A 71,174-nucleotide genomic window follows, 5' to 3' on the forward strand; every position below is an offset into this window, starting at 1 on the left:
AAGATCAAAATTTTTCTGTGGCAAGCTTTTCGTGGGAAGCTTCCCGCGGCGGACCAAATCCGGAAAAGAAACGGCTCGGGCTCGGACAGATGCGCCTTGTGTGGGGACCTTGAAAACACTGAACACATCTTCTTCCCGTGCTCCTTGGCTAAATTTGTGTGGTGCTGTATTTGTTCTTGGCTCGAGGTGGCGTGGAATCCCTTTTCTTTCGTGGATCTTAGGGGATTGGTCAACGGTTTGTCTGGAAATTCTAAAAGGATCTTCTGGGTTGGGCCGTTTGCAGCGATTTGTTGGTCGCTGTGGACCACTAGAAACAAGTTTACCATTGAGCATATCTTCCCGGCTAATCCTGTTGATTGCTTATTTAAAACTAGTATATTCCTGCAGCAGTGGAGATCATTGACTAGGGATGCTGATCACGAGGCCTTCGATGCTATGGTGTCCAAGATTCGGGCTACGGCTTCCTCCTTGGTGCGAAGTCAACGCGAAGCTTCTTAAACCCTGGCATCTTCTTTATTTACCTTAGTTCTGGCCTGCGTGCCATGGTTGGCTGGTTAGCCATGTATCCGAACTCCTTCTATTTGTCTGCCCTGTCACTGTGTTGCTCGGGTGTTGATTGTGCTACTCTGCCTGGTGGCTTTATTCATAAAGTTGGGCGTATGCCTTTTATCTAAAAAACTTATTTAGAGCACATGCAGCTATGTCACCTGACCAGAATCGCAACGCCATCCCAATTAGCTTCAGCAAATAATTGCCTGCATGCATGCCTTGGAGGGGCGCTTGTTTAGGCGCTTAGGAAATAAAAAGTATTAATTAGGAAAGTAGCGCTAACGTAGGAGTCTGTTCCCCCAACGGAGCAGCGCTTGTTTGGGCGCTAACTTAATTGATTGTCTGTATAAAAATAATCTCCAACACTTGTTAAAAAGGATCGTGCGAGAAGAAAATGAACGAGGCGTCCGATGACAGGCTTGGCATCGACGCCAGCCTAATTCCCAGGATCGAATAGGATTGAGCAGAAACGACCAGGAATAACATCCTAGCGCCTGGGCTAAGAGCCCGCGTTGTAGATGCCCTAATCTCTTGCTATGCAACCTCAAGTCATGCGTGTTTGTCAAAATTATTGCCAAAAATCCTCCAACCTCCAAGTTACTAGCTTAACAAATTTTTTGTTGGACTACAATAACAATTATTTTTGTAGCTACATGTCTTTTAACAACATCTAACAATTGATTATTGCCTCTTGAGAATGAGACCAGAATGACTTGCATGTTACCTAGCAATTGGTGGCTCGACAGGGCATTTCTCCACAACCATTGCAACTAAAAAGAAGAAGAAAAACTCTTGGCCCATATGATCCAAAATTCCAAGTACCACAAATCCACAATGTATATATATAGCAAATAAAAGAATTAGATGTGAACAAGGAAGTCAAAATAATAAGAGAAGGGAAAGTAAAATTGTTATATATCTTCTTATTAATTAATTATTAAATTGCCATAGTCAATAAGTCAAAAGGACAATGTAAAATAAAAGGCCAAATTCAACAACAAAGGTAAGAATCAAAAGGATCGTACTCGCAATTACTGAAGATTGGCTCGAAATCTTCTGAGCTGAGCCACTTGCATGGCTCCAGATCTTCTGTGCCACAACACAAAGTGCGGCAATGGGGCGTACACGCTCCCAAATAGTGTCTTCCAGCCCAAACAACTCAATGATGGTCAATTCGTTATGGGTAAGCGAGGTGATCAACCACCAAAGGTGAGCCAAAATTTCTTGAAGTGGCTTTAGTTTATAAGGATTGGCAGTTAGCTATGGATCATGAGAATGAAGCACTAATGAAAAAATAAAAACATATGGCAATCAAAGATTGGAAATGGGTAGATAATATGAAAAGAAATTTTGATGGGACCAGATAGGTATAAGGCTAGATCAGTAGCAACAGATTTTAAACAAATATATGGAATAGAATATCAAAATGCATACAGTCCAGCTCTTAAAGCAACAACTATCAGACTTTATACATCTGTTGAAGTGTCAAATTAATGGTCTCTTTTCTAATTGGATGTACACAATGCGTGGTGTTCTGCCGATTATTATTTTTTTAATTTCCCCTGATTTCTATCTTGCTGTTGCAGATAAAAGATAGTGTGAAATGAAACCATAGTTTTTTAATATTTGTCCCAATTTTAAAACATGTTGATTAAAAAAAACTGATCAATTTTTTTTCAATATTCTTGGATATTTTAGGAAAGTGTCCATAGTTTAAAAAACGAGAATAAAAATGTTCATAGATTTCATAATTTTTAAAAAAATTATTTTAATAAAATATCATGAATTAAAAAATTGATTACATATTGTAACCATGTTTTTCAAATTTAAGAGATGTCTACAAATTAAAAATTATGAAATTTTATTAATGTGCTTCATGGATTTTTTTAAGGAAAGCCATCATCTAGAAGATATATTCACAAAAAATATATAAAAATAGAAAGAAAGAGAAAACACCGGAAGAAAAAAATGGGAAACTAGTGGGAAAAGCAACAAAAACTGGAGCGAACCAAAACTAAAGCCAACCGAAAGATATATGAGAAAACTGATAAAGCACCATAAAAAATTTCAGACAAAAACCTTGTGCGAAGGGGAAAAAACAAGAGCAAACTGCCAAAAAAATACAATGACTTTCTCTATAGAAATTGGCGGATTTTTTCAAAAGATCCGGCGGTCTACGAGCCGTCTGATCTGACGGTATCTTCGTCTCAAGCGTTGTTGTCACTTTTGCAACAGAAGTCGTGTTGCGAGAACCCTCTTGCAACACTTGTATTATTGCCGAAATATTTGTAACAAAGGTTGTGTTGTAGATTTTTCTTGCAACAAAGGTCTTGTTGCAGAATATTTTTTAGATTTTTTTTGAAACAGATCTCTTGTTGCCATTTTTTCTTGCAACATATGTCTTGTTGCAGAAAGTCATCGTGTGGCTTGCAGTCTTGCCTCGAGCAGAAGCTCGATCGGTCTTGTTGGGGAAGGGAGGAGTGGCATTGTGTATGCGGTGATGATGGGGGAGGCGATGCAGCATGGGGCCAGAGCAGCATAGATTGGCAATGGTACTCCCGAGCAGAGCTCCGGCATGCATGCTAGAGAGGCCATGGCGACTAGCCGCGAGCGGACACCGGGAGACGGGGAGAGGCGACCTCGTCGGCGTGCTTGTCGGTGGCCTCGTCCTTGTGCTGCCAGCGGCGAGCAGTGGTGGCGGCAGTCGGAGCAGCACATGAAGGCGTCGGCTCGACGGGGAGCTCGGGAGAGCATGAGAGGATCCAGAGCTAGATCCCGCAACACATCACTGCGGTGGGGGGATTGCAACAATGGCTCAGTTGCGAAAAGTAGTCTAGGTAATACGTGCCTCCTGAGCCATCGGAGTACTCGATCCGACGACCACGGAGCCGACGGATGCTGGCATGGTTATCGGTCGGGTGATTCAAATCATTTCTCAAATTCGAACCATTTGTGAAGTAGAAGATTAGTTTCAGGCAGGCTTTGAAGCTATGCCAAAATATAATGGAGTATGTGCTGGGGGAGCACTACTGTTCTGAAACGGCGGCACGGCTGGAAGTAAACGGGGTGTAATAACATGTTGTGAAGCACTTCTGTCTATTTTTTCTAATGTTGCAGAGGCACAGTCCTGCTAGAGGATGCATATTGCATATGTTTTTTTCGTGAGTGAGTGCTGGAGGGAATTTTTTTTCCCATTTTACTGTATCAGAATTATTCTTTATTAAGAAAAGTGCCTTCTGCATTTTTTTTAACACAGTATAGACGCATATGCTCATATATACGCGCATATGGTCACCCCTATGAACGCATAAACACACACCCTGCCCCTATAAGCACCTTCGAGATTGAGCTGACATATCATCTTGAGATTTTACGTCTCCTCCCACTGAAGGCGTATCGCTCGTAATTCTGAAATAAATTTAGGATAAATGCGAGCACTAGGACTTGAACCCTAGTGGGCTAAAGATACAATTGTCCTTCTAACCATCCAACCACAGATTAGTCCGTAAGTGTCTTTTGCATTCGAGAATACAAATGTTAACATGATTGCCGGTTGTGCAGCTAGCTATTTTTTAGAACGCAAGTGTCTTTTGGTTCGCAAGCGTATACATAGGAACTTTCCATTTAAAGAATGCGTTCTAAGAAAATCACCATTGCTCTCCTTTATTTTGAGACTCATTTTCCAGACAATTTGCATCGTCGTGTGTATGCCCTACCCTTTCAAGGTCACGTGCCTAGTATAAATACAAGTCACAAAAAGGAGCTACATGAAGACCATTCCAGTGAGAGCATTATATCCCACGCTTTTGTCATCCAAATAATAGAGCAAAGTTGTCAGTCCTTCAAAATATTGTGCAACCTATAGATGTGTTGGCACACCATGAAAAATGTATGTAGGCAGTGTGAAAGGATAGCCGTTAACCTTTGGAACTATCCGGTCTTGAGATTGACCAACTACAGCCCTCGATGATGGGATCTGGAATTCAGAAAAAGCTTTTCGATGTGAGTATCTAAGAGGACAGTAGCTGGAACCACCAAAAACACTCAATTTTCAATATCACGAGCCAATATAGATATACAGCCAGTAAATGTTACCATGATACTTTTGTTTTCCTCCGATATTTCAAATGATTTGAAGCTTGATAAAAGATAGAAAAATTGGTATGCATATCCCACTCACTTAATTCCATATCCTAGGGGAAAAGGTATATATAGGCTCCCATACAGAATCATGTGGTAGGTGTGAGCAAGCCATCCAGGAAACATTTGTCACATCATTTGTAATTGTACCACATGAGTACACTACAGAATCATGCATATGACCATTTAACTTGCATGTTTAGTTATCAGTCTCTTTAGGGAGCAGTAGCTATGAACAGAGTGAATATAAATATTGCGTTTGTTGAAGGATGTAAGGGAGGTGGTGGTAGCTAGCTTGTATAGATCGATCTTTCTCACGAGTAGCAATACAGAGTAGTGATTACGGAGGAATTACACAATGGAGGAGAGGAACAGAGGAAGCTTGCAACAGGGGGGAAGAAGAAGGTAGGAGGAAGGAGCCGCCGCCGGTTCGTCCGTGATCCACCTCCTCTTGCGTATTTGTAGCCTGGGGTTTCTCAAGCGGGCCAAGCCCATGAGCTGGATGGGGCAAGCCCATATAGGCAAGGAGGGCTCCTAACAAAGGAGCACGCGGCAAATGTCCATGAGATATATACCTGTTGCATCGATCATATATATCACGAGATAGCTTGCACATGCATGGGCACAAGATTGAGATTAGCCTAAATTGTACAGCAGATTTGCCGGAACATCCCATGCATGCAACTGCGTTTTGAAGAAGGGAAAATGATGTAATTTCTGTTCGTTGCAGCTGGTGCTCTCTCACTCTCTCGTCGCTCTGAAACTGAAGAACAGAGACAGTGTTTTGTGCTGCGTGCAACAACTTGCAGCGGTTTCTTCTCTCTTTATTTGTAGTTTGTCACATACAACCAACAGAACGACTTATTCTACAGGCCACGATCGAGCGTAACAGATGTGCCATCCCACGGTCATTCCCACGTTGCCTCTGAAGCCGCCATGATCTCGCGCCATCCCATGAGACCGGACGCAGCGGCATGCTATCTACTGCATGCCAAAAACACAATCTACAACAACTACAGGCGTGCACGAGAACAGGCTCTCAGCGCACGCAAGCTTATTCTGACGAATTAAGCTGAAAAAAACGACACCTAGCTAACTGAAGAGATGTGCAGAGGATTCACTGTTCAACAATTTCTCAGCCTGGTGATTGGCTAAGCAATCAGCTTTAAACGAAACTAAATCTCCTTCTATGCTCTACATGTAATTCTGAACATGGCCAAATCATGTGCATTACTCTTGAATGAACAGAAAGTCAGTTCTATCTACAGATATCAAACAACAACGTTCCATTGCTGAAACAGCTCATGAAAGATCGAAGCATCCAATTCAAATATGTAACAGCCAAACAAAAGTACTTTGATCTGAATCTTCAGTTTCTTCCTCATCTCGCCACCAAAACTTTCTTATCCAGCAATGCCGAAAAAGTTTTCCTTCTATCCGCGGACAGACATTTTGCCACCGCCACAGGGCAGTAGCAGAGGAAGCAGTGAGCATATCAGTAATAACTAACTTCTTTTCATTACTCAACCAGCAACTTTGCAAATTAACACCTGCTACTGTGACAGGCAAGCCAAACCACAGGAACAAATTAACACCTGCTGGCTGCTGCCCACGAGACCCCCTGAAATCAATCACAGCATGCACATACATCATATAACCCCACAAGTGTTTTGTTTCACACACGTGAGTATCCCAACACCTTGTACAAACCCCACAAGTGTCCTCATTTTGTTAATGTAGAATTCCATGCAGAGCTTACTTATCCATTAATTCATTCTACTTTAACATGCATGAGACTTCTATTTGTTTGAACATCCTTCATTTTTCTACTAATCCTAGCTTTCCTTGTGATGGTATTTCAGGATTGCTGTCTGCCATGGGTGACTACACAATCCGGATAAGCACCAGCTTGATCGATCAGCTCGCGCGCGATGACGAGAAGCAGGTGAAGAGGAGGACCAGGAAACCCAAGCCTAGGAAGGTCGTGGAGCAACCAAAGGAGCCTCGGGACAATGGCAGGGAACTTCCAACTGAACCCAAGAGCAGCCCTGCTCCTGTTTTGCCTTTTCCACCACCCATGTACCTACCAGTGACCCCCGCCGGCGATCCAGGAGGTGGAAGCCACATACGCGCCGCGGAGAGCGAGAAGGTGCTGGAGAAGCTGCAGAAGAAGGAGGCGACGATGCGCGAGGAGCTCACCAAGAGAGCCAAGGAGCTGCATGACAAGGAGTTCAAGCTGCCCTACCAGAACCCCTCTCCGTGCACCGACGAGAGAGCGGGTTGTGCCGAGTGCTACAGGAGCAACGTGCAGGACCCGCTCAAGTGTGCCGAGGCGGTCAAGAGGTTCGAGGCGTGTGTTCGCATGGCGAGGCGGGGCAGTGGCGCCATGGGAGCTGCTCAGTAGGCAGTAGCGCTGGGGGAGGGGCATGCAGGGGGTCGGAGCGAGGTGTCGTACACACGATTTTGCTTCTGTCGGGATTGATTGATTGAATAACCTGTCAGGATTTTTGGTGAGACCTGAAACACCGTCAGTTGTAGATTAATTCTGGTAACGGATTGCTACTGGTGTTGGCAACAAGAGGCCATGAGTGTTACTTGCATACATATTACAAAATGAAACGTGATTTTGCAGGGTTCAAAATCAATGTCTACTGCATACATTGTGCTGCGAAATTTGCAGGGTTCCTTGGATTTTAGCTCGTTTGTTTGGGATGAGTTTGAATAACCATTGTATGTTGATTCCTCCGTCTCGCATACATTGCGCTGCACTGCAAAATGAAATATGAATCGTGGGTGCAAATTAATGTGATTTAGCTTCAGCTGCAACATGTTTTTTGTAGCATAAAAGAAACCACCTGCTGCTGCTGCTTTGCTGGTTATTGGTAAGTCTGAGTGGTTGTTTAAAAAATTTGTAACCTTACATACCGCCCCGTTCCTAAATATAAGTCTTTTTAGCGGTTCCAATATGGACTATATACGGAGAAAAATAAGCGAATTTACACTCTAAAATACATCCATATTCATCCATATGTGGTCCATATTGACAAAAAAAATCATCTTGGTATACTCCCCAGTCTTTTGGTGGGCAAAAGATGGTTTGGAAGCTATTCAGATACAACAACACTGGGCTACATGACAGGAATGGTGTACACACCCAAAGGGCCAGCAGGCAGCAGCAAACCAGATCAAGATGAGATGGGCTCGGCCTAGGATGTTGATTCAGAGATGCTCGACTTGACGCCAGGCAGTAGTCGACCTACACCGCAGGCCCCGACTGCGGGCACGGTTCAGTTGTAGAAGCAATACAAGAAAATCAGGGATTAGGCCTATCATCATCCAAGAAAAGCCACAGTTGAAAAACTTTATTGAACAAGTTAAAGGCTAGTGTCTTCTCAGTTAACTAATGAACAAAGCAAAACAGATAGATACGATAGATAGCACACAGACACACATGTGACAATATTATCCTAACTTCTACTGAACCGAGGAGATTCGTTTGATTTGCATTACAAATATCTGAACTAGGTAGAGGCCAAAGCTCAACAAAGCCGATTGACCTGCCCTTTCTGCCTTGTTTACTCCTGCATGGACTGCCGGAGTTCCTTGGCTTCTCGACTGGCCTGCCTCCGCTCTTGAACCAGCCTTGGTATTTCATTCCATGTCTTCGGTTTAAACGCTCTTACTGCACATATCACAAATGACGTCAGAACAATAAAATAATGGAGAACAGACGTGCTGGCGTGGTAGATTTAATGGAATGGATGACTGCATCTGTTTGTTAAATGTGGCAAAGATAGAAGGACGTGCAGCAAGCATACCTTTATAGCAGGCATCTAGATTTTTGCCCTCAATGCTGCCCAGTTGCTGCTGCACGCATCTAGGGAGCTTCTTTATAGCAGGGCAGGCTCTAATTTGAAGATAGTAGAGAGACCTGTATACTTGCGGCTCATTCGGCAGGGATGCCAGGGTACTGCATCTTTCAAGCCAAAGGGATTCCAGCGATGGGGGGTGCTCTCCCGACAGACACTCCAGCGATGTCAGCCCACTGTTGCCAATAATGCACAGTTCCTTGAGGGGTGCAGGCAGACGGAGAGGCCCACCCAACATGCCAGCACAGTGCAGTATTTCTAGAGATTCGAGATGGGGAGGAAGTAAATGCTCTCTTGCAGTTGCTGCTGGTGGCTGTGGCATGATAGGACTTCTGCTTCTGGAGGTAGTGGCTTCTGGTTTCTGGAGCCCACCCAGCTGGCATGATAGGACTTGAATACTACTGCAGTCAAAAATAAGTATGGTCTTTAAGGATGGAGGCAGATATAGAACCGCTGGTAAGCTTTCACATCCAACTAAACATAGATATTCTAGGCATGGACAAAAGTGATTCATGGGTGAGGATGGCAACTCTGATACAGCTGTAGGCACGTCTGCCTCACTGCTAGAAGATACTTGGACTAACTCTGCCATGCCCTGCTGCTTGCCGAATATGGACTCAAGCTTAATGCACCCATAAATATTCATTTTCTTGAGAGATGCCGGGACGTTGAACATCTCTACTAAACTTGGGCATCTTTCTAAGCAAAGAGACTCCAGACCTCTCAGGTGTTCACTCCTTTCGGATGCCAATGGCTCAAGAGGAGCTTGTGCATATCCAGTCAGATTTTCGCAGTTTCTAATCACTAATCTCCTCAAGGATACCAAGCTTTGGAACACATTCTCTGGCCAGTGAACGAGCACATCGCATCTACCAATTTCCAACTTTTCAAGGTGTACAAAATAGTCCCACGGCTCTAGTGCACCTGGTCCAAAGAATGAGTTGCAGCATCTTAGCACCATAACTGTAAGAGGGGATTTCTGGTTCCATTTCTCTTTGCTGTCCACAGGTACAATTGAAGTGCATTCAGCCTCTGATGTTGTTTCTCTGTGTTCTAGCCTCAGTGTCAGATTGGTCAATGAAGATAAATACCTGTCTACAAAATGGAACACCTCTTGCTTGCCATCTTCAATTACTAGTACACTGAGTTTTGGTGCTTCGGGTAAATCTACTAGCTTTGGGCATTTCTGAACTGATAGTGTCTCAAGCTGAGGAAACAATATCGGTTCTCCTTCGACAGCAGCATCCCATTTCTGAAAACTCCCCAAGTCTTCCAATCCAAGTACCTTTAGAGCAGGAAATGCTGACTGTACCAACCTATAACCTCCACTACAACTTTCATGAACCAGTGGTGCTTCACGCAATGGTACCAGCTTTCCACAATACCAAATAAACAAGTTCTCAAGCAGAGAAAATGGTGTGCATACCAGTCTATTACCTCCACGACTTGGTTCTCCAAGCAATGGTGCTTCAGGTAATGCTATCAGCTTTCCACAATGCCGAATAAACAACGTCTCAAGCAGAGGAAATATTATCTGTTCTTCGTGTCTCTCATTTATTTCCCACCATCTCTCAAAATCCAATAAATGCTCTAGTGTAAGCACCTTCAGTTTTGGAAACGTGAAGGATGTACCACAACTGAACAAAACCTGCAATCTTTCACAGCGAGAAAGATGGATCTCAACCATGTTTTGCAACATACCCATACACTTCCCTCCATATTTATATATCTTCAGAACCTGCAGCCCACCATGAGGTTCGAACTTGTCGAGCACCTTGCTGTCGCCAACCTCGGTCCATCTTAATGTCAGTTCACGGAGATCCTTCTTGTTTCCAAGATTCGCCACTTTTGCCTCTGCTTTTTTAACATTCTCTACCCGGCGTAGCTCTAGCTGATCACCAAGGTTTAAATGCTGCAGCTCTAGCTGACCACCAAGGTTTGCCACTTCTGCTTCTGCTTTTTCAACATTCTCTACCTGGCATAGCTCTAGCCGACCACCAATGTTTAGACCATGCAGCTCTCCAACATCAGCGCAATCAGGGCCAGGAACTCCTGCTACAAAAACTGTGAGTGTCTGCAGCTTAGTGAGATTTTCAAGTCCTGGAGGCATGCTCTTCAAGTTCCGACATCCATGAGTGTAGAGGTGGCAGAGGGAAGTCATATACTTCATTTGCCTTGGAAGTCGTTCAAGATAACGACAGTTGGAAAGGTCCAACACTTGCAGGTTATATAGAATACTTATATCCTCAGGAAGTGCTTCGATATGACTGTTTGAGAGATCAAGGTACCTCAGGTGATGCAAATACTTTGGTTTGAGTAGAAATGATTCTGTTCCCAGACAGAGCTTCAAGGCATGCAAAGAGCTATATTTTGATAGATGCTTCAATGAGCTTCGAATAGGACTATCGCATATCAGTGTTTGAATGGCAGGGGATTTTTTCTCCAGAGCATCATTCAAAATACCTTGTGTTTCTTCACATGATAAGAACAAATGCCGAGCAGTATCTGACAGCCACTCGATTTGACTTGGTTCCTTAATTGCAACGACACATTCCTTTCCCATAACAGACATTGCAATATCATGCATAAGATCATGAATTTTACATGTTCTGTAATAATACCCGCTAGAGTCCTTACTTTCCTCTAGGTCCAGAAAGAATGACCTTGAGACCAGCTCATTGAAAATATGTTTTCCAAAGGTTTCAAGACTATCTTCCTCCTGTTCTGGGATAAAGCCATTTGCGATCCATAGTTGGATAAGCTTCTCCACATTAATCTTGTAATCCTTGGGGAATATGGCACAGAAAGCAAAGCACTGCTTCATGTGTGCTGGCAAATCGTTGTAGCTAAGCTTGAGTATTGGCAAAATTCCAGTTTCCTCAGTGCAAATACTGCTTCTAGATGATACAGCCTTCCATTCTTCCACGCTGGTCTTGGTACGAAGTACAGATCCCAGTGCAGTTGCAGCTAGAGGAGAGCCACGGCATCTCTCCACAATCTCACCAACCATCTTGAGTAGCTTGGGTGGCTTTTTATTCTCTGAACTAAATGCTCTGTCTAAAATAATTTCCTTTATGAAGTTATCCTTCAAAGCATTGAGATTGTAGGTTCTATCTATGCCCATAATTCCAGCAACTTGTTTATCACGGGTTGTTGTCAACACTGCACTACCTATGCCACCATGCTGAAGACAGACCTTCAGCCTTTCCCACTTATGGACCTCTCTGTTCCAGACATCATCCAATACAAGGAGATACCTCTGCCCGCTGACCAGTTTTTGAAGTCTATCCAGTGCTGGTTTGTCTGTGTCATCATTTTTCTTGGGGGATGCTTCAACTATACTCTTAGCCACCGAATTCACATCGAAGATATCAGAGACGCAGACCCAGAGCTTCAACGGAAAATGCTTCTGAATTTCAGATTCATTGTATATGAGTTGCGCTAATGTGGTCTTGCCAAGGCCCCCCATTCCAACAATGGGAACCACTGCGAGATCTGCATTGCTAGCTTCACCAAGTAGTATGTCAACAATATTATTCTTATCTTCATGTCTGGATCTGCTGGCAATTTCTTGCGGGTCGATGATGACATAATCTGTCTGTCTCCACTCCTTGGACACTGGTGTCTGCCTCAACTGATTGGACACCAACAATGTTTGCCTCAACCCAAAGTCATGCATCTCTGCAATGAGAACATTGATATCCTCCAGAATCCTGGAAAGCTTGCTACCCATTCTGTGACGGAACATAACACGGTTGTGGGTAGGGAACAGTTTTATCACATCAAATCCAAGCTTTTTGTAGTGTCCATTCTTCCTGGCTTCACGGCGAAGTGCTTCATATTTGAATTCATCAAAGACTTCATTTGCCTCATAGGCTACTTTCTTGAGCTCCTGGAGCCAGGCTTTCGCCCCTTCTCTGTTGGCCGTCGCCTGCTCCTCGGCGTCAGTGATGACGTCCAGGATGATAGGAAGTCTGCGTTTCAGAATCATGTGCTGCTTCTCCATTCCCTCCATTACATTGTACTGGTCGAGGAGATAGTTGGACGCCTTGTCCCTGAGCATGGCAACCAGTGGCCGGAGCGCCATGGTGACCACCAGCTCCACCATTGGAACTCTCGGAAGAAACTCCTCCAACACAGATGCACTGCAGAAATTAATGAAGAAGAGAATGGTGTGAGAAAGACGTTTATAAGTAGAGCTTGGGATCTGTTCTTGAACAAATTACAAGTCAAAATCTAATTTGCAGCCATAGTTACCTTCACGAGCTCCCCCCTGATTAGCACCCAGGACCAGCAATGCAGCAGCAGCAGCAGCAGCGAGGAAGACGTGGTCCTCACAGGCACGTCGGCGCCAGCTCCAGCATTGTATCGGCGGTAGCAGAAGCAGCAGCAGATTCAGAGCCTTGTCGGTGCCGGCGACGTGGCGCAGAAGCAGGAGGCGACTCCGGTGAAGTTATGGTGGCTGGCGCTGAACGGATGTGTGAGCGGGGCTGTAGGCAGGCTCTAGTCCGGAGTTTGGAGACTTTTGTTAGATCTTGAAGCTTTTGGATGCCTGAGTTGAGAAGAGAAATGTTGTGAGCGGGACGAGCATAGTGCTTGAGCTCTCCAATATACAATGGTCGTATGTAGCCTGAGATCTGTTCTCGATCAAATCACAGCAAAAATATTTAATTTTGCCATTAGCGATGCAGGCTTTAAAAACGCCCACTTGCAGGCATTTGAGACAGCGTGCACTGCCATTACAAAACGCCGATTTGCAGGCACGTCTGGTGCATCACATGAGTAGTGACCCAATACAAGGGAAAAAAAAGTGATTCGTTTCTCATTTTCGTCAGTCATGACACGGGGTTCACGGCCTTGACATTTACAAGCGTGCTACCAATGCCTTGCCATCAGCATCAGTACCCAGTTGGTGGCACTTATTCACAAGTTGTGCTGTGAATCCATTGCATCAACGTTCCATCCACTTGGGTTCAACATATTTGCAATTGAATCTAACGCCCCAATTCTCTTTTCTTCCACTCTAAAATGTACTGAAATACATTTTAGCCGGATGTTTACGGTATACAATGGTCATATACAGCCCCAGATCTGCTCTCGGGCCAATCGCAAAAAGAATATTTAACCTGGCCACCGGCGACAGCCGTCCGAGACGGCGTGCAGTGCCATTACAAAACGTCCACTTGCAGGCAGGCAGGCAGGCAGGCAGGCGGGAGGATAATTTTGTTTCAGATACTACTAGGTTGGATGCATATCACGTGGGCAGTCACATGCTTGTCACCCAGGACTAGGAGGAAGAAAAGTGTTTAATTTTTCAGTTTCGTCAGTGATGGCATTTGTCTCACATAGTTGCAAGTCGATCCCATCCCACCTACTGTATTTGCAAGCTGTGCTGCCTGCAAATGTAAATGTAAATCTACTGAACCATTTGCAAGTTTCGTTTTGAGCTACGAACCAATTAGACTAGCTAGAAAGAGCAGCAAAAGCTAATACAAATTGTAACAGAGGATGCAGAAACAGATTTGAGCAGAGCGGCAGCAAGTGAAGGGGAAGGGTACCTACATATTTGAACAGAGCAGGCCGGGAAGGGGTCTTGGAGGCCTGCTGACGACGGAGGTCGCCGCCGCCATGGACGGAAGGAGGGACGGACGGACGGACGGACGGCGAGCAGTGGTGGTGGTGAGGTGGGAGACTCGCGGCGCTACTGCCAGCACGAGGCGGTCGGGGCGGCCGGTCTTGGAGGGAGGAAGGGCGGCCGGCCAGCCTCGGTGGCATCGGCGGCGAAGAGGACATGCACACCGGCACAGTGTGGGTGGGCTGGGCTGGGCTTATGATTCGGGGGCCTCAGCAAAAAATAGAGCCCCGTGACACCTATTGTGATGGGCTTAGGACTAGGGGTCCTCAGCAAATTCTAAACTGACGAAAGTTATTTAGACCGGTGAATAGTGGTGACCGTTCATCAGGCTGTGCCACGACAACCCCCTTTGCTCCTCTCATTGGCGGTTCGCCGAGGTCGAAAGCAACCCTAGAGTCCATCGTGCTGCTGCAAAGGAAGGGATGTCGGCCAGCGACATCATTCTCTACTTGGATGCCCTTCCCACGTCCAAGGGACTTGACTCCAGTGGTTCCACCGACCAACCCCTTCTTGTGGGGTTAAACTTCCGTTTCAACCTGTTTTCACTATATGTTGGTCTTTTTTGGGCCCTATCTTTAGGGCCCGCCACCAAACTTGGTGTTCTTCCTCGTCCTCTTTGTACACTTGTGCGAACTTTCATTGGAAACAATTTAGATCTAGATTTATAACAATATTATTATGAACTCAAGGTCAACACTAATAAAAACACATGGTTGGTTAAGTTCCTTGCTCTTTTTGGTTCTTCGTGTGCTCTGGAAGGGCAACGATTACACCAAGATCACGACAAGTGACTCTTGCAATATTTTCGCTCGGGCTCGACCACTTCGTGTTTCTTTGCGACTCGCGTGGCATACGACCCGACATTTTTCAATGCCAAGCTCACCATGTCTTGCAAATGGGTGCACTCCCCGATGAGCACAACTCCATCACTTAGATGGGGGACGCTATCAAGGTGCTAAGGAGGGAAGAGCCGACGGTTTTGTTTTGGGCGACTCCGTTTACCGGTGCCTTGACTTGCTCAAGGAGCGGGCCGAGTTGATATGGGTGCACAAGGTGGGCCATGACAATGAGTATATCATTTTGTCGCTTCCTCTTTCTTTCTTTTTTTTGCATGGTGTCGCTTCCTTTCTTAGACCGGTGCCCCTCCTTACAAAAATTATGTATCCGGTGCTTAGGTGCCAAATGGTAGTGTTTTTGTACAAAGCACACACTGGAGCAAGTGAGTGAAGTAAACGGGCTGGCCCAAAAACAACCCTCTTGTGGAAACATGTTTTTGAAAGTTTCTAGAAGCTTTATGTCAGGTTTTTCTTGTTCAATGTTTTTCGAATTTTTCTTTATTTTAATTTTTTTCATCATTTAAAAAAATCATGAACATTTTTAACCTTTTACAATTCATGTAAAATTTACAAAATTTTGAAAAAAAATCAAATACGTAAAAAATTTAGATCCATGATTTTTTTCAAAATATGCCACAAAATTTCAAGTTCATGAGAATTTTTTAAATCTACAAACATTTTCCAAATTTGTGAACAAATTCATAATCCTTTTAAAATTCGTAAACTCTTTTGAGTGTAACAAAAATTAATCTATAATGTAAAAAAATCTATAAAAAATCAGAATTTATGTTCTTCATGAACCTTTAGCTACTGGTTCTTTTTACTGGCCAACGAGGAAGCAATATAACAGCGAACGAGCTAGCAAGAGAAGCAGCCGAGGGGAGCATGCATGCTATTGAGCCATGACGATGAATAAGACATTTTGTCGCTTCATTTCCTTGACCAATGTCCCATTACGTACCGGTGCTTAAGGTGCCAGATGGTAGTATTTTTCTGCATAGCACACTGGAGCGAGTGAGTGATGTAAACGGGCTGGCCCAATACCACCTTCATGTGGAAACATGTTTTTGAAAGTTTCTACAAACTTTATGTCTGGTTTTTCCGGTTCAATGTTTTTATTTTCGATTTTTATTCTTTCTTTTACTTTTTTCATCATCGTTTAGAAAATAATGAAATTTTTTATCCTTTCGTAATTCATGCAAAATTTTAAAATTTGTGATCATTTTTAAATATTTTGAACATTTTTCAAATCCATAAACATTTTCAAAATATGCCACAATTTTCCAAGTTCATTAGCATTTTATAAATCTACAAACATGTTTGCTTTCGCGAGAGGCACATCCGAGCCTTTCCGAAAAGGAATAAAACATGTTCTTTTGCTTCCACGAGAGGCACATGTTTGCTTTCGCGAGAGGCACAGCCGAGCCTTTCCGAAAAGGAATAAAACATGTTTTTTTCTTCCACGAGAGGCACATGTTTGCTTCTTGTGAAGGCACAGGTTTGCTTCCGCGAGAGACACAGTTGTTCCTCTCGAAAAAAACGTGTTTCTTTGCTTCCACGAGAGGCACATGTTTGCTTTCGCGAGAGACACAGCCGAGCCTTTTCGAAAAGGAATAAAACATGTTTTTTTTCTTCCACGAGAGGCACATGTTTGCTTCTTGTGGAGGCACAGGTTTGCTTCCGCGAGAGACATAATTGTTCCTCTCGAAAAAAACGTGTTTCTTTGCTTCCACGAGAGGCACAGATTTGCTTCTGTGAATTGTGCCTCTCGAAAAGGAAAACCGAACACATTTTCTTTTTTTTTCTGTCTTCTACGATTGTGCCTCTCGAAAAGGAAAAATGAACACATTTTCTTTTTTTCTATCTTCCACGATTGTGCCTCTCAAAAAGGAAAAAAGAACGCGTTTTCTTTTTTTTCTCGTCCACGATAGGCTTAGGTTTGCTTCCGCAAGAGGCGCACCTGTGCCTCTTGGAAAGGAAAAAAACGTGTTTTTCTTCCACGAGAGGCACATGTTTTCTTCCGCGAGGGAAAAGGGGGGAAAGTGAAAAAAAATGTGTTTTCGGTTACATTTTTTTCCGGGCTTTTTCCATAAAAAGTTCGTCAAAACCTATTACCATGGGATCTAGTTTCAAAGATCTCGATGTGGGGAATCCAATGATGAAAACCGTTCGAGATTTAGATGCACGATTCAAGAGATAAAATGTTTTGAAAAACGAATCTATGAAAAAAAATAAAAGCTCTTAGGTTGCCACTTGTCATCCTTTGAGGAGGTTGGAGTGACCTTTGATTGGGTACCCTTAACTAGTTTTTTTAGTGGTACCCCTTAACTAATGATTTCGATGTAACGGAGCCCTCACTGCTATCGCCACATATGATTTTTGTGAGCTGAGGATTCGCTTTGGTTATCTCTGGACAGAGCAAAATAGTAATTTTCTTCTCTAACCGAAAGTAGTAGAGAAAATGTTGATTTTTTTTTGAGACAATGAGAAAATGTTGATGAGTCCCTCTATATAGATAGGCTGATACTAAACTGGGCTAATTGAATGTTGAGGCCCATGTGCACAAATTTGCCCTCTACTGTTCCTCCACGGTCGCCCATGGCGGGTCCCTTCTTTCCCATGCCGTGTCATGCTCCATGGCGGTAGCACGCTTCGTCGGCGTCCAACCCCGGCTATCCGCCCCTGGCGTCCTCCTCCATGCCCTTGGTGCTGTTTGTTCATTCATAGTTTCCTCTCAGCAAAGTAGCGTATACACTTTATTCTTCTCCTTCTGCATTAGCATTCTCGGCTGCCCCGTGAGATCAATGAACAAAAACAGTGAAGATCAAGAGCCCAAGATTATGAGCAATCTCCATCTTCTCTACTAGATTTCGGTTGCCGATGTTTCTATCAAGTACGATAAGGCAAGATTTATTTACCAGTTCTGATGCATGTTTTATGTGCCAATTTTTGTGTTTAGAAGGAAATCACAACTTTCCCTTAATCCAAAAGGATTGACGATATTTTCGTGGCTAGGAGCATCGCTCAAACATACGGCCAACGAAAGCCCAGGTATTCGCATCCGCATAACTACCAGGTAACTGTCCAGACCTTCCATCTATTTGAGATGTACCATCTCTGTATACATGTCAAGCTATATAACTTAAGATGTCCCCCTTATTGCACTACAAAGTGTCTATGAGTTAAAGTGCATGATTTCCATACACACATCTTTGGAGCACTTGTTGCTATGCAGATTGAATGAGCAGCTTTACTTCTGTTTTTTTCTTCCAGAAAAGGTGTTGGCAATGCTCCTGCAGCTCTGAAGCGAAGATTTGGGAGATTGTGAGATCTGGGAGAATCCGATGCGGACAGGGAATATGCACCACCACTCTACTCTACCAGAATCATACAATTTGGACTGTGCCGGCCAGCTAGTACCTGAATATCAAACGGGGACCATTTGGCGCCGGCCAGCACTGCACAAAACAGAATGGTATTGTATTGTATCTGACACCATCACAAAACAAAATGGCATGGTATTGTATTGTTGATGCCAGGGAGCTCTGAAATGAACATGTGATGATGGTAAGTTTGCTTTATCAAACGGAATGAAGAATGAGAATATCAATACTTATTCCGACTGATAAGAATGTATATGCATATGCTTTTTTAGATTGATGAAAAACAATATTCTTATGATATGTTCATGAAGTTTATTTAGATTAATAAAAATATTTGTTTTATTTAGTGAAGCAGAGCAGAGAAGACTATGTATACTATGCTACTCGTGAATCTTGATGAGGTTTCTTTTTCGAACAAAGCAGAGGACTGAATGACTACAGGAGGCTGTAAAGGAAAACCTAAAAAACACTAAACCTTTTTCAAGAAGGGCAACTCTACTTAATTAACCATCAACCAAAGCCGGAATTGTGATTGGTACAGCAGATTGCAATTAAGCTGGAACTAATGGAGCAAACTGTGACATACTAACTAAGCAATCATCTTCAAAAGTACTCGAACAACGCAATCTAACATAATACTGCAATCATCTTCAAAAAACAGAACCGCATCATCCACATGGGCCATCACATTCAACAAGTGGCAGCCTGTCTCACCTCCTCCAATTGACTGACATTAGCCATCTTTTACACCGTAGTAGAAACAAATGCAGCAGGCCTGCCTCCGCTCATGGGCTAGCCTGGGTATTTCCTTCCATGCCTTTGGTTCGGACGGTTCAACTTCCGTTACTGCAGATATCACAAATGATGTCAGAACAAACTTGTGCAAACTAATGTAACATGAAAATGTATACCGCATGACATAGAGAAAATGGAGAACAAACTTGTACAGATGTGTTGACATGGTAAAAGATGACTGCATTTGTTGCTTAAATGTGACAGAGATAGAAATACACCTGTAGCTTCAAGATGGGCATCAAGACGTTTGTTGATGCTGTCCAGTTGCTGTTGCAGGTATATAGGGTGCTTCTTCATAGCTGGACATGGTTATAGGTGAATGTCGCTTGCTTCAGCTCTTGGCAAACAATCAAGCTTCCTGTGCCGCCCAGTTACTCGTTCAGCAATACAGACCAGCTGGGTGACGCCTGGATAAAGCCACAGCTAACAATCTGCCCTGTTGCCGCGAAGGTGATATCCCCTGGCCATAGAATCTGAAACTGAAATCCCTCCACGAACCAGAACCGCAACTGTCATCGTCCGGTCCGTGACAAACATAAATCTCCACGATGGTTGATAGCCTCAACACTGAAACAGTCATCGCTCCATGCATCTACATGGACATAAAAAATATTAAATTAATTAATCTCAACACAAAGAGAGCCGGAATATGGACAAGCGTCGACGTCACTAACAATGACACAAACAAGGAGAGCCCGTGCAGTCTGTCCAACGCGATGATATTGTGGCGTGTATAGGAAGGAGAATCATCAACCGTTGGAGGGGTAGTTAGTTAGACAAGATACTTTGTAATCTTTATCTCCTCTTATCTCTAGTTTTCTTCTTCTCCAAGATGTATCTCTCTCTCTCAACAACCTGTACGTGTATCTCGGCTCGCACCCCATCTATTTAACACGCAACATGTCGGCCAGGATAGGCAAGACGTTTACCGCAAGTCGCACATGGTATACAGAGCTATCTTCTTCCATTAAACCCTAGCTAGTCCATCTCCACCAAAGTGCGCAGCAGCCATGTCTTCCTCCGCCTCCTTCCAGCCGACGCTCAGCGGTGGAGTCCCGGAGAAGCTCTTCCGCACCAACTACGTTCTATGGCGAACACAGATCACACCGCGGCAGGCGTCTTCCATTACGTCGATGGCACGGTGACCGAACCGGCCAAAGTCCTCACCACCAAGGACGCCGCCGGTAAGGAGACATCTAGGCCGAATCCTATCCATCCGATCTGGGTGAGGGAGGACCAACAGGTCCTTGGATACCTGCTCCAAAACCTCTCCAAGGAGGTGCTCGTCACGGTGACCACGATCACCACGGTGCACGAACTTTGGGTGGCACTGGTGAGCATGTTCTCGTCGTAGTCACTCAGCCGCGTCAACAACATCCGCACTGCGCTAATCAACGCGTAGAAGGGAAATCAATCGGTGGCCTCCTTCTTCGCCGCCATGAGGGGTCTTGCCTAAACAAGACTTCGTACAAGACCTACAGCAACGAGTTGGACGCTTTGACGCATACACAGGTATATGAACTCGCTCAACACCTTTCTCTTTGATTCCACTTTTGACCGAGAGTGGGAACTTACCAATGTATATGTAACAGGTAAACTGGTGGTCGTATCATGACCGACAGTGGGGCTTTGATCTGAACGTGATGTGTGATGCGGACCGTGGTCTCTGGCAGTGCATCGTGCCCATGATCTGTGTGTACGCCGTCGAGTGGCACTTGCCACACCGCGTGGCCACGCAGTTTGGGATTTATCAGCATACCCCAACGGGCCAGCCCACTGATACCGGCGGCCACGCGCTCCACCTGTGAGCGCTTTGTTCTCCGTGCCCATGATTTCATTACGCTTATCATGTTTCTTGTTGCTTATGATGATCTCATTGCGCTTATGATGATTCTTGTTGCGTATGCCTTGCAGGATGAGCCGGCAGAAGAGTCAGTTGATCACAGACTGGGGAGAGGAGCATAAAACTCATGTGACGGAGTGGAACTGACGAAGGTTCCATAAAGACGTGGAGAGGAAAGTTACTGACTCGGATGCTTACCTGATCCGACACATGAGGTGGTACGATGATGGCCAGAAGCACCGTCTTCGTCTCAGGCCTTGTTGGACGGCGGAAGACATCGCGGAGCTGGAGAGGGATGACCCCGAGGAAGAGGCCTATCAGACCGGCATCAGAGACATGCACGGTGGATTTAGGGAGTTTGCACCCCTCATCAACAGAGTGGTAAGTTTGAACCGACGGTTGTATTTAAATTAGTTTATTCGTCATCGTGACTGACTTATACTGTTGCAGTCTAGTGAGCTGAACAGATGCATCTTTGAAGCCTCAGATGCACTAGGTGATCTCCCCGTGAGCATAGAATCTGAGAACAAAGTGAGGGGGACGATGAAGGTACAATTTCAGCCTCCTCGGAACAGATGCATGTTGTTCACTTGCAATCAGTCGATCTGATACTTATTATGCCCTTGTTTCATTGTGAGTGCAGAAGTTCGTGAAGCGTTGTCGCAAGCTGGTAGGGCTGCTTGGGTGTGCTGGACCTGGGTCAGTTGAAGCTTATCAGCCTGTAGCCGCACATGGTCTCATCGGCTCATCTAGGCATGCTCCCTCGTCGTCTAGGTTGGTTGGGGAGGAGGAGGAGGAGGCCACACATGAAGAAGGGGAGGAGGCCACACATGAAGAAGAAGAGGAGGAGGAGAGCAACGGGGAGGAGTATGATGAAGATTACGGACCTCCACCAACTCAAACATCTCAAGCATCTCAGCTGCCGAAGAGGAATCCAAAGAAGAAAGATTTGCTGAGTCCGGACCCTTTCCAGAGACCGGTTCCTCGCCGGCCCAAGAAGAAGACCGAAGAGACTCGTTCAAAGAGTAACGAGGACCGTACCTCCAAGAGGGGAAGGAGCAACTGATTATGCTCTTCGATACTTGGCTCTTTTAGTTTGGTTGAACTTCGTTTGGTTGAACTTGTCTAGTGGTTGTGAGACTACGTGGAACTATGTGTTTGCTATTTGTGGATCTATGTGTTTAAAATGTTCTATGCATTTCAAGTTATCTTAATATGAATTTATGTGATGCTCAAGTTTAATTGTTTAAAATTTATGATATTGCTATCATATTTGTGAAACTTGCAGTGATATTGCTGTTATATTGAATTTGAGAACAAGCAACCAAATTAACTTGAAAAAACAAAACAGAGGACAACCTACCGCCAGCCTCTGCGGCGGTAGGTCCTACCGCCAGGGCCCTTTCATATTTCGTTACAAAAACTATATACGGCAAAACACAAGACCCTACCGTCAGGGGTCCTGGCGGTAGGGTCAGACAACCTACCGCCATGGGGCTGGCGGTAGGGTGAACCTACCGCCAGGGCCATTGCATCTTTCATTACAGAATGTCTGCACGGCAAAACCCTGTCACACCTTACCGCCAGAGCATCCGGCGGTAAGGTTATACAGCCTACCGCCAGGGCCTCTGGCAGTAAGGTACTTATCCACGTCAGCACGCGGTGACGGCCGCCGTCCCCTCCATCATAACCTACCGTCAGGGGCACTGGCGGTAGGCTGTGTAACCCTACCGCCAGAGGCTCTGGCGGTAGCAAAAGTGTCAAATCCCGAAAAAATTTCAAACCAGGATCAGATTCTGAAATTGTTTGTCAAAAGGGTTAAAAACACGAAATTGAGCCTCTTTGCATCAATGTATTGGGCTGCGTATTTTTGTCGTGCGGACCAAGTGGGTCGCGTCTGGCATTATCTCATTCCCATCGAGAGATGCGAGCTGGCTGAGCTTTTACCACAAGTGGCAGCTTTTTGGCTTTCACCGTGGCTCTTTCCCAGCGAGCATCTTCCCACCTCTGTAGGCTGTAGTTACAGTGCTACTTCCCTCTTCTCCACGAGCACCGCTCCGCCTCCGCATCCGCGACGGCGGTTGAGACGAACCGCTGTGACTTCTCCGCGCCGCCACCTCCGCACTGCCCACCGCGGCTTCTAGTCCCGGCTTTGCTCGGAGATCTTCCGCGCCGCCGTGGCTTCCCTTCCAGATCTCCGACCCGCGTCATCGCTGATTTCCACGTCCCTGCTCCGTTCGGGGGACTCCAAGGTGGCAAGCCATTAGCCGGCGAGATTGGGCGGTCAGTGCAGCAGCCTCCAAGCTCCAGGTGGGTCTCCAGTCGAAAGCTCGCGCAGACCAATGATTTTAGTTAGTATTCTCTTTTACTCCCATTCAAGATTGTAGTTCCAATTTTTTTACTCCCATTTAAGATTTCAGTTCCATTGTCTCGATTCAAGATTTGAGTTTAGTTTTGAATGGACCTGAAAGAAATGGATGCGTATGCAGGCCAGGCAATAGGCATGGCTGTTACAGAGATGGCAGTGAGCATCGGCACGGGAGCCATTAACTCTGTCATCAGCAAGCTAAATGACCTGCTCGGCGACGAGGTCAGCAGCCTGGTCGGGACAGCCCTGCTCGGCAAGAAAGTCAAGCTTGGCATCCAGTACCTGAGAAACGAGCTGAGCAGCATGAAAGCCGTGCTGCTCAGGCTCTCCGACGTGGAGGAGCACATGGACCCGCAGACCAGGGAGTGGAGGGACAGGGTGCGGGACATGTCGTTCGAGATCGAGGACTACATTGACCGCTTCATGCAGCGCCGCCGCGGCCATGGAGGCTCCCAGTCCCAGGGGGGTGACGGCCTCGTCGATGAGCTCAAAGCCATGGTCGTCGAGGAGAGTGAGCGGCGCAATCGGTACAACATTGACCAGTGCCTCCCGCCGCCTCCACCCCATGTTCCCTTGGACCAAGCAGGGCTACGCACGCAGTACGAGGCGGTGCAAAATCCGGTGGGCATTGACGGCCCCCAGGAGAAAATATTTGGGTGGCTGATGGAGCAAGACGAGAAACCAAACGTGGTGGCCATCTTTGGGATTGGAGGCTCCGGCAAGACCACTCTGGCCTTGGAGGTGTACAACAAGATCCAAGAACAGTTTGATTGTCGGGCTTTCGTCTCTGTTTCTCGAACTCCCGACATCAAGAGGCTTTTAAAACATATCCTCTTTCAAGTCAATGAAGAAGAGTACAACAACTCAGAAATGTGGGATCTGGAGCAGCTGATACTCAAGCTCAGGGAACACTTGAAAGACAAGAGGTAATCATTCTTGATTTACTCTTTCTTCAAGTATTCTAATTCAGTCTCAAATAGTTTCATGAATGATAACAGGCAATCAATATTGATCGAGCCAGAACATCCTTACATTTTATTCCATGTAAGCAGATTAGAATTTAGTATTAACACAGAGTACTTATGAGTGTAGCTCTCGTCATTGCTACGATCACTACTCTCTTTTATACACAACATAAGGCGTATAAACTTTGAGGTTAAGCCAGCTTGCATTGCAAGTCAAGTGAGATCTTCCTTATTTATCTTTCTCTCTACCAAGCATTTATGTACAGCTACCCAAACAAACTATTCTAACAACAATGGGGATCATATTAATTTTGGGCCTTTCCTTGCGCAGCTTTCTCAATCTAACTACCGCCTTAATTTCTTTGCATAGTGAAAATATGCTCTGTATTTTGCATGGACTGGAGATCTAATGCATTCCCCAAACAAATGAATGCAGGTACCTGATTGTTGTTGATGATATTTGGAGCACATCGGCTTGGCAACATGTGAAATTTGCCTTACCTATTGATAATAACAAGCGAAGTAGAATAATTGCTACAACACGTAGTAAGAATGTGGCAACGTCATGCTGTGCTGACATGGACGGGCATATGTATGAAGCAAAGCTTCTAACTGTTGATGATTCCCGCAGTTTATTCTTTGGAAGAATCTTTCCTTCTGGGGAATGTTGTCCCCAAGAATTGCGGGAAGTAGCAGATGAAATTTTGAAGAAATGTGGTGGTTTGCCATTGGCCATAATCAGTATAGGAAGTTTATTAGCCAGCAAAAGTAGAACAGTCGAAGTCTGGTCAAAAATACGGAAGTCTGTTTCTTCTGCAGTCGAGAAAGATTGTCCACTTGACCAAATGAAGAGAATATTGCTGCTTAGTTATCTTGACCTTCCACACCATTTAAAGGCTTGTTTTTTATATCTGAGTGTCTTCCCGGAGGGTTACTACATTGACAGCAGATTTTTGATATGGAATTGGATGGCTGAAGGCTTAATCGGTGGGGAAAACAGAGGAGATATGGAGAGGCTTGGAGAAAGCTATTTGAATGAGCTTATCAATAGAAGCATGATTCAAGCAAGAAAGATTGGGGCAGATGGCACAAGAGTGAAAATCTGCGGAGTCCATGATATTGTATTGGATTTTATTACATCTCAAGCTGCGGAAGACAAATTTGTCACTGTGTTGATGGATGGTAAATACCCTTCATGGAAGATTCGCTGGTTATCCCTCCACTTGAACTCTTCTGAAGCTGCAGATTTGCCAATAAAGGATGCATCGCATCTTCGGTCACTTAATATATTTGGACCTAGAGGTAAGCAACTGCCTCAAAATTGTGAAGCTTTGCGAGTGCTGAATATAGAAGGAATTGTGAAATCTAAGAACTGTCACATTGAACACATTGGAAGTTTCTATCAACTGAAGTACCTGAGGATCATTGGTTACCAGATCACAAGTCCCGACACAACCATAACCGAGCTTCCGGAACAAATTGGCAATCTGCAACATCTAGAGGTATTAGATCTTAGAGGTTATAGAATTCTGAAACTACCAGCAACTATTGTTCAATTAAAGAAACTAGTGTGCCTTTTCCTGGATGAAATTTTTACTCCGCTGCCTGATGGAATTGGGAATCTGCAATGCCTGGAGGAGCTATCAGGGATCAATCTCTGTAATGCATCTGTAAGGTCTGTTCAAGGGCTCGGGGAGCTGACCAAACTAAGGGCGCTGAAGATTAAATGGATTTTAGGTTTTGATAGGGTTCTCGATGAGGAAGATCACATGAGAGTGTGTGCCTCAACTCTGTCCAAGCTCGTTGCAAACAGCCTCCGTTCGCTGCACTTCACTGGGATCAAAAGCTCTGATTTCTTAAATTCGTGGGTGTTTCCGAGTGGCTCCTCTCCTCCACCTCTCCGGAGGCTCTTCCTGGAGGGGGTTGGAAATTTTGATTTCCCCTCTATACCAAGGCAGATCAGATCCCTCATCAACCTCACCCGCCTTAGCATCAGGTACGTTCGTGAAATGGGAGAGGAAAGTGTCAATATCCTCGCCAGTCTACCCATGCTGCTCTCTCTTACAATTCTGCTGCTCTATACCCAACGCCAGAGTTGTGTCATCAGCAGCCAAGGATTCCAGCGTTTAGTGAAGCTGAACTTCCACGGCGAGACGTGCTTGATGTTCGAGCCGGGAGCCATGCCAAAGCTCCAGAGGTTGAAACTGGTTGTGTTCCGATGGCCTGAGCAGTACAACCCTGGATTGCTCCACCTCTCAAGCCTCAAGCATGTCAGTATCTGGAACTGGAGGCGGGATCGTGGTGTGGAGGATTTGATGGATGAAATCAGAAGCGTCCATCCCAACCATCCAATACTGGACAGGAGGGTCTGAAGAGGCAATGTGCAGCAGCTAACCAACCTGCAGCTACTCCACCATACAAGACACATCGACCCTCCTTGTTAGTATCACTTTAATTTATGATTCCGTGTGTTGTAATTCTACTCATTTAATGGCTTTAATCCGATTGCTATGATGTACTCCCTTTTTAAACTAATATAAGAAACGTCTTATATTAGCTTGCAGAGGTTGTACATAATACTGTAGTCAGAAAGAGAACAGCTTACAGAACGAACAGAACAGCTTACAGACCAATGTTAACTAGCAGCTAATACAGGCATAGCAGAGAAATAAGGCTCTCGAGTGGCCATGGTCACCGGCGATATGTAGAGTGGTCGTCCCCGGCGGCATCTTCCAACGTTGTGCCTGACAAAGCTCGGGAGCGAACAGCTAATACTGACAGTAGTATAGTATAAAAGCAGAAGACCCACTGAATAGAATTTCTGGCAACGAATACACCTCCCCTTACAAGCAGCTAGCATTGCCGGCCGCGTACCATCTCCGACGACTGCAGTGCTGAATGTTCAGTCCCAGTTTAAATAAGTTGCTGAACAGGTTCAAGTGCCGAGGTCTGAACACACGAAGGGGGTCACTGTGTGGTGGCTTGGAGTCAGGTTTGTCGATCAACCAATTTAGTCAGGACATATATAGGAGGCGTCGGACGGCTGATTGGTGACCAGGCGCCTGAGACAATTTGTCCAACCTGGTTATTCAGTGTCTGTTCATGAAAAAAAAATAGCAGGTCTGCCTGTTGCATCACTCAAATGTAAACTAAGTCAGCTATACAACATTAAAGCTCTGAAACAACTAGGGCGCTGCTAAAATAGCTCATGGAAAAAATAGATCACAAGTCTATACCAGCCAACCAGAACACTCCCAGACGGTCATGCCAAAACGCTTCCTTTCTGTGGCCTCCGTCTCCTGATCACACGGGCACCTGCACACCAGTTCATTGACATTAACCAAAAGTAAGTCAATCAATAAGTTCCTCAACTCGACTCAAAATATTAATAACAATAAGTTCCTCAACTTGCACCACAAATAGGAGCTGGAAAATGTCAGATAATCTGACCACCGCAACAGCTTAGCAATATCACAACCCAACAACAACCTGGGCTACTAGATCCTGCTTCAGAGCAGAGCAAGCGCGTAATTTGAAGCAGATAAAATCACAACCAAAGAAAACCATGGAGTACTGGTTTAGTTTCTCCACAATCAGAAAGTCCTCCCTGTCAGACAAGGAGATGAAGGAACAAGTGTCTCAACGAGTTACAGGCCAATGTCTCAACTAAGTAACGACACTCAAACTAGATATATATATATATATATATATATATATATATATATATATATATATATATATATATATATATATATATATATATATATATAGCTCACAAAATAAGTATCCCAACTTCTACTAAACCTGGCAAATGTTGAAGGAGATGAATTAATCCACATTACAAGTATCTGGAGAAGATAAAGGGCATTGTTCAGCCAAGCCGAATGGTTACAATCATGACATAACCTAGTACATTATTTGAAGCAAAAAAAAATCGATGCCCTTTCATGTAATTCTCGTCCTATTTACTCCTGCATGGATTGCTTGAGTTCCCTAGCTTCTCGAGCAGCCTTTCTCCGCTCATGGACTAGCCTTGGAATTTCCTTCCATGTCTTTGGTTCAAGTGCTATCACTGTATACATGACAAATGATGTCAGAACAAACACGTACAAACTACTGTAACATGGAAATTTATACCACATAGCAACAAAATAATGGAGAGCAAATGTCTACAAACCTATTGGCATGATACATGGGATGGGATGGATGACTGCATTTGTTGGATAAATGTGGCAAAGAAAGATAGAAAAACGTGCATACCTTCATAATAGGCATCCAGTTCTTTGTCATGGATGTCCATGCTGCCCAGTTGCTGCTGCAGGCATCTAGGGAGCTTCTTTATAGTTGGACAGCCTTTAATTTCAAGATATTGCAGAGACCTGTATGCTTGCGGTTCATTCGGTAGGGATGCCAAGGTTCTGCATCTTCTAAGCCAAAGTTTTTCCAACGATGGGAAGTGTTGTGCCGACAGAGCCTCCAGTGATGTCAGCCCATTGTTGTCCTTAATGTTCAGTGACTTGAGGGAAGTGGGCAGACAGAGGACACCCCCCAACATGCTATGACAGGACAATATAGTTAGAGACTGGAGACAAGGAGGAAGTGAATGCTCTCGTGCTGCTGCTGATGGCTCTGGTACATTTATGGAAGTAGTGACTTGTGGTTTTGGAAGCCCACCCAGCTGACATGTCAGGACCTGAATACTACTGCACCAAGAAATAAATATGGTCTTTAAGGACGAAGGAAGATGTAGGACCGCTGGTAAACTTCCACATCCAAGTAACTCTAGAATTTCTAGGCATGGACAAAAGTGATTCATGGGTGAGGATGACAACTCTGATACAGTTGTGGGCACGGCTGCCTCACTGCAAGAAGACCCTTGAATTGGTTCTGATATGCCCTGCTGCCTGCCGAATATGGACTCAAGCTTACGGCAACAAGCAATATCCATTTCCTTGAGAGATGCCGGGAGGTTGAACATCTCTACCAAACTTGCACAATCATTTAACCGAACAGACTCCAGACGTGGCAGGTGTTGACTCCTTTCAAATGGTGATGGCTCAAGAGGAGCTTGTGCGTATCCAGTGAGATTTTTGCACTCTCTAATCTCTAAACTTCTCAAGGATACCAAGCTTAGGAACACTTTCTCTGGCCAGTGGACGAGCACATCGCATCTAACAATTTCCAACTCTTCAATGTGTACAAAATAGTACCATGGCTCTAGTGCACCTGATCCAAAGAATGAGTTACAACATCTTAACTCCACAACTGTAAGTGGGGATTTCTTGTTCCATTTCTCCTTGTCCACAGGTACAATTGAAGTGCACTCAGCCTCTGATGTTATTTCTGTGTTTTCTAGTTTCAGTATCAGTTTGGTCAGCGAAGACAAATATCTATCTACAAAATGGAAGATCTCTTGCTTGCCATCTTCAATTTCTAATACACTGAGTTTTTGTGCTTCAGGTAAATCTGTCAGCTTTGGGCATTTCTTAATTGATAGTTTCTCAAGCCGAGGAAACAATATCTCTTCTCCTTGAGTCCCTTCAAATGCATCCCATCTCTGAAAGCTCTCCAAATTTTCCAATTTGAGTACCTTTAGGGCAGGAAATGGTGAGCGTACCAATCTATAGTCTCCACTACATGGTTCTTGAAGCAACTGTGCTTCAGGTAACGCAATCAGCTTTCCAGATTTCCCGATAAACAACTGCTGTGCTTCCGGCAATGCTGCCAACTTTCCACAGTGCCTAATAAACAACTTCTCAAGTAGAGGAAATATTATCTTTTCTTCTTCCCACTCCTTAATTTCCCACCATCTCTCTAAATCCAACAGGTGTTCTAGCGTAAGCTCCTTCAGTTTTGGAAAAGTGAAGGACCTACCGCGTTTGAACAAAAGTTGCAGTCTTTCACAATGAAAGAGATGGATTGCAACCATGTTTTGTAACATACCCATGCACTCTCCTCCGTAGGAATATATTGTCAGAACTTGCAACACATCATGAGGTTCAAAATTGTCGAGCACCTTGCTTTCATGAACATAAGTCCATCTTAATGTCAGTTCTATGAGATCTTTCTTTCTTCTGAGGTTTGCCACTTCAGCTTCTGCTTTTCCAACATTCTCTACCTGACATAGCTCTAGCTGACCACAAAGGTTTAAATGCTGCAGCTCTTCAACATCACTGCAATCAACACCATTAACTCCTGCTACGAAACATGTAAGTGTCTGCAGCCTAGTGAGTTTTCCGAGTTCTGGAGGCATGTTCTTCAACTTCCGACATCCATGAGTGTAGAGGTGACGGAGGTGAGTCATATACTTCATTTGTCTTGGAAGTCGATCAAGATCAGAGCAGTTGGAAAGGTCCAATGTTTGTAGGTTAGAATACTTATATCTTCAGGAAGTGCTTCGATAGAACTGTAAGAGAGATCAAGGTACCTCAGGTGGCGCAAATACTTCGGTCTCAGTGCAGAAGAATTCACTGTACAGAGCTTCAAGGCATGCAAAGAGTCGTATTTTGACAGATGCTGCAATGAGCTTTTTCTCATAGTTCTATCAAGTAGCAGTGTTTGGACAGCAAGGGATCTTTTCTTCTTAGAATCATTCAAAATACCTTTTGTTTCTACACATGACAAAAATAAATGCCGAACGGTATCTGGATGCCACTTAGTTTGACTTGGTTCCTTAGCTGCAACAACACATTCCTTTCCCATAACGGACATTGCAATATCATGCATAAGATCATGGATTTTACATGTAGTTTTGAAACAATACTCCCTTTTGCCCTGAAATTCCTCTATGTCTAGAAAGAATGATCTTGATGCCAATTCATTGAAAATATGTTTTCCAATGGTTTCAAGACTATCTTCATCTTGTTCTGGGATAAAGCCATTCACGATCTATAGTTGGATAAGCTTCTCCACATTAATCTTATGTGGTGAGCAGGGAAGATTTTGATTACATCAAAGCCAAGCTTGGTGTAGTGCCCGTTCTCCCGAGAGCGGACGTCCTGCACGCAGCGGCAGCTGGACGCAGATATCCAGCCGCCCGCTGCGCCGAGGTGATGCGCGCATAGAATAAGCGAAAAAGTCACAACTGATGGATACATCGCCACATACAACCAAATACCGGGGCCACTTGTGCTCTGTGGGCTCGCACGGCGCGCGTTACACATCTGACACAAATGGGCCAGCCATGCAGGGTGGCTGTACAGCGTGCGGGTGTGAGGCAGCCTTCTGACATAGGGTCGGACATCTTTTTTGACTTTGCGACCGCTGGCGTGCACGGCAGTGCGCAGCTCTCTCTGCGCGCGTCGGTGGTCCATGCATGCACCCCTCCACGCTGCTTTGGGCTTTACAACATGTGGATAAATAAAAATTTCATGGGTGGGGTTACATTCGCTCTCTTGCCAAACGAAACATATAACCAACACGCTGCCTGCTGCATGCACCCCGTCTAGTTTTTAAACTAATGTTAAACGCCGGATTAGTGTGTTAATTGAAGAGATAAATAGACAGATGTGATTACATTATTCTTCTCGCCCCACGGTACAACAAATCTATTCTCTGCCTGACTGCCTGCTAAGTGCACAACATATATTTTTAACTGAGCGATTTTATTTTGCATGACTATTCGCCGTCGTCCCGATGGGCACACCCCCTCTTCATCTTTATTACTGCCAGCCAACTGCCTTGTGTCAGGTGCTGCTGTCAGATGTGGTCTCCCAATACGCATATACCGGACAAAACGAAAGCCAGCGTTCGGCAATACTCTAACTAGCACATTGCCTTTATTCGAATCATGAAGACGCGAGCGCCGTGGATGTGGTGCGTGCAGCTGCCGCTGCGTTCAGGGATGCACTTCCCCCGTTCTCCCGGGCTTCACGGCGGAGTGCTTCGTACTTGAATTCATCAAAGACTTCACTTGCCTGATAAGCTACTGTCTTGAGCTCCTGAAGCCAGGCTTTTGCCCCTTCCCTGTGGGCTGTCGCCTGCTCCCCGGCGTCGCTGATGACGTCGAGGATGGCCAGAAGCTTGCGTTTGAGAATCCTGCGCTGCTCCTCCATTCCGTCCATCACCTGTACTGGTCCAGGAGTGAGCTGGATGCCTTGTTCATGAGCATGGATACGAGTGGCCGGATGGCCATGGCAGCCACCAGCTCCGCCATTGCAAGACACGAACACAAGTGCACTGCACAATTAATGGAGAAGAGAATGGTGTGAGCAAGACATGCATAGGTTGGGATCTGTTCTTGAATGAACCACAAGTCATAGTTTACCAGATTCGTTGTTAAAGGGTGCCTTCATGACTTCGCTCCTGAGCACCCAAGACCAGCAATGAAACAATGGCGAGGAAGAACCCACACCAGATCTGGCTTGGCAGCAGCAGCGGTATAGGTTGGCTGGTACCGGTGACAAGGCGCGGAAGCAGGCGGCGACTCCGGCAAAGCTGCAACGGCCGGCGCCACACGGATGTGTGGGCAGGCTCAACTAGGACGAACAGGAGCTGGACACCTTGTCCCTCAGCATGGACACCCGTGGCTCTATGATGGCCAACAGCTCGGCCACTGGAAGTCTCAGCAGGAACTCCACAGCACACTCAGCACAACACAGGGCGCAAGCTAGTGGAGTGCAGATTGGAGAAGAGTATGGTGTGAGCAAGAGGAGTTTGCTTGTGACTTGTATGGAAAATGGGAGCCAACGTGGTGGCCTGAGGTCTATGATACTTTTGCAGGCGGCGGAGCATCATTATTATTTTGGCCTGTGTATACGTACAGGAGCATTAAATGCATCACCGAACTATCTAGCTAGCTTGCTGAAGAGAGGAAGAGAGAGAGAGGCCTTGTCTTTAATTGGAAGGGCCCTACTAACATAAAAGTTGAAGTGCAGCTTCAAGTGTGAAAAGGCATGACTTTGGTCTTGGCACATGCTGCATCACTTGTGCTGCAAAGCTGACGCGCCTACTGCTGCCTACACAGTACCATGCAGTGCAAGACTGAACGACTATGCAGTGCAAGACCCTTGATGTAATTAATCTTTCCACAACAAGAGGCAACCTTCATAACAAAAAAAGAAAAAAAAGTACAGAGCATTTGTGTTATTCCATTTTATTTGGCTGAACTGGCTTTGCAAGCGCTAAAAATATGACTGACTGGCTTCACAGGAATATTTGGCTCAGAATGTAAAAACAAACTAGAACTGTTATCAATTCATCTTGGTGGATGTTGCCCCATTTGCTATCTTAAACCTAAGCCACTCTTGAATATGAATCACCAAACTATCTAGCTAGCTGGCGCTTGAGAATTAACTCACTGGGTCTTGGCACATGTGTGAAAAGGAAAGACTTTGTGGTCTTGCAGCAGCAGCACATGTGCTGCAAAGCTGACGCACCATGTCTCATACAGCAGCCTACACTACACATGTGGGGTACTGCTCCGTGTGTGTCACGGGTGTCAAACACTGCTCCCACTGACACAACCATGCAATGCAAGACCCCACACACCAGATGTAATAAATCTTCCAACCCACCCACATTTTAATCCAACAGCAGGCAACAGCATTTTGTGCTAGACTAGAACAAAAGCCAAAATAATTTCCATGAAATGTAAAACAAGACTAGACTACCCTTTATGAAAGTCCAAATTATCTTGGATGCTCCCCCATTTGCTGCCAGATCATTTACAAACTAGACCAAGATAATGTTATCACAGAATGACACTGGGTTCAAAAGATTCATTAGGACAAGCTTTTGCACACAGACAAACAAAGAGATCAACTGAAATATATGAAAGCATCATTTAGTCACACAATTAACTAAACTGGATCAACTGAAAAGTGGATTCAATACTAGCAAGATGCCCGTGCATTGCACGGAACATCTGGATGCATTTTTTTTTATAAAACACATGTTGTGATTGACCCATGCGGGAGTAATCCCATGTGTAAAAACTAATGATATCTCGAGAAAGAGAAGAGATAGGGTCACCATGTGTTTATCTCGAGTGTAGAAACCCATGCGGCCACCATGCCAGATTGTTCCAGAGGTTTCCTTTTTTTATTGCTCAACAATGAGGTTGTGGGAGATAAGGATGAACAAGGGAAGGCCTTATCTGCAAATGTGGAGAGAGGTGCGGGTATCTTTTTGCAAAATTGCCATAGTTTGCTTTCTATCCGTCAGATATAGATCAAACGGTCTATCTTGCAAGATGACAGGCACACCATCATCACCAACTCGGTTTTTTATAAGAGTAGAGATAAAAAGTCATGCTTAACCCAGAATTGTTATAATTATGGTGGTGTATTTCATCAACAATGTGCTCAATACAACTTTCAAATGATATAGCATCCCTGCTAGATAGCAACCAATCACTACATTTGCAGTATGATCCAAAGAGGCAGAGATGATTTTTTTCAGAACAGAGCACTAACATGCTTGACAAACAAAACGATGCAGAAGGCATTAATAAAATAAGAATACTAGTCAGAAATAATAAGCACCTAGTTGCGTTATATAAATTACTAAAAAGTGAAATGCGAGAAACAACCAGTTTAATTGCTGAACAGTAATCAGAAGAGCAGAAATGAAGTTCGGTGCCAATAAGTTCAATTTCCTTTGGAGCCAAAAAACAATGGTCTCAGATATGCAGCACTACAAGATTGGCAGTTGAAGATTGCTGAATTTAGAGAGAACTGAACGATATTTATTTCTAAGCATAAAAGGCAAACACAAACCAGTATCCAGCACACATCATATATGTCATGGCAGAGTAACCAGCACAGCCTTTTATAGACGGTTTGAAGCATTGGCAGGCCATCTTCATCAGGATGGAACTTTTATATGTAACATATAACACTGATGCTCTGATAAAATCCGAGAGCAAGCAAAAAAAATAATGAATGTAACTTTCTGTAGAAGCAAATCTACTTAAGAAATAAAACAGTGTGGATTGAATATAGAAAGGTATGATTCCACCCAGAATAATTATAGTTATGGTGGCGTTTTTCAGCAACAGCGTGCTCCACACAACTTTCAAGTAATATTAGCATTCCTGCTAGATGGCAACCAACCGCTACATTTGCAGTATGATGCAAAGAGGAAAAGATGATTTTTTTTCATAACAGAGCATTAATATGCTTGGCAAACAACATGATGCAGAAGGTGTTAATTGATACAAATTTTAGTCAAAAATAGTAAAGCCTAGTTGCACTATATAACCCTTACAAGATGGAACAGAAGAATATAATCACTTTGATTGCTGAGTTCACTTTCCTCTGAAGCAAAAAAGAATCATCTCAGAGATGCAGCACTACAAGATTGACAGTTGAAGATCACTGACTTGAAAGAGAACTGAAATCAACGTTTCTATATAATTATTTCCAAGCATAAAAGGCAGACACAAACATAAATTTCCGAGCATTGACAGTTATATCAAATGGACCATCTCCGTCAGGATGGAACTTTTGCAGGTAACTTATAATACCATCATGTTCTGTTAAAATCAGGGAGCAAGCAGTTAACCAAAATCAACAAAGTAACTTTCTGTACAAACAAATCTACTTAAGAAATGAAGCTAGAATGCAAATACCCTTTCTTCCAAACAAGTCAATTGGAAACCCAGCAGTGGCTACTGGCGTCCATGATCCTCAATATGAAGTTACGTGTGCAAGCAAACTTCAAGGAATATATTCAAGCATCCCTTCATCTTGACCAGTCGCATGAACTTGATATGGAGTAAGGTGCAAATGCATACCTTCCAGTTTGAGCAATCGGTCCATTAAATGAACCATTTGATTAACCTACAAAGCACATCACAAACTAGTCATGGTCTCCCTCTCTCCCAGGTAAGTGTGTATTGAGATCTATACAGAGATCCGCGTTCTAAAAAATAACAAGTGAACAGGCACCAAAACTTTAGGCACTTATGCTTAATATTGCCTTATATGGCACTCAACTAAAGAAGATGTAGCTATACAATGGTATGACGTTAGGCACTTATGCTGAATGTTGCCTTATATGACACTCAACTAGAGAAGATGTAGTTACACAATGGTATGTCGTATATGCTTAATATGGGCTATCTATGCAGTAGAACAACAATAAGGCTCTAAGTACTTAATTTACCTATACATGAACCACAAAAATAGGAATGTGATATGCAGTGTTATGGGTCAGTCCTCTTCTAGAAATCGCAGCAACTGCAATCCCATCATGACCAACACAATCGACTGACTAAAAGAGGAGCGACCTACCGCCAATGTTTAAGCAGAGAGTGGTCTGGTTTAGAACAATGGTTTAGTAAAGAATCAAACATGCACTCCCTCTGTCCCACAATATAAGATCGTTTTTCAATGGTTTAGCTTGAAAAACGATCTTATATCGTGGGACGAAGGGACTACATGATTATGTGTCAGAAAAAGTCGACAGCATTTAATCAGACATCACAATATAGCATGACAGCATTCGATATGCACATTATTGTATTCAGGTAAATTGGCAAGTTGGCACGGATTTTAAATACAGCTGGCTGACTCACATGAATATTATAATGCAATAACTTGCTCAGAATGTTAAGATCCACTAGCTGGTGATACAAGTCATGGGGGTGCCACATAAATTAATGGGAGAAATATAAGAGACTAGCAAGCATTGAAATTACCCAGAAAAAAAAGAGCAACCATTGAAAGTAACATAAGTCACCACGATTTGACTTTCTATTCTATGGAACCAAAACCAGATGATCGTAAGGTGACAGGGAAACAAAAAAGTTGAACTGCAGCTGGCCCTTACTTTCGCTCATTTGAGCTTTGGTTTCAGATCTCTATCAATCATCTGGCGAGTGAACCTCATAGCAAGCTTTTACTGCTTGTGCTCAGATGGATTGGTTTGTTCAAGTTCAGGGCCTCACACAAGAACAAGCTCATTCGGGTACTGATACAGTGGCCGGTGAGTAAGAATTTACTCCAGATTCCTGATGGAAAAAATGAGTGTAACATTTATTATGAAGATTACAGGACAGACCCAGTGCTAGAAACTCCCACACCCACATGGTAAAGATAACTATGGTAATGACTGTTTCTGAGGTCTGAACAAGAAAAAAAATGTATGGTTTGCATGCAGAACAAGTCGTGTTCAAATAAATACTACGAGCTTCTACAAGAGCATAATTCCTCCTGTATCTAGGAACACTTACCATAGAAGCTACATGGGAGGCAACAGTTTCGCAAGGATGTACACACTCGTACAAATGTATGAAAGCATCAAGCATCATTTAGTGGCAGAATAAATTAAATCGGATCCATTCAACAGCGTACTGAATATGGAAAGGCATTGTTCAAGATACTAACTACGAGAATCGGTAGATATAGCATTCCTATCTGCTAGATGGTAACAAACCACTACATTTGCAGTAGAGATGTGATTTTCCATAACAGATCATAGGGATTTCGTAAAATGGAGAACGAAAAGAAGACATATACATACCCAATGCCAATGGCGAACCAATGGTAATCTGGAAGAAAACTCTTCTGGGTTCACATTTATTGCGAAGATAACCATAGTAAATTGGTGTTTCTGAACAAGAAAAATGTGTGGTATGCATGCAGAAGAAGTCATGTTGAAATAAATACTAGGTTACTCGGCATCTTCAAGAGCATAATTCCTCCTGTATCTACGAACAATCAGTCAATCACACGAGAAGGTACATGAGATTCGATAGATTCGCAAGGATGTACAGTTGTACACAGACACATGCAAAATGTACGAAAGCATCGAGCATCATTTAGTGGCATGATAAATGAAACTGGACCATTGAACACCAGACTGAATATGATAAATTAAACTGTATCCATTGAGCAGCAAACTGCATCCATCAAGCATCATTTAGTGGCTTCAAGATACTAATACATAACATTCTCCCTGCTAGAACTAGATGGCAACCGAACACTACAGTTGCAGTATGAGATGTGATTTTGCAGCACGTATTACAGGAAATTCAACCACTACATATCTGAAAGACAAGTCTGGACTCGAATGTGCAGAGTTGAGCAACAGTACTCTATCTATCTATCTAGTTCACCTCCTTGGCCTAAACTTGGACAACAGTACTCTCTGGCCAAACCGCTAATTTCTAAGGAAAATGGTGGTTAGGGTGGAGATTTGGGGGCAGGAAGGAAGGGGAACCGGTGCGGAATACCTTGAGCAGCGGCGGTGGTGGCGGGCGGGATGTGGGTTTGGAGGACGCGGAAGGCGAGTGCCCGCCGCCTCGCTTGTCCTGCTGATGCCGGTGGCTGTCGCCGCCATGGACGGACGGACGGACGGGCGGACTGGCGGCCGGAACGCGAGCGGTGGTGGTGGAACTGGCTGCGCCGGCAAGTAGCCGCGGCACGAAGCAGTCCAGCCGACCTTGGAGCTGGCGGTGCGGTGGTCCGGCGGCCGGGCGACGGCGTCCTCGTCTCCGCTCAGCGGAGAGAAAAGGGGGAAAGAGGGAGATGGAAAGCTGGGCTGGGCTCGTGATTTGGATTTGGGCCGTGAAATCTCACGGCCCCGCTCTCGTCCCTCACCCGCGACCTGCTCTACAAATGGGGATGGGTTCTCTTGTTTTAAACAAACCATGCGATTTTTTTTAATGCAAACTTGTGATTAGACTAACATAACAGATAATTACAACAACAACTACTTAATCCTCCAAAGTTGGCGAGAAAGTGGGAAGTGACGACACCGGAACCAAGTAAGATAAGATAAGAATGCATTGGTAGTGCTTGGTAGTCTGTAGTAGAGTTGTAGAAGCAATCACAACCATAATATTCCCTTAGCACTCTGGTAGAAAAGCCATCATATCCAAGCATCTATTCCAGGCAGAGTTTTTGCCTTGACGTTTCACCACTTGGTTGAAAGCAACATGAGAACATATGGGGTGTGGACACGTGCATTAAATTGGTAGGCTGGGGTGTACATTTGCATGGTAACTGTAGGCTGCAAGTGAAAATTTTGTTAACTGATTTGCATTTTTTCATGTGCACTTTGGGTGGATTTTGCAATTTTGGTGGTGAGCAATTCCTGGTCAACCACATCTCCAATCTGTCGAGCGGTGATTTTCTTTGTCTGCAGCAGGTGGAGCTCGCAACATGCAGCGTTGGGATGGGCTTTTTTTGATGTGACCACGTGCATGTGCATGCGCCGACTGCTCATGGGCTCTCTCGATTGATCTGGACACCGATGCATGCAGCGGTTTCCAGAATTTTGTCTGTAGCAGTTTCCAGGTTTCTCTTCAATCTTTCTTTATCTATCTTAAAAGATCACAACCGACGTACGTGCCTATAAAAACCTCCTCATCGCGTGAGTCTCTTCAACCACGGCTGCGGGCAAGTCAGTATGTTCTCCCCGTTCTCCTCTAACCCATATCTTGTTTCGGTGGCGCCCTCCCCTGAATATACTACGCGTGATGGGTCGCCATTTCGACCTTCTGCGGCCGCACGCGGTGGCCTTCGCGTGGTCCAAGCCAGCACGCCTGCAGCCGGCCATGGGTAGCTCACGACCCTGCCGTTCTTCGTCCCGCCAGTCTTCTCGCTATCGGCATGGGTACATGCCACAGTGTTCTTGACCTAGAGCTGGCCGGCGCCTTGAACTCACCCACCTTGCTGGGTGTTCTAGCTTGCGTCCGCTGAGTCGACCTCATGCCAGCCAGGCCGCCGGGGCCCCTTCGAAGATGACGCGAGGAGGCACTCCGGTTATCTGTTGCCCCATCTCCATGTTGAGGCACGGCGGCGCTCACAACGTCACCGTGGCTAGCTATCTCGCCTTCGCCTCTGCTCTTGATGGGGCCGGCATCGTCCGAGAGGGCAATTTTGTAGTGCCTCCCGTAGAGGGATTCGGTATCGCTGGACACGGACGGTGTTCGGCCAGTGGGGCTGCACCTGCGAGGTCCAGCTCCGGGAGCTCCAACGGTAGCATGTGTGGTACATGATGAGCATGGCGGCGCCGGACCGCACCTCTTCCCGCTGCTCCTCGACTACTCACTGGCGTTGAGGTGGCGGATGTGAGGGAATTCTGCGAGCCTCCTTCCACTGGTTCATGAAGCAGTCGCCGTCGGATTTCACTCCTTGGTCGTGATGCCTGCCTTCTTCTCGCTTTCTTTGTTGTGCACCCTGCAGCCCCTTGTGGTTTCCCGCGGACATGTTTGCGGCTGGCGTGATGCTGCTGCGTTGGTGTAGTGTGTGTGTTTGTGTGTGCTGGGTTCGTGTGTGTCAGTTTGCATAGCTGCGTTGCATGCGTGCATGCTTCATGTGGTGCGTGATTTGGATGCGGGTTGGTGTGCGTGCTCAGGATGGTAGATCCGACGCAACCTGCTTGCTCCACGGTCACGGTCGGGTTCAAGTAACTATGGTGGCCACGAGCCTACGATATTGTCCTTATGCTTCATTTGTGACTCAACTCCCATGCTTCATGCCCTGCTGTTATAGCCCAGGTGATCAAATTCTACATTGGACATAATTAATTTCCTAACACAAGTTTCCATTCACTATATACTACATAAACAAATCTCTACACTGCTACACCTACTGTATACAACATGAACATATCTCTATTCTGCTACACCTCGCTACAGCTATGGTGACTACTCCTCCCACTTGAATGGCACGAGCAACGAATCTTCTAACATATTTTCCCTAATCTACATAACATCCACTCGCCATCCTTTGCTGAAAATAAAATAAAATACTACTATATGATGTGACTACGTGCATGCACTGCATGCACGTAAGAAAGGGCGTAACAATCCGTACAAATATTATACCATTCATGCTGAATTTGTCTTTTTTGTTACTCATTGCACAATTTGAATTTAGATCTGATTTTCTTAGGGCATGTAGACACATGTGGTAAGAACAACCATGATTTTTTTTTGGAAATTTTTGACAAGCTTAAATTTGAAATTTTCAAGTCGGTATCATGGGAGCATATAAGTGTTGGTATCATATGATATTCTCCCCCTCCCCCACCCCACATCTGCACTACCCAGACACAGATTTCAAAGCAATAGAAGTATGAGCATGAACTGCATGCAAAAATATGGCAGTAGTGATTTACAAAGCAACTAAGTTCCTTCTGATAAAAAAGCTATCTGTTGACTACACGCGGTGACGACACGTAGTTTTGAAAAGAACATGGTTACACGCATGAAGTTTCAAGATACAATCATGTACATGGAGAAAAAAAGACCCGGCCCGTATCCAATTGACAAACTTCCTTTTATCCACTTAATGCAGTCATAACATAAAAGGAAAACATAATTTAGCACGTAACAAAAACTCATTAATGTACTTTATTTTAATTTCCATTTCATACAAACCCACCGTCGCCTAGACAATAGATTTGAGAATGCTAACTATGTGTCACACGTCAATTAGGCAACCCATATGTATACTTCCGAACCACTTTGCAAGCCTAGGAAGATACAAGCGTGTGACCCATCCACCCTCACACCCATCTACCCTCGGACTACCATGTATTCATCAACGTCTCGCTCAGGCGGCCGCATCCAAATAATGCGAGCCATATGGCAAGATCAAAAAAAGATAGCAGTGACACATCCACCCTATCTTCTACTAAATATCCACCTAGAAGTTTACAAGGAGAAGCACACGAACACGCGTCCAACCTTAAGTGCATAGGCAAACCAAAGAGCACGAATAATCCACGCACCACAAAAACTTCCCAAAAGGGAAGCAATTTAGTAAGAAAAGAAAGAGCCCGACTTTGGCACGTCTCAAGACCATGTCCACTCTGACAACAACATTGTGAATGACACAATGAGCACTAATTCATATTCACCGCTTTAAACTCCCTTTTCCTTTTCATTCAACGCAAGAACTAACTACAATACATTTATGCACAATGAGATGAGTTGGTAGTCTACGTACCAAGACGCATACTTCTTAAAGTAGTCAGTCTGACTGCCAAACTAGAAAAATACAACACCATGCCCACCGGAGCCGAACCTGGAGTCATAATAGAAGCATGCGTCCTCATTTGTCCTAATGACATTTACAGAAGAGCAGGCCTAGACATAAGATGAAGTTGAAGAAAAGGCTGCTTAAGTGGACGTGGAGTGCATTTGTGTGGTAGCCACAATATCACCATCAACAAGCAGAACTAATATGTACTTGAAGTGACAAAAGAGGAACTGCTAACAACACGGAAGAAAGCACAAACAATGCAATGGCAGTTTAACATGGCCCACTAACCACCCGACAGAAAGAATTTGCAAGACAAACAAGAATTCTAGCAAAATACGCAACAACTTTTTCGATGTGATACCGCCCACATCGTGAAGATCCTATCATTACATACACAAGTGTCGGCCGCCTATGGGCCGGAGGCAACAGTTTGCAAAAGTTTTTTTATCACTTCAACACGGACACTAATCCTGCAGGAGGCCACACCAGGATGATTGAATCTAGCAATAATTATCTATATTTCTTTTATCTTACTGCAGTAGAGTCGTGCCACGGCTAGAATAGATGATGCCTATTGGAGATGTATGAAGATGTGTTTCCGTGTTTAGCAACATGCAACATGCATGATAAATTAGCTTCTTTCCTACTTATTTTCCTACATCCACAATTTTACGTACAATAATCTGCTATATGAGATAGATAACACTAACTGCAAATAGTAAACACGGTTCATATGAACACAATGTATCGACGAGCGCGGCGTGCCGCCGCGCGGGCTATGCTAGTTGTAACTATGCCTATTACAACATCTTCTGACGGGGGCTCCAGAGTGAAGTAAGTTAATCAACAAGTTTAAGCTTTAATTCCTCTTGCGAAATGGTACAACAAATTACCCATTCAGGTGGGCAACACCGAACACAGAGTGAGAAGTAAATTTCTCAACAAGTTGAAGCTTTAACCTGGCACGATATTAATTATTGTCAGTATCTGATCTGACGATGGATCGATGGATGAAGGAGGTGACGGCCCTTGCAGTGTGCGCAGGGCATCCGGTATTAGATGTTAGGTGTCGGTGTGATGTCTGTTTGCTATTAGGCTCGGACATTTGGCACCCCTTCATCACAGGGATATGAGTAGCGACAGGTGTTGCCAAGATGGTGGCTTCAGACTTACTGATGTATTACCTTGTACGGGTTTTATGAATAATTAATAGAATGGTTGCATGCATCACCCAGATGCAGAGGCCGGAGGTATATCCTCCTTTCAAAACAAGGGTTGAAGCAGTTTTTCTTCTACCATCTCCTTGAGCTTGTTTGGAAGACTAACTGCTTCAAACTTCCAGGGCAAATCCTGATCAACACGATGAAGATGTCGCATACCATCACACACAGGGATAACAATGGTTTTGTAGAAGATTAATATAGCTGGCTCACCCTTGCATTTCATGGCTAGACTTGTTCAAAACATAGTATAAGGTTGTAGTCAAAACATACAACTATTTCTCGGCAAGCACCATTGCTCCCTCACCATTGTGCATTGTTGTAGCCGGTCCCCTATACAAGTTCCCCTATAATTAGTCTGGCATATGTGGCCCACCTGTGGCCCACTTGTCAGTGGCTAATCTCTCTCTCTCTCTCTCACGCGAAAGACGCCGCCGGACCTACCTGCGCACATACCTGCTATTTGGAAAACGAAATGTATGATGAAACACAAAGTATATGCACTTCAATATTTGGAATGATCATTCTTGCGCGTCATGCAGCTCTTTCCTGCTTGAAACCAACATGCACCTGTTCTTTGATTGTGTGTTCCGCACTGCATGCTTGAATACAATAAACATTCAGTGGGACACCAATTTGGGGGTGCGTGAGATGATAATGGTGACTGCCAGAAACTGGAATCAAGACATATTTAAAGAAGTGGTAATGTTGGGTGCTTGGAACGTATGAAAAGAGAGGAATAGCAACGGGATAGGAGTAGCAACAGCGTCGCCAAGTTGGTGGCTTCAGGCTTATTGATGTACCACCCTGTATGGCCTTTGTGAATAATTAATAATAGCGATGCATGCATAGTTCAGATGCAGAGGCCGGGGGTACATCCTCCATTTCTAAAAAAAATGAAAAAGAGGAATTCCTGCCATTTTGACAAGATTGCTCCTTCATTACAGGGTTGTAAAAGAGGTGTTATTTCAGACTTGGAGATCTTAGAATTCAGGGTTAAAAGTTAAAACTGATATAACTGCATCCCTAGATTCTTTGATCACATCTCTCCTAAACTCGTACTTCCTACTCTTGTAAATTTTTTAGCCCTTGTCTTAGCCTTCTTTTTGTAAATAGACCCCCACCTCTCTTTCTCCTTGTTTGGAGGCATGTAAAATCTTTGTACATATTTATCTTAATTTAATATAGAAGTGGGAGCCTCTCCTGCTGTTTTGGTTGCTAAAACAACGCCAGCGGAGCTTTGGCGACCAGCAACACGGCAGGGCGATGGCCCAAGGTGGGTGGTGGTGATCGCCATATGTGGCAATGGCATGCAAAGCTGTGAAGTGTGGCGATTGGCTCCTACCAACACCAATTTTATTATAATGGAAAATGGGGTGTTTTTAGGTGATCACCTAAAATATTTATGGTATAAAGAAGTTGTTGGTGTGTGTGTTTTTGGCAACTTTTCCTAAAACTGGTTTTTTTTGGAGAAAGGGGAGCTGTTGAAAATGCTTTTATATAGGAACATATGTTTTGTTTTCTTGTAAAGTTTCATCATGGAATGACATTCATGGGCGACGTGGCAAAAAAACAATAAAGGCTTCAAAAAAGTTATTTTCAAAAGCATTTTGGAGTGCTAACTTTTGCAAGCATTAAAAACATGTGAACGTTTGCCAAATAAAATAAGAATGTTTTGAATTGTTTTCTATTTTTCGGATTGTACTGTTCATACAGAGCTCATATGAGCTGGAGCTGTGGACACTTAAGCTCTGTTCGGCAAATCGCCACGGAGCGGAGCGCCCTTTCAGCCACTCCTCATATCATCTCTACTATTTCCCTTGGTGGGCCGAAGCCGCTGGACGTGCGCGAGGTGGGGGATCTCCCGGCATCGCATCGCTGATCGCGCTACCCACCACCTCCACCCGGGTGATCCCTGCCCAAACCTCCGCCCCGTCTTGCACGAAGCCCGGCCATCGCACTCCCTTAGCAGGCCAAGCCCTCTGCATCCTCCCCGCGGCACTGCGATCCCGCCACTGCTCGCGTCGACCTTCGTCGCCGATGTGCACCGGCGACGCCCCGTGCTAGCCTCCCCTGAGGTCCATGGAAAGGTACATGCATAGCCACCACCTCTGCTCTGCACGGCGCCTGACGCGTAGCGGCGGCTCGGCGAGATCAAGGCGGGGTAGGTGTGTCTCGCGTAGGACTTTGTCTGGACGGTCGCCCGTGTCCTTGGCGTTGAGAGTGACCGTCGTTTGATTTAACCACCACCCTCCGGTTCCACGGCTGACAAGCGCGTCTCGAGCTCCTCGTGCGCCTGGGTGACCCGTGTGCCACTCCGAGCTTCAGCGCCTCTTCATTGCCAACGCTGAATCCATGTCAGTTGCTGCAGCACGGATGGTGTGTCAATAAGCTCATTGTCAAGTGCAGAGTGCACCCAGCACAGTTGGTAGTTCCCGAGGAAGATCAAGGAGGAGGAGAGTGACGACGTGCACATGAAGGGCACCAAGAAGTAAGTGGGATGATTCTGTACCGGCCTTCTTTGTTCCTCACCATGGCAATCAAACTCATGCTGAGTCTTTCGGTACTAGCCGTTTCATTGTTGCTGGGTATATGTAGAAAATGGAACCCTGTCAGACCTATTTTTACAGCTACAAACATTGATTCTTGATGGTTTTATATGAAGAAAGAATTTACTGTATTGCGATGTATATTGTTGTATCCTGACGAGATGAATCAATTGGTGGCAGCATTTATGTATCTGAAAACGATGTCATAGACTGGTTGCAGGTTGTGCGCACCAGGGTGTTTGATTGAGATGGAGCCACCGACGGTGGATGATGTGCTCTGGCAGCTGGAGGGTGTCGAGAAATGACTTTTCCACCTTGAGGAAGGAGCTAGACCGGTAAGCTTAATATCTGAATTTGCTTTCCTCCATGAAACAGTTGTTTTGTACATACATGCATGCATGATTGATAGCGACTCAACTGTTTCTAAAAAAAAGTAACTGAAGCTCATGGTGGTGTACCGTGTATGTGTGTGTGCATATGGTGTAGTGCATGGGAGGTTAACCAACGTGTGCAGGTGGAAAGAGGGGGGATTCAGATTCAGCCATGTCTGCAAGGAGATATGAATCGGACGGTAAAGAATCAAAACACTGCTTCGCCGGCTGACTGCACGTCTCATGACGGGCGCCGAGCAGAGACGCAGTTCGCAATGCCTACTCACCTCGAGGTTCATCTATTCAAAGTCCTGGTGCTGCCTCTTCATGATACAATGCCCACCTGATCGCTGTCGGTTGCGCCAAGGTCCTACGCCAAAGAGATTGTTCCTGTCATGCTCGACAAGATGATGAAGTCCAGCCATTACCGTACCAAGGCCATGTTGGTCATTCTCTGGGCGATATAACAAAAGTAGAGGGGCAACAACCAAATATGTTGTGACCCATAGATTGTGTAACAACGTCCGAGGCGGGTTGATGAGGCTGCCTCCTAAGAAGACACAGATCGGAGAACGCTACGAAAATGTTATACGGAACCATGGTTCAGCCGAATCTACGCTCGACACCATTGATCTCTGAACACTTTTCATAAGGATCCGTGTATGATTGATTAAAAAATGCATGATGGGAGCTGTTTGCATGTTAAACAATGCATGACGTGGATCCACGTGTAGCAGGATGTTGAATCGTACGGCGTCGACCATAGATTCGGCTGAACCATGGTCCAGAATCACGCCTCTCGAGAACGCTTAGAGTGGCCTCGCTGGCTATGGTTCCAAGATGACACATATCACGTTGTTCTAACCAGAATGAATGTCTTGTAGGCTCGAAAAGGGGATTTTAATTCCTTATATTCATGTGTTCTTATGTTTTTTTAGTGAGATCTAATGGAGAAACAAAATATTACGGTAGTGAGTTTTTGCAAAAGCAAATGTTAATTGTTATCCCAAAAAATATATGTTCGATAGTATATGACAGATCATTGCAATTGCTAAGAAGAGATGAAAAACGAACTTCTTCGGTTGGAAGTTTAATATTTGGCCATATCTTTGTGTAGCTTTGATGTGCTTGTAGAGGATAACATAATGTGGTATTGAGATCCACATGGTGAATATAGCCACTACTATCTCTTTTAGTGTTCCAAATTCCTACTTCAGGGTGGAGGTATGTGTACTGACATGACTTACATTTGAATACATGCACTTTGCTTTTGAGTTCTCAATTAGTTGCTCATCTTTGGTAGATTGTGTGTGTTGTGTGATGTGTGCAAGAAAGTCGTTTGGAGATTTGACTTGCATACTTTCATAGAGCTGCTTCTTGAAGAAATTGTCCTAATACATGCAGGAATAAGTAGTCGAACTGATGAAAGAAAGGGAGGGATAGAGAGAGAATAAAAAGAAAAACAATAAAAAAAACTCAATCACAATTGATGTTGAATCATAAGAACATATATGTCCCGTGGCAACGCATGGGCAGTTAACTAGTCTCTATTATTAAAGGAGGATCGAACGTCGTGATGGTTCGACCTCCTTCTTCGCAACCATTGCTAAAAATCGCTCAGCCTTGCGCGAGGGCCGCTATCGCACCAGCCCAAAAAAAACATGCAACTCAGCACACGTACGTGAAACTGATCCTTTTCTCTCACGATGCATCCGCTCCTTGGCCACGATCTCCACGAGCCCCCATCCTCGCTTTCGATCCCCTCGATCAAGGGGCACTCTCCCTACGCGACCTCGAGCAGCCGCCGCCGCCGTCACCATCCCAGCGCGGCAGTTCCCCGCCAACCCTCGTGGGAGCTCGCCGTGCGCATGTCGAGACTTGGTCTCCGGCTCTCAACAGACTCCACTACCAGCAGCAGTCGCCTGCTACCACGCCCCGGCCCTCCTCCGGTTCGTGGTCGGTGATGGGTTTAGCGAATCGCGCCGTCTTAGGCCTCCGTTGGATTAAGGCGACGACCACCATCGCCTGGCTCTGCCACCATCTTCGGTCGATATGTCGTACGCACTCATACCCATCGTGTCTCGCTCTCACCTCGTTCCCGCTTCCGACACACTCGCCCTGCCGGCCATCTGCGCCGCTGCCGCCACTCCCTCATCTCTCTCCCTCTCGATTCGATCGCTCTCTCAGTCGGACGCCGCTGCCTCTCTCTCCCGTCTCTCCCGATCTGATGGCGGTGATGGGAGGAGGAGCAGCAAGGTGGCGGAAGGAGACGAGATCAAGAGGAGCAACGCAAGTAGCAGTGTCAACAACAAGCGGCAGCGGCCAATTTGGCAGGGAGCGGAGTCAACGAAAGGTTGTTGGCAGCTGATTCGGCTGGGAGCAGAGCAGCCTGAGCCACAGCTGGCCTCTTCCCTGCTTTTTTCTCTTGGGTGTTCCCCTTTTACTCTCGGGTGGCAACGAGTTTGATGGGCAGAGGAATTGCCTATCTCTTGTGGACTGGTTGGTTCTTCGCTGAGGAATGAACAGAGGAATTGATTATCTTTGCAAGTCTACTGAATTTTCCACTCAAGGTATGTATGATTGATCTTTGTGCTTATGTCGATCGATGACGATGCAGATTTTGGTGATATACTGTTTTTGTTATATGTAAATAGGAGTGGTTATTAACAATCTATTGTTAGTTCTGCAGCCTATATATACATAAAACCTTTCAGATTGGGTGGTCTCCGGTTGAATTTCAATGGTCCAAGGATTCTGTATTAGTACAAACTTTCAAAGAGATAGGGCTCAGACATGGTCACAAGAATGAATGTGGACTGGAAGGGGGAGCGGAGAGAAAGATGCCTCCCTCTCTCTCCGTCACAACTCACAAATATGCCTCTATTATCTTCTTTTTTTATCTAACCATGTCAGTATTTCCTTCTATCACTATTTCTGTCACAAGACAAGTTTGTTTCCATGATGTAATGTTCACAAGGGGATGCCCATTCTATACCTGCACAATATTGTCTTCCATTTTATACCTGAATAAATATAGTCCGAGGTTACTTAATCTTATACTACAATTTCAGAATTTCCCTGTATGTTTTTTACAGGTTCAACACATGTTATTATCACTGAAGTAGTCCAAACGTCATTGTACAGTGGACACCATTCTTTTAAATAATTGGTATTATGGTATTTGTGTGGCACTAATCAATCAACATATAAAGCATTGTAATCACCTATAATATATTGTATGATAGAAAAGCTGAAACTTAAAAACAAGTAGGAAGTATCTGTAGGTACTGAGTCCCAATAAATACATTTTGAACCTACTATCTTTGGGAGAAAGATGTCAGCATCTAAAGGTGTGGCAAAAAAGTTTGATAGATAGGTCAAGAGTAAGGAGCATAGGATGGGGACATATTTTGTTCTCATGGTCCTGCTATATATTGTGTTAAGTTATGTTTTCAAGGTTTTTCTGGGATTAAAAAATAAGGACCATCAAAACGTGAATTCTCTTCTTTATCTACTGAAGTGTTCTTCCTTGTAGGTTATCATGTGAAGAACGACAAGAGAGGAGTTGGGCCATTTGGTACAGCTAGAAGTTAAAAAATGACCTTTGGTAAGTTTCCAAGATTGTTGTATGAGCTTAATAATAATAACTGGTTAACGATGATTTCTTTTAAGTTTTCAATATTGCTGTATGAGCTTAACAATTTAGAATAGTACTCAGCTTGTTACTAGGATTTAGCAGCACAAACAGATTTTTTACACGCCGTCTATAGGAAGTTCTCAATTTTAAATGCAAACAATTGTGTAGTAGTCAAGAATATCATAAAGGAATGTATATAGTTTAATAAGACATAATTACTTCTGTTTTTACTTGGATACGGTGGAGAGCGGGGCGGTTGGCGGGATGAAAAATATAGGGCGCCATGGCGAAGGAGAGGTGGACGTCATCTGGCCCTGCTAGAAAATCAAGCGGGAAGGGGAGGTTGTGGCAAAAAAGGGAGAGGTGTGTCGTGGGGTGGTGCTTTTGTTGGGCCCGCAAGTTTGAGATAAAATGGTAAATAGTTTGGACAACCACATTTCTCCTCCACATATGGTCTGGATTTGGGAGAGCCTGAACTGTATTTTGGGGATCCTATTAGGCGCCCGTTTGATGTCTAGACACGTCCGGACATATGTTTGACATTGAAGACAACTTTAATCATTTGTTCGATTCATTTATATGTATTGTACCCCGTAGCAAGCTGACAAAAAACAGCCACGACCAACGGCCCGTTCAACCTCCCTCGACCCCTCCCCCTCACCCTCGACGGCCCACCAACGATCTCTCCTCTCCTCTCCCACCCCAACTGACCCCAGCCCCACGATTCCCCGCAAAGCACCGAGGGAAAACAGCCCGAAGTTCCTCGCGAAAGCCCCAATGCGGCCTCCTGCTGAGATGGTGCTGCTCGTCGATGATGCCGCGTCATTGCCCCACAATTCGGACCGGCATGTCTCCTGGGAGACCACTCAATTTGTACGTGCTAACCCTTGTCCTGAATTCTCCAGTTAAATCGTTCTATTGATTCATGGAAGAGAAAGAGACCAGACAGGAGCGCAGCGACGGTGCCAGTCGTGGAAGAAATGGGTAGGAGGGAGGGAGAGAGAGAGAGAGAGGAGCGCACCCCTCCGCTCATCTTTGTCTCCTCCTTCTGCGCGACGTGGACATTGCAGGTGCGATGGTATGGCCACCGCTGTCGTGAACGGCCCACTCAAAGTGCAGACCATGCCCCGTCCCAAAGCCACCACGCACCGGCGCCACATACTGCCGGCAGCGCCGCGGCACGCCCGCTGACGGCCTCCCCTCCCATGCCGCCTCTCCTCCCTCTTACGCTGATATGTTCAATGCATGGAGGCGTCAATCTAGACCCCGTGGACACATGAAGGAGGCTAGGATTGAGTGCAGGTGGGCAACTAGGATCAACAGCGGCAATAGAGTCATATTGTGGCGGCGGTTACCTGGCTGTAGTGAATAGAAATTTTGGCGGCCAAATGATTTACTATTTGGCAGACTTGTTCATCATTGCTGTAGCATGGAGACTCCTTCCAGCCATTGTACGTGTCTTTTTTATGTCTCATTTATTTGTTTGCTTCAGTTATTCTTTCTTTGAACTCGTGATTGTGTATTTGTTTGCAGGATTAAACATGTTATCTTGCCCAGTACTTCCCTCATGTGACTGTTTTAACCGAGTACCTTTCTTTGTGAGTTACTCTCTCTAGATGTTTGAGAATGGTAGATCAATGCAGCTTGGTAAAAGCCTGCTGAATTCTGTAGCCATAATTGGTAGCACACTGCAATGTTTCAGAAGCACTAAATTAATAATGTAAGATGCATGGTAGTGGCGATTTTACATCAACCTATTGGTGTCTGTCCATTCTAGAGGAATGTGCATGAAGTGAGAACTTTTCGTTATGGAATCACCAAGTTTGATTTTAGTTTCTCCCACTTGATATTCTGCTTCATTTTCTTCCATTTTTTTTAGTACAAGTACTATGCCTCTCCTGGACAGTAGTTCAGCTGATCTAATGTATTTAACACTGTCTTATTTAGGTGGAAGTGATGTATTAAAAAATATCTAATAAATATGCTTAAATGGTGATGCCGACACTCAAAATCCAAATGCTGAAGAATGCATATATATTGCGTGGTTTGCCATCAGAGCACATTTGGAGGAAGAAGTTCACCTCAAGCCATCAGAGTGAAATTCTCATTGCCATAAGGTGATCTGTGATCCTCACGTAGTATGTAGACTCTGGATGAAATCTAATATATCTCTTATGTAGAATTTGTCTATAGATTTTGTGAGAATTTGTCCCATTCAAAACTACATTACCTGACTAACTTATTTTTGCCGAATCATACCATGAGTTACTGTTCACATGTACTGTAGCTTTGAGAAGAAAAGAAATAGGATACATTTTCTAGCTTTATATTCATTTATTTTTACTGTAATGTCTAAGAATGAAAGCACTCAAGTTATGCACCTTTCCAATAGTTTATTTGTCTAATATGTTACCTTTTACACAAGTGGGGCTTTTGTGATAACTTGGCATCTGCATCTTTGTTGCATCTGACTTTAGTGCTAACAGATTGAGGACCTTAATGCGAATGGCAATAGCGTGGACCAGCGGACAAGGATGATGTCATGGAGTCAGGAGAAAGTCATGTTGGAAGTAGAATGAGGCGATGTTGTGTTCTTTTTCCTCTTAATTAAATTCACAGTAATATGTGTTGAACTTTAAAGCCTGAAAGTGCAGACCCAATTATCCATCTCTTGATTGGTCGGTGATTCATTGCAGATCTGAAATTTGGAAAAAGGAAGTATTAATCTTCCTCCGCTGAATGTTTGTATTATGCCCTCAGTATCAATGAGTTCCTCGTTTACAAAGTAAGCAATCACCCCAAGTTTTTTTCATTCCTTTGGTAGTTGTGGATGCAATACGGTAGCTCAGGGACAAAAGCCAATCCATTAGTTCAGGCAAAAAAGGCAATCAGACAGAGCTGACACAACATTCACACATGTTTCTAGGTTTTAAATTCAATACATGATATAATTTTGATTGCCACCTGATTTATGTTGAAGTTTTAACTCAAGCACTATTGTACTATTTGCAATAATATATTAGGATTAGTAATACGAGGTAAATAGATAGTTTATACCATTGTTCATTCAACCCCCTTACCAAAGTTCAGTTCTAGCTCCAAAGCGAGCAGTTGAAAATATTGAAGGTACCAGTGGTTAGCTAAAAATGGTAGAAAAGATTATTTATCTGTTCACTACAAACCTGCATCTGATTTCTTTCTATAGTTCCTTTATCTGAGATTATGTTCTGAGTTTACAGGAAAATGAAAAAGCTAGCATGTGAACTTTAGTATGGCATTGAACACCCTCCTACCTGGCTTCTTTATTTTATTTGTATCTTTTGTATTTACACAATTAAACAATTATATACACCATCTGCGAAGGTATTCGTTTACAAATTATTATTTTTGAAAAGGAGGATAGCCCACGATCTCTGCATCCAAAAGATGCATGCGGCCATATTATTAAAGCAGATGCATCAAATAACAAGGTCTGGTATTCAAGTACATCTCGCAAAAGGAGCGAAAATAAATTAAAGCTAAGAAAGAAAATCAAAGCCACAACCGGCAAGACAATAGGACATAGTGACTAAACTCCTATCCTATTATGCGACCGTCATCCAAACCGACTGAAGATAGCATTTGCATATGATTTCATTTTTTAGAAATTATATGTGTGTATGAAACAAAAAAAGGTGTTAGTTCCAGTAGCACTATGAATTCTTTCAAAAGTACAAAAGCTACTGCAATAGAAACACAAAAGTTACATTATGTACGAGTTCTAGGGAAAGTAATACTTTTATTCCATTCGGCTGGTATGCAAGTACATGATTCCGAAAGGATAAATGAATAACAGACTTTCCCATATTCTGGAGTCGGACAGACAGACATTCCGAAAGGATCAATGCCAGTGATTTTCATTTGGCGGGTTACGGTGTAATGTACTGCCTCATAATGTGAGGAGTACCTGCATGATGAATGTTTGATACGAGTTTACCGTTTGCCGTTGTTCATGTAATTATGTTGCCCATGCCATAGCGAATTTTGGGTACCATTCGACTACGGCTTTTATATTCTGGCTAGAGTCTAACGCAGACTTTGTATCAGTTTGGTTGCCAATGACTCTGCTGAGCTCCTTGGTTAATGAAATCATTTTTAAAAAAAATACTTGTTTTGCATGCATATGTATGGGAGCCACCATACAAGACAAATAAATTTGTAACCAAGAACTAAGCTAATATATGAGCACCCATAATCTAATCATTGTAAAGGCATGATCATCAGGGTCAAAGTGGTGCATGGTAGTCGAATAGGTAAGATGCAAGAGAAGATTTTCATGTTATCACACACATGGGTAAATCACAAGATTTTTTTTTTGAAAAGGGGGGATTCCCCGGCCTCTGCATCTGAACAATGCATGCGGCCACTTAAATAAATAAAAGACTTTCTTCAGTTCCTTCAGCACTATGCATGGGTAAATCACAAGATTGACACACACATTTACAAAGTAGGAAAAAGACTTTCTTCGGTTCCTTCAACACTATTTTTCCTTCCATGGAAATGCGAGGAGTATTGCATACTAGGTTTATTACAAGGGTGAATCAAGAACATGAAAGCGGAAGGGATAAAGGGGTGGGAAAAACATGACACTGTCTTCATGCAAGGAGTGGTGGTTGTCGAGGAGGAAATAAGTGGGAAAGAGAATTGATATGTGTTGTTATATTGATGGAAATTACGCCGTCACATTAGACAGATATCTGAAATAGCTACGTTGTTTAATTAGTATGTCATTTTATTTATTCCGTGGCAACGCACGGGCACGAAACTAGTTAGAACTAGATGCTGCTCTGCTCCGGCGTGGAGTTGGAGAACCGAGAGAGTCTGAACAGGCTATTAGTTTTTTTTAGACAATCTCGCGAAGCTTTTATTTCAGACCGTCACCATATTTATAGGGACGAAGGGAATCCCATCGAGTTGACCTAACCAAACATGGCGGCCAGCTCCCAACTTCAAAGTATGCTTCTCTAGATTATCAGACTCAACATTTGATAAGAGTGAACATGCTATTAGTGATTGTTTTGATAAGGGCGATGGGTGATTGGTTTTTAGAGAACAAGTTTCAATCATACTTGGGTCTATCCTCAATTCCACATAGGCCAAAATGAGCCCATGCATTGCGAGAGAAAACTAGAGCTGGCATACTGAACGGTTTTCTGATCGCTAACTCTCACTTGGGAAGCTGGGAGGAGCTCTCCTAGGTGGACTGGTGGACAGCACAAAGATTCCTCATTAAATCTCCCCATTAATTAAGTCTCCTATAAGAATAAGACAGGGGGCTTCTTTCCCTCTGTTTTCATTCTTTACTTGGGAAGTTGGCATATGAAATGTGGAGCCAGATTTAAGGATTTCTAGGAGTTGGGAAGCTGCCAAACAGGCCCTTAATTAGTAGGAATTTTAGAAAAACCAGTTTTACTAACGTTTCTGATAAGGATAGACAGGCTTTTATAGAAAGAAAAAAACATGCTTGGTTTGAGGAACCTAAAACATCGTCGTGTCGATGAGAACCTGAACCCGGCTGCCAAATCCATGCCATCCACAATCATTGGTCGGTTCACAACTCTCCATAGGAATCCAACTGTGCTACAAGTATCGATCAGGCTAGAACTTTCAGGGCTGTTGACCTTGATTGATACGATGAAAACGTCACTGTGCTCCACGACCAGATGGCCAGACGGCCAGCACCGTACCATCCGGGAGGACCACGAGGTCGCCAGCAGACGCCACCACTGCCGTGCGTCGCTGGCATCCTTGGTGCATCGCCGTCACCGTCGCCGCTAGCTGCTGCTGTCCGTCACCGTCGCTGTCAGCCGTCCTCCGGGCTCATGACGTTGTATAGTTGAATCCCTCCTGTACGCAGGCCGTACTTCGACAACCAATTGGACTGCTTGTTTCCTTCTCCTCCTAAGTTTAGTCACCTTAAGATCGAGGGACAAGTCATTGTTCGCCAGAAAAAGATTTTAAAACCGACACAAGTCCTACACTAGTAGAAAAGGGGGCTTTGGTCCAGGCCGGGTAAGCCCATTAGTCCCGGTTCAGTTCAGAACCGGAACCAATGGATGCATTTATCCCGGTTCGTGCGGCTAAAACATTAGTCCCGGTTCACCTGGGCCCTTTTGTCCCGATTCGTGCCACGAACCGGGACTAAAGGGTGTGATGCCCATTAGTTCCGGTTGGCGGCACCAACCGGTACTAAAGGTTACCTTTAGTATCTGTTGGTGCCACCAACCGGGACTAATGGGCTTTGAGGCATTAGTACCGGTTCTTGGCACGAACCGGTACTAAAGGTATTTACAATTATGAATTTTGACTTTATTTATAAAATCTCTCTGGAATTTATAAAATGGGTATAACTTTTGCATACGAACTCGGATTAAAAAGTTTTTTATATGAAAAATCATCTACTCGAAAAGTTACATTCGGTGGAGATTGCCTACGGCCTGTTTGCAAATTTGTAGAATCCTCAAATTCCAAAAGGAAAAAAAGTTATGCTCAAATTTCAGTTTTTTTTAATTTTCATTAAATCTGGTCAAACTACGGTCAAACTACTTATTCAAGAAGTATTAGTGTTACTAAATAATTATTCAAGAATATTAGTGTTATTAAATAATTATTTCAGTTTTTTTGAATTTTGGTCAAATCTGGTCAAACTATGGTCAAACTGTGGTCAAACAATGGTCAAACTACTTATTCAAGAAATATTAGTGTTACTAAGAAATTATTGTTTTTTAGAACAATAGTTTCAAACTCAAACAGTGAAATGTGTGACTTCATGCTCAAGCTAAACTCCTGAGGGTTAATAGGATTGACATCTTACTATTGTGAGGAAAACAACGAGTGCAGACTTGGAAACGAGGGAGAATAGAACCCGGAAGTTAAGCGTGCTCAGGCTGGGGGAGTGGGAGGGAGGATGGGTGACCGTCCGGGAAGTTAGATGATTTGGAATGATGAGGGGTGATTAGAGATTAAATTGAGCAGTGATGAGGGGTGATTAGAGATTAGAGGTTAAAATAATTCAGAAATTTGAAAAAAAAAATTCAAAAAAAGTTTCAAAAAAAATTTCAAAAAAAATTCAGAACATGGAGGGCATGTTGTCCCGGTTCTAGTTTGAACCGAGACTAAAGGGTCAGTGCAACAGGCCCTTTTTCTACCAGTGCTAGTTGGAGCCGAATTCATCTACTCCTATATATTAGCGCGTACCTGCACCTATAAAATACAAGATCAAGCACATCCGTCCATCTACTACCACTATAAAAGGAAGAGAGGGGCAGATCCAAACAATCACATCCATTCATCATCAAAATCTAATGACCCTTAATCATTCTGTGTTTAACGCTACCAACCACACATTAAACCACAATCGACCCCGCATTAAAAAAACCGCCCGCACGACCTCCTCATTCTCCTCCCACACAACTCCTCCCCTCCTTGCATCGCCCCGCACCGGCGCCTCCTCGGCTCCCCGCGCAACGCGGGATCCATTGCCCTCCTTGCTTGCTGTCGACGTCGCCAAAGCCGGAGGTGTTGTCGCCCCACACAATCTGCTGACACGCCGATGCATCGACGCCAATGCGGGATCCGTCCGCCCTCCTCGCTCGCCGTTGACGCCGCCATAGGCGGAGGTGCCGCTGCTCCACGGGATCCGGCAAGGTCGTCTTCCATCACGACAGCCCATGAGAGGTCGTCTTCCGTCACGGGTGCATGTGACTGGGGCGTGGTAGTCGTCCCACCATCGTCTCTACTGTCCCCATGCCAAGCGGTGGTCCTTCCCAGCAGCCCTTGCTCCTTCGCCAGCGCGCCTCCGCGTCGCTGCGCCTCTGCGCCGGGCGCCGCTGCTCCTTCGCCAGAGCCCTACCGCGCCCGGTCGCAGCCTCGCGCGCCTCCATGCCGGCCCTCCACGCCTCTCCGCGAACGCCGCAGACGGCCCTCCTCACCTCCCACGACACGCCCGAGGAGCTCAACTAGCGACGACACCCATCTCCTTTCAGGTAAATCATGTTCCGATCTTTATATTCAGTTATTATATGCTTGTACTGATTTCTTAACTTCCCCGTGGTTTTACCTTCATCCACATGCATTTTGAGGGTCCTAAAAACAAACACTGCATACTGTTTTATCATCTTAATGATGTTCAGATGCATTTTCAGGGTCCTCTGATTTTCACAGTAAAAAACAACTTCTGCTGAACATAAACATCATGACAAATGCCCCCAAACCAGAAGCGAAATCACCTAACAAACATAATGCCATCAGATGCAATCCTGAATCTCTCATCAATGCAGAGATGAGTGGACGTTCCAAAAGCTTTGTCTCCGTTACCTGCTGGTTCGAGATCTGCACAAGTTTCCTCCCTTCCGTTGTCGGCCTCATCTGAAGGTATTCTTCCCCGGCCTTGTCATTTTGCAAGAGACAATTGAATGTTTGTTTCGACATGGATCTCCAGAGACGAAGTTCTGCACTCATGTGTCGCAGATTTTGTATTCTATTCCACCTCCGTTTAGTTTCAACTGCAGTTACCTGATAAACCGTGGAGGACAAGCGCCCTAGCAAACCAAAGAAATTAATTGTTAGAACTGTTGTTTATGCTTGTTTGATTCTGATGTTTCCAGTTGGCATTTGTGAGTCATCTTTTCATAGTTACTGAAGCGCTACTTTTCTTAAAATTTGTACGCATACAAGCTGCAAACCTGAGTGAGCACAATTGTCCTATAGCACATAACTCAGATTTTCACTTTTAAATACTTAAGAAGTGCAATTTTTCTTGAAATTTGTACAAATACAAGCTTCTTGTCAGAGTGAGCACAACTGTCCTACGGTACAAAATTCAGAGTTTTGCTACACATTCAGATTACTAAGAATGCCATAATTGCAAATACGTTAGAGGCATGCCATGTAATTGCAACAATTATCAATAATAAGGTCTTATATATTTTGTAATTTCCAGGTCCTTTTTTCTTGAATTTTTTTCCAGGTCCTTTGATTGGTCTATTCTGCATCAAAGGTCCCGTTCATCTCTGGCAAATTCCGTTGCAGCCTCAATTGTACACGTGCTTCAATCTATTTTCATGTTGTTTTCTTGGGCCTTAGTGTTTTGTTTCTTGGGTGTTTGATGAGCGCTTCACAAATTAAGCTCCTCTTAACAATTTCATAGGTGTCGGTTGGCCTGCAGCTCGTGTGGTTGGAGGTGCTCGTGCGGGACGAAACTTGGTGGTAAGCCTCTTCTCCCCCCCCCCCCCTCCCTCAGTTCTTCCCCTTTGCTTTGGACGATCTATGTTCATGTCATTACTGTTTATAAATATCTTCTGTTGTTCTAGCTGATAGTCTTGACTTTTCTGGTATTCATGGAGGTAACTAAGGTATATCTATGTTGTTGACAAGGAGGCCTACCTATGATGCCCGTGCAGTTGAAAATGTTTGCAAGCCAGCCTATGATGTCTGGTTGGAGGCCTACTTATGATGTCAGGTTGTTGTACACGGAAATTTTGCGGGATAGTTTGCAAATTGGGAGTTTATGTTTTTCTTCGTTAGCTTTTAAGATTGTTGTAGTTAAAACATGAGATGGAAGCCTCATATTGAATACTGAGCTATGTTACAAATTTATAGTAGTGGCTATCTTCTACATCAGCCTCTGTTCAAATAGTCTATTTTGTATGTTTGTTCATAGAAGTTGATTATCCTCGCATACAACTACCCTCCGCTCATGAAGCCTTAGATTGAATACAGAGCTATGTTGCCAAGGATTAGAATGCATTATTCCCATAGAAGCAAGATTATTTGATCATATTCTAAAATATTTTTTGATGCTTATATTTGGACGAGCACGATGTGGTGCAAGTTCCGCTGATTCTGGAAGCACACGGCTGAATGGAATCCAACAGAACCAATGCTGCATCAGGGTGCACTGTTGAAGCATTTTGATTGGCCCGAGAGAAATGAGGACAGTGTGTCAGACAACCTTTTGCTTACTAACCTCGTAAATATTTGAAGTGTAAGTTTCTAACCACAAAAATGATCTCATAACCTTGCTTGTCACATTGCACCTATGATATGAGGAGTACGGCAAATTTTACAAATAGAACATATATAATTTGTGGTAGCAGAATTACATTTAGTACTGAATATTTGATTAATAATCCTTACTCCGTATGGAGCGAAGTCTACAACCTTTATATCTAAAGCAGTTTAACTTTGATACTAGGCAGTGGGTATGCTAAGCTTTGCCACTTTCTGAAGTGTGTTGAAATAGGAGTTCCAGTTCTTAATTTTTCAGGAAACTGAAGAAGAGCATTTGAGGAAAGAGGAGAAGTGGGAGGCACAGGAAGATAAGAAGGGGAGAAGGGAGAGGGAAAAGGAGAAGTTGCTCAAGAATACTAGAAACGCCTTACCAGTAGGTTTTCGTTGCAATGTTTCATGGATTATTGGATGAGTCTTCCTCTTGATTGTTTTTTAGGTAAGTTCATGATCACATTGAAAATATGTGATGGATACATGGAGTTTTGTGGGTAACCTGATTTATTGTGCCTTTTTGAGATTTTTGTTTGGAATTAATACAGTACAACCATTGCCAAAGTATATTGATCAACAGATCAGCTTCTAAATCATTCATCATTTTCAATGCTTTGTATGATGGGTTCAGTAAGATGATGACATCCGATTAGTATCTTGCTGTTCAGGAGGTTTTGACTATATGAAAAATATTGTTTTCTTGCCAGTGAAGATTAGCATGTTTGTACGCGGCGGCGAAGCCAGCCTCATAAATCTGTGGGGTCATCGTTAATTTTCTGATTTTTTTTCTTCACAATGAACAGTAACAGTATAGTATTTTTAGGCTATTTTGCTGAAAAGCTGCGGGGTCAGCCGACCCCACAGCTAACACGTAGCTCCGCCACACTACGCCTACCCTATAGTAAATTGCCGTATTCAGATCAATTGTTGGATTATCAGGGTCATGAACTGCTAAAAGATAGTGATGATCCCTTTGGAACTTTTAAACTTTTTCAATTGTTGGATTATCAGGGTCATGAACTGCTAAAGGATAGTGATTATCTTGGCTGTTGGATTATTTTTGGAACGTTTAAACTTTTTCTGAATTTTTGAAAAATTCAGAAAAAGTTAAACGTTTCAAAACTTTTTCCCAACAAACTTGATTTGTCGTTTCTGTCGTACAACAATATTCTGTGACAAAATTTTGACAAATATTCTCTGACAATAGCATGAACAGTATGGTGTATATAGCCACAAATTTGTTTTTTTACATTCACAACAACATGAAAAGTCATTTCTTGGGGAAATATTTTATATGGGTGCAACGTGAAAAACATTATTATTGGAGATATATCATGTATGAATGAAAAACTATATAAATATCAATCCATATTTTGATAATTATTTGATGACAAATGAGACGTGCATTGCACGTGAAGCTTACTAGTATAGGAAAACCAATCTATCGAGCCCGGCCACAGCGATCGACATTGACACACAGAGTTTTTCACGCCACCAACACCGCCGGCCATCGCGTGCCATGGACAGGCAGAGCGCAGCAACACCATCGTCCTTGGAAGAATCCTTTGCCGACATCGACAGGTCGGTGGCAAAAATAACTTCCGACGTCGCCACAGCTACCAAACACGTCTTCATGCCTGGACAAGGTGGACACGTGGGCTGCTGCGTGCTCCGGGCTGGACAAGATCGAATCCTTGGCGTGCACCACCGCGCAGGCCACGCTGCTCAACTGCCTAACCGACGATCCATCCGCGACTTTGAGGAGTCGGCTTGCCTCATTATTACATATAGCTAATTAATGTATTAACACGCTATGCCTAGCTATAGCTAGTTTCATTATAGATGTCGTCTTAGAGATAGATTACTTTCAGATTCATGTTTTTTGTTTCGAGTGGAGTTGTCTTTGTACTCGTCTACTCCGGTAGACCATAGAATAATTGTTTAGACTTTTTTTATATGAAATGTGGAAAACGCTATCGCTCAACCGGCGGATGTTTGCATGTATGTTCACCTTTTTCGTAGCCATTGGATTTGATTGGATCAAACTGACTCAGAAGCAATCTTTATCCTAGTACAGTTCTTGCAACTCACCCTTTGTTTCAGTTGGCCATGGTCTGTTGCAGACCAAGCACTCACGACCAGCAGCCAAGCCGAGCGCTCTTGCCTGTAGATCGTCATCGCAAGCGCATCCATGTTGGATCTCCGCCGCCAAACGCCTCCCGGTGACTGGATCCGGCGAGATCCGCCACACAGGCATGGAGCACCAACAACCTCACCGTCGTTCTGGCACCACTAGTGCTAGTAGCAGCTACATCACCACGTCGTACTTCCATGTCCACTCCAAGTTTCTGCAACAATAACGTTGTTATGGAACAGTCGCATCGAAAGATGACTGTGTTAGTGCGCGATGCGGCCGGAGATGTTGTTGCACTTTTTACAACCAAGGTCTTGTTACAGAAAATTAGACGCAGCGGAAGACTTGTTGCAGAAAATTAGAGAAGAAGAGGTTTTGCAACATGGGACTTTTTTTTTGAGTTGACAAAACACTTTATTTATCTGGTTGAATATGAAGCGGGATACATGAAGGGTCATGGGGGTGAATTAGCCACAGGTGGCGACCCTGGTCAAATATCAAAGAATGTTTGGCAAGATTATGTGCGTCAATGTTCGATGCTCTACCTTCGAAAGTAAAAACACATTAACTAAAAGAGGATCTTCGCATGGAGATCTCCTTGATGACTGTCATATAAGCTCCACCCTCTCCTCTTTGTATGTCATCAATTACTATTTTGCAGTCACTTGCCACCACAAAATTCTGAAGCGAGACGTCTTCTGCTAAAGCAAGTGCTTCGCGGCAAGCTAAGGCTTTAACAACTCCAGGATCAGTAATTTCTGAAAATACAAGCGCCGAAGAGCCCAAGTACAAGCCTGAACTATTCCGACATACTGCTGCTGCTGCTGCTGTACCTGTGTCAGATAAGCCTGCATCAACACTGATTTTCATATGTCTGCTCGGCGGGGGCGTCCAAGTCAACCTCGAAGGCGCAGCCACTGATGGCCTTTTCATCGTCCTCTGGTTCAGCTTGCAGATTGTTTCCAGATCAAGCAAGAAGTGTTGAACAAACTTGTGCGTTGCCATCGGACTTTGGTAGACCTCCTCATGGATTGCTTTGCGCCTGGCTGTCCAGATCGCCCACAAGGTGACTGCCATCTCCACAAACTGTGCTTGCAAGAGTGATTCTTGAGCCTGAAATAACTAGTGTTTGGCATTTGGTTCACGAATATCTGCCATAACTTCCACTATCTCCTCATCAGCCAAAGACCATACACAACGTGCCATCGAACACTCCGTTAAAGAATGTTGCCAGGAGTCAATGCAACCGCATAGTTGGCAATTCTCGACGATACTCATATGTCTATGCTTTCTCACATCTTCAGTCGGTAAGGAATGCCTCGCGAGTCCCCACAGGAAGGTTTTGATTTTTGACGGGATACTAATATTCCAGAGCGAGCTCCATCCTTTCTCCTCCCGGGACAAATCTGATACTGATGTCCGCCCTCCAAGCAAATCCTCACCTCTTCTCTTTGTTTCTGCTAGCAGTTTATAGGCTGATTTCACTGAAAAGGAGCCTTTTTTTCTCATACTGCCAAGCCCAGAAGTCTGACATGGGTATGGTGCATAATGGTATGTTCTTGATGGCCTCAACATCAATCGGTAAAAAGTACTGCTGTAGAATATCAGCTTTCCACGTTACTGTTGTGGGATCAATCAATTCTGCCACCATAGTGGGCGGGTTCGGCGACAAGCAGGCAATCGGCTTCATTGAAGTGTCTCTGGGAATCCAGTTATGTGACCATACCTGCGTGGACTTCCCATCTCTTATCCTGCTTATTATGCCTTGAGCTAGCACGTCTCTCCCCACAACCAGCGATCGCCATACCTGCGATGGGTGAGAGCCCACAGCAGCATCCAAGAAGTTAACCTCCGGATAATAAATCGCCTTGAGTAACTTTGCACACAGAGAGTCAGGCGTAACAAACAAACGCCATGCCTGTCGGGCTAATAATGCAAGGTTGAACAGCTCAAGATCTCTGAATCCAAGTCCTCCGTACTTCTTTGGTTGTGTCATTGTGTGCCAAGAAACCCAGTGGGGCTTACGCTTGCCCTCTTTGCTGCCCCAAAAAAACTGTCGGATGAGTTTGTTTAGGTGTTCGCACAGTCCCCTCGGGAGTTTAAAGCATGACATAGAAAAAACTGGGACCGCCTGCGCTACGGACTTGATCAAAATTTCTTTCCCCGCAGCAGAGATTGCTTTCTCAATCCACCCCTTTACCTTGCTCCAAAGCCTGTCCTTTAGGTACTTGAAAGCCCCAGTTTTACTAGATCCAATATCTGATGGCATTCCCAGATTCCTTTAGGGGACTTGTTGTAGGAAATTAGAGAAGAATAGGTTTTGCAATAAATGTCTTGTTGCAGGAAATTAGAAAAGAGAAGGTTTCGCAACAAGTGTATTTAGTTAGAGAAAAGGCTTGAGTCACAGAATCGAACGGCTCACGGCCGACGGCCCCATGAAATATACGTACTAGGAACCTGTAGCAATTTCTCTCCACCGCGTATTTTTTAAAATAATGAGTATTACAGCTAGAAGCTCAATTCCTACTGCTTGACCCTCAAAAAACGTCTACACTGATTATTTCTTGTTCAAGTGCATCGCCCATCCACATCCTCCTCCCGCCACAAGGAGCAACCGCGCCTATGCCGCAGGGCAACTCCACCTAGCTGAGTCATCCACGCTGCCGCCCGGTATCGTTACCTACTTAACTAGAAGATACCCCGCGCGTTGTGGCGTGAATTTGTAGAATGCGACTATAATGTGCACGGAAAATCTTAAGAAGAAGCAATCTCTAAAAGATAATATCATTATAGAAAATATTTAGGTTCAAGATCAGAAACGTTAGGACCTCAAAATACATGACTTATTATTTTCTACTGACCACACAAAACATATTATAGTTTTCCATTTTTGTGAGTAGAAACTACCAACTACCTAAGCATAACCATATGTCCATATCATTCATGGAATGCACAAATCAGATGCTAAAGTTCTTTCATAGCAGCAATGTTTCAGTTCACCAACTATGAGGATCTAAGGTACAATCATAGTGATGCTCCACGGTGTAGTAATGCAAGATTGTTCTGTAATGTGGGTAACTTCTGCAATACTATGTTACTTGTCATTATCATAACTAATGTAGTGCTTTAAGAGAGCTATCAAGAGAGGCAAAAATATTTACATTAATCCTGTGACAATGTCTAAAGGCATATTAAAGTGCTCAGACAGATTTTGGCATTGAACCAATGGTGTCACTCAAAATGAAGATTGTTGTTTTGAAGAAAAATATCAAACTTATATAACATGGATTACGCACAACACCTGTAGGTGCACAAATGACTGAAGGTGCTCCAGTGTAGAAACATCCGGCAAAACAACATTGTATGGACAAAAATGAATCCAGTAAGAGTGCATAACAACAGATCATACAAAAGGGTTAGTGTATGGTTACCTTTTTCAGTTACCTCATTGGAAAGATAGTATAGTTACCAATCCAACACTGCTAGTTCCTTGCTGCAAGTCAATTAGGAAGTTATAAAGATAATCCCCTTGTTAATCTGCGGAAGTATTTAAGGAACCAAAATTAAATTCTGGCATGCATCCAATATACTGGAATAAGAAAATTGCTACGCTTTCCTTTGCATGCAAATACATGAACATATAAGCAAAAAGGTAAGAAAACCTGACCCTATTTCAGTGAAGCATAAAATCAGTACACGTAATATTGGGCTGTACGCTAGCATTGACCGGGGCACTCACGCTCAGGGTCGCCCACTGAGAATAGGCGTACCCGGCGCCGGCATCCGCATCGTGCATGCCGTAGTGCGAGACCACGTACCGGTTCGTGAGCACCACCATGAGGGCGCCTTTCTTGGGAGCGCACTGGACGCGAGCTAGTAGACCTCAAGCTACCGAGGGAGTAGTGCTCATCTAAAAGAGTTAGTAGTTAAATTCCTAGGCCTAAAAAAATCTACAGGAATTCAAAAGACTTTGTAGGTGATTGGCGAAAAACCCTCCGCCCCACGTCACCACCCGAGATACCGGCGGTGCGCCTCATGCTTAGATCCGTGGCCACAGCCTTGGCTGGTGGATCGACGCCGGGTCTGAGGCACCGGCACTCGTTGGTGCTGGCCGTCCAACTCGGTTGCGGGGGTAGCGAGGTTGGGTTGGGTGGTGCCTATGCCGCAAGTCTCCTCGGTGGAGGTCGAAACAAATCAAAATATATTTCAGACATCAATGACAAACTAACTAATACTGCATGGTGCGCTACTTTGGATTGTCATCAACGGGGACGAGAAGTTCAAGGCGCAATATGTCGCCATCAAGGTGCTTTGAGGGGAGGAAGTCGTCGAGGACCGTTGTGAGGGAGAGAAGCCGCGGCCGCGGGGAAGACCAACTCCAAGAAAGAGGACAAGCGCGATGCGGCGTCGATTGCCTTACATGCCACTTTGGAAGGCATGATGACCAAGAAGGACACAAGGGAGGAGAAGCGCCAGCAAGACAAAGAATAGCAAATGAAGGCCTTCATGGAGATCTAAAGAAGGAGGCTTGAGCTCAATGCGGAGAAGCAAGCGAAGAAGCTCGTGATGGAGGCAAAGAAGCAAAGGAAGATGCTCAAGATCTAGGCCACCAATGCCAAGACCAAGGCAAAAGAAGTGGCTCTCGCTAGCATAATAACGGGGTGAAGATCATGAAGGTGGACTTGAGCACGGTGTCCCTGAGGAAGATGCCTTGGTTTGAGAACATGCAGGCCGACATGTTCAAGTTCGATGACGAGTAATCTATGGCGGAGAGCGCCATCTTTTTTTGTATGTCGGCAAGTGTGCTGGCATGACTACGACCGAGATGGTGTGGCTGAACTCCTGCCTTGTTTTGTGTGAGGGCCACTGGCAAGTGCGCGAGCATCAACTATGTGCTGTTTTTTTAGACTAGCATGTATGTTGGCCGCTGGCATGGCGTCAGCATGAACTCTGGGTGATGGCATGGCCGTTGGCACAATCTAGAACTGCAAACCTTTTTCAGAATCAACTGCAGACAAGATTTGAGTTTGCCGTTGGGCGCATGACCGACCCAAATGCTAAAGGGGGCAGACGAGTCGACCTAAATTGATAAAAGGCGGACAAAACACGCGTTCGTTTAGGTCGACATGTTAGAATTGCCCTTAAGGTGCGGACGAGAGCAGCAGAACATTGATGCAGGCGGGCCATGGCAAGGGCCTCGCCGAGGAGAGATGCTAGACATGGAGAAGTTTTTACAGACTTCACGGACGAACACAAGTGGCGTCCTCTAATTGGGATTAGGAAGAGACAGGAGCCCACCCTCTGAAAATCATGGAAGAGGTTAATTAGCGTTAACCAATTCGTAAAACAACCGTCGCAGGTACGTGCGTGTAGCATTATTCCTCGTGGAGAGTCCTGAACACGCTGCTTAACAGAGCCTCGACATGTTCTATATATGTTATTCGCAAAGTGTTTTTTACCGGAGCCGAGAGCTACCGGTGATCTTCCCACCAATGAGGTGCTGCCACATCTAAAGTTGTGGGACCATGTGTATGTGTATATGGAAGTATTCATTGGAAAATATCTCTTGTATTTCTGATTTAAGTCTAATCAATATCACAATGATGCAGTAACTTTTAACAGGAACGGTACGCATGCATGCATGCAGAATCTCTTGTCTCTCTCACACATAAATCCATCCATTTTATCTTTGTTTAAAATTTTAGATGTACAATATCTCTCACACTAATTTTCTATAATTGAAATATTTTATATATTCAAATTCCTGAACATGTGATCTGTAGAACAAGACCAATTTTGAATATATTTAAACTAGTTTAAGTTTTTCTATTTCAATCATATCAAAATTCAAATTTCACTTATTTCAAATTTACTTATTCGAAATAATCAGAATCGATTTTGAAACTAGTGAAAATATTTTTTGAAATAAGTGAAATCAGTTTTCTGAAACTAGTTTGTTCAAACATGTCAAACTGATTATTTCAAAACGTTTTGGTAACGAATGAAATAAGTATAGTGAAATGAGTGAAGTCAGTTCTTTTGAAATGAATGAAATCAGTTTTATATTGAAACAATTCAAACCACTTTTCTAAATATAGTTTTCTTTGTGAGTTTCATATTCCAGCTTATGAAACTGTTTCTTCAATGGAGTAATTGTGATGTGTTTTTCTGAAACTAATGAAATCTATCTTTTGTAATGAGTGTGGGGAGAGAGAATCATGCATGCCCTGTCAGCCTCTCCATTCCAACTCTCTCTCTCCTGACAAAGCTGCATAGCATGCATGTATTTGGTCAGATGTGTCAGTGTATGCCAGTTGTATTTAGAAAATATAAGAGGTGTAGTATATACTCTGGCAGAGTGCACGAATCTTGACGAAACTAAGTGGATGGCGGATGGTGTGCCGGTACCTCCCGCCATGGGTAAAATTACTTATTCGATATGTTATTGTATATTAGATTTAAAGGAGAGCCAATGTTTTCTTTGCACCCCCGCAAAAAAATGTTTTCTTTGGATAACTGTTCGGCAGATAGGAACGATCTTACCGTAAGAGCATCTCCAACAGGCGCCGATCGCGCCGCGCGCAAAAAACACATATGCCGCGCGCGCATCGGCTGGTTTGGCGCGGCGCGCTGCGCCCGCTCCAGCAGCCGCGCTAAAATGCAGCGCGCGCGATCATTCTAGGCTATTGGAAAATAGATAGATTGCATAGATTTTAACGATACAATTTTACATCCGAAACATAGATTGCATAATAATTAAAAACGACAAACGATAAAAAACGAGATAGATTGCATAAAAAAACTACTCTAAGTCGCTATCATCACTATCATCATCCTCCTCGGCGGTGTCGTCCGAGGTATCCAGCCAGATGTCCAACCACCGATCATCATCTGGCGTGAAGAACGACCGCCCACCTGCTTCAACGAGATCGGATTGCGCGTTCGCCAACGCCTTGCGCCGACGCCTGTCCAACCGCGCCTCGCAGCGCCTTCGCGTGTCCTCCTCGCGACGCCTTGCCCAGTAGGACTGCTCGTACGCGACGTTCTCCGGGTGGCGGTGGCGCCACTCCACCATGACCCGCTCGTCCTCCTGGGCGACGAGGAGGCGGCGCTGCCGCTCGGCGTGCTCCGCACGGTCTTGTGCCGTGTTCAGACGCGGCGGCGGGGCACGGTCGAGCGCTTGCTGGAGCGTGTAGACATCCTGGAAGTTCATCTGGCCGCGCAGCCGGCCTAGGCGCCACGCCGCCACGTCGTACGCGCGGCCGGCCTCGCGCGCCGTCCAATACGTGCCGAGGCCGAGCCGGAGATCGCCGGGGCGTATCTCCGCATAGTAGCCGCCGTTGGGGCGCAGGCGGACGCCGCGGTAGCCGGACGCTCCTCCGCGGCGCGGCGGCATGGCGGCACGTCGGTGGCGGGACGCCGGGACGGCGGAGGCGCGTCGGTGGCGGGGCGCTGGAGCGGCGTGTGGCAGAGAGAGAGGAAGAGGAGAAGAGGAGACGTGGAGAGGCGCGTGGCGCGCACCGCACTTTATAGGCGCGCCGGAAGCGGCGCGCAAGCGGTTCCCGCGCGCATGGTTTTCCCGCTTTCGCTGGCACTAATAGAAAAAGGGCCTTTAGTCCCGGTTCATAAGGGCCTTTTAGTCCCGGTTCTGGAACCGGGACTAAAGGGTCGGTACTAAAGCCTCCCCCTTTAGTCCCGGTTCTAACTGGAACCGGGACTAAAGGCCCTCCACGTGGCCGCTGCATGTAGGTCCACTTTTAGTCCCGGTTGGTAACACCAACCGGTACTAAAGGAAATTTTATGATTTTTTTAATTTTTTGAATTTTTTTTAATTTCTTTTGAATTTCAAGTTTCTGAATTATTTTAATCTCTAATCTCTAATCACCCATCATCACTGCTCAATGTAACCTTTAATCTCTAATCACCCGTCATCATTTCAAATCATCTAACTACTCCAGCCTGAGCACGCTTAACTTCCGGGTTCTATTCTTCCTCGTTTCCAAGTCTGCACTTGTTGTTTTCCAGACAATAGTAAGATGTCAATCCTATTAACCCTCAGGAATTTAGCTTTAGCATGAAGTCACACATTTCACTGTTTGAGTTTGAAACTATTGTTCTAAAAATCAATAATTATTTAGTAACACTAATATTTCTTGAATAAGTAGTTTGACCATAGTTTGACCACAGTTTGACCATAGTTGACCAAAATTCAAAAAAACTGAAATAATTATTTAGTAACACTAATATTCTTGAATAATTATTTAGTAACACTAATACTTCTTGAATAAGTAGTTTGACCATAGTTTGACCAGATTTAACAAAAATAAAAAAAAACTAAAATTTGAGCATAACCTTTTTTTCCTTTTAGAATTTGAGGATTATAAAAATTTGCAAACAGGCCATAGGCGGTCTTCATCGGATGCGGATTTTCGTTCCAAACATTTTGATATATTATACGTTTTTTTTCGACATCGTATGCAAAAGTTATAGCCGTTTTACATTTTTCCTACATTTTTTGCAAAACATGTCCAAATTTAAGTTTTTAAATTTTCCTAACTAGTAGATGTAGTAATATAACTACCTCTCGAAGGATTTTATTTTTTTAAGTTTTTACCATTTTCTTTTGATATTTTCAAAACAAAAAAGGCGATACAGGGGGGTATAGTTTGAAAATGGGACCTGTAGTCCCGGTTTGAGACACGAACCGGGACTGAAGGGTGCGGTTTGAGACACAAACCGGGACTAAAGGGCATCGCACCCTTTAATCTCGGTTCGTGTCTCAAACCGGGACTAAAGGGCTCAGTTGAACCGGAACTAATGCCTTAGCCGCACAAACCGGGACCAATACTCACATTAGTCCCGGTTCGTGACTGAACCGAAACTAATGTGAATATTGC

General features: G+C 44.4%; 6 protein-coding genes and 1 long non-coding RNA gene across 10 annotated transcripts; 3 read left to right on the forward strand and 4 right to left on the reverse strand.

Annotated features, from left to right (window-relative positions):
* Positions 1-6,559: 6,559 nt before the first annotated feature.
* LOC147988319 (uncharacterized) lies at positions 6,560-7,093 on the forward strand. The gene has a single exon (XM_087538304.1). The coding sequence runs from the start codon at positions 6,566-6,568 to the stop codon at positions 7,091-7,093; it is 528 nt and encodes a 175-aa protein (XP_087394430.1). The 5' UTR covers positions 6,560-6,565.
* A 1,075-nt stretch (positions 7,094-8,168) lies between these two features.
* On the reverse strand, positions 8,169-14,362 carry LOC125541008 (disease resistance protein RGA2). The gene is given in 4 exon segments (XM_048704513.2): positions 8,169-8,369; positions 8,371-12,703; positions 12,816-13,110; positions 14,121-14,362. Coding segments are annotated over 2 exon segments (4,401 nt in total). The 5' UTR covers positions 12,667-12,703; positions 12,816-13,110; positions 14,121-14,362; the 3' UTR covers positions 8,169-8,264.
* A 6,898-nt stretch (positions 14,363-21,260) lies between these two features.
* LOC147988320 (uncharacterized) lies at positions 21,261-23,406 on the forward strand. Its single transcript, XM_087534506.1, has 4 exons — positions 21,261-21,431; positions 21,501-21,599; positions 21,694-21,771; positions 23,071-23,406. Exons 1-4 carry the CDS (start codon positions 21,261-21,263, stop codon positions 23,404-23,406), a joined length of 684 nt encoding a protein of 227 aa, XP_087390632.1.
* LOC125526791 (disease resistance protein RGA5) lies at positions 22,990-26,939 on the forward strand. Of its 2 annotated transcripts, XM_048691418.2 has the most exons (4): positions 22,990-23,360; positions 23,540-24,344; positions 24,820-26,379; positions 26,477-26,661. In XM_048691418.2, the coding sequence occupies exons 2-4, from the start codon at positions 23,554-23,556 to the stop codon at positions 26,511-26,513; spliced, it is 2,388 nt and encodes a 795-aa protein (XP_048547375.2). In that variant the 5' UTR covers positions 22,990-23,360; positions 23,540-23,553; the 3' UTR covers positions 26,514-26,661. The 2 variants fall into 2 exon arrangements, with proteins under 2 accessions (XP_048547375.2, XP_048547374.2); XM_048691417.2 differs by having other exon boundaries at positions 24,820-26,939.
* A 1,409-nt stretch (positions 26,940-28,348) lies between these two features.
* Positions 28,349-31,318, reverse strand: LOC147988321 (putative disease resistance protein At3g14460). Its single transcript, XM_087543812.1, has 2 exons — positions 28,644-31,318; positions 28,349-28,455 (listed from the first exon to the last, which is right to left on the reverse strand). Exons 1-2 carry the CDS (start codon positions 30,694-30,696, stop codon positions 28,349-28,351), a joined length of 2,160 nt encoding a protein of 719 aa, XP_087399938.1. The 5' UTR covers positions 30,697-31,318.
* A 429-nt stretch (positions 31,319-31,747) lies between these two features.
* On the reverse strand, positions 31,748-38,953 carry LOC125526790 (uncharacterized). Of its 3 annotated transcripts, none has more exons than XR_015616364.1 (5): positions 38,563-38,953; positions 37,851-38,037; positions 37,158-37,338; positions 32,650-36,166; positions 31,748-32,561 (listed from the first exon to the last, which is right to left on the reverse strand). It is a non-coding gene; the product is annotated as an uncharacterized LOC125526790 (long non-coding RNA). The 3 variants fall into 3 exon arrangements; XR_015616373.1 differs by having other exon boundaries at positions 32,650-35,859; positions 35,956-36,166; positions 37,158-38,037; XR_015616359.1 differs by having other exon boundaries at positions 37,158-38,037; positions 38,563-38,952.
* A 30,126-nt stretch (positions 38,954-69,079) lies between these two features.
* Positions 69,080-69,673, reverse strand: LOC147988322 (uncharacterized). Its single transcript, XM_087534511.1, has one exon. The coding sequence runs from the start codon at positions 69,671-69,673 to the stop codon at positions 69,080-69,082; it is 594 nt and encodes a 197-aa protein (XP_087390637.1).
* Between the last annotated feature and the right edge of the window lie 1,501 nt (positions 69,674-71,174).

Source organism: Triticum urartu, chromosome 1A (genome assembly GCF_056163025.1).
Source record: "Triticum urartu cultivar PI428250 chromosome 1A, HENAU_Tu73, whole genome shotgun sequence".
Taxonomy (NCBI): domain Eukaryota; kingdom Viridiplantae; phylum Streptophyta; class Magnoliopsida; order Poales; family Poaceae; genus Triticum; species Triticum urartu.

Excerpts from the sequence above, each read along its gene's own strand:
- LOC125526791 (XM_048691417.2), top strand. The coding sequence starts at position 23,554 with ATGGCTGTTACAGAGATGGCAGTGAGCATCGGCACGGGAGCCATTAAC. Across the intron at positions 24,345-24,819 it reads GAACACTTGAAAGACAAGAG|GTACCTGATTGTTGTTGATG; the intron begins GTAATCATTCTT and ends AAATGAATGCAG.
- LOC147988319 (XM_087538304.1), top strand. The coding sequence starts at position 6,566 with ATGGGTGACTACACAATCCGGATAAGCACCAGCTTGATCGATCAGCTC.
- LOC147988320 (XM_087534506.1), top strand. The coding sequence starts at position 21,261 with ATGAGGTGGTACGATGATGGCCAGAAGCACCGTCTTCGTCTCAGGCCT. Across the intron at positions 21,432-21,500 it reads CACCCCTCATCAACAGAGTG|TCTAGTGAGCTGAACAGATG; the intron begins GTAAGTTTGAAC and ends ATACTGTTGCAG. Across the intron at positions 21,600-21,693 it reads AAGTGAGGGGGACGATGAAG|AAGTTCGTGAAGCGTTGTCG; the intron begins GTACAATTTCAG and ends TTGTGAGTGCAG.
- LOC147988321 (XM_087543812.1), bottom strand. The coding sequence starts at position 30,696 with ATGAAGTATATGACTCACCTCCGTCACCTCTACACTCATGGATGTCGG. Across the intron at positions 28,456-28,643 it reads ACTGGATGCCTATTATGAAG|TGATAGCACTTGAACCAAAG; the intron begins GTATGCACGTTT and ends TCATGTATACAG.
- LOC147988322 (XM_087534511.1), bottom strand. The coding sequence starts at position 69,673 with ATGCCGCCGCGCCGCGGAGGAGCGTCCGGCTACCGCGGCGTCCGCCTG.